General features: G+C 36.8%; 1 protein-coding gene across 1 annotated transcript; it reads left to right on the forward strand.

The window, feature by feature from the left end:
- Nucleotides 1-2,382: 2,382 nt before the first annotated feature.
- Nucleotides 2,383-52,391, forward strand: Selenoi (selenoprotein I). Its single transcript, XM_027933527.2, has 10 exons — nt 2,383-2,524; nt 23,474-23,542; nt 24,072-24,180; nt 26,467-26,541; nt 32,124-32,386; nt 33,458-33,566; nt 39,812-39,860; nt 41,519-41,699; nt 43,110-43,292; nt 45,642-52,391. Exons 1-10 carry the CDS (start codon nt 2,468-2,470, stop codon nt 45,738-45,740), a joined length of 1,194 nt encoding a protein of 397 aa, XP_027789328.2. The 5' UTR covers nt 2,383-2,467; the 3' UTR covers nt 45,741-52,391.
- Nucleotides 52,392-54,472: the final 2,081 nt, after the last annotated feature.

The following is a 54,472-nucleotide window of genomic DNA, read 5'->3' on the forward strand; positions in this document are numbered from 1 at the left end:
CCCGGTCCTTTCAGGATTTTATAGAAGTTTTATTACATAGACATGATTGATTGCATCTATTGGCCACTGATGATCAGTTTAACTTTCAGCTCCTCACATCCTGAAGGTTGTGGGGAGCAGAAAGACTTAACCTCTCCCCCCTTTTTTTGGCACTAGGGATGGAACCCAGGGGCGCTTTTCCAGAGTTTTATTTTTTGAGACACAGTTTCATTAAGTTAGTTGTCCGGTCTGGCCTTGAACTTGGGATCCTACCTCAATCTCCTGAGTCTCCAGGATTGCAGGTGTGAGCCACCATGTCTGGCTGAAAGTCCCAATTCCCTAAATTATGCCTTGTTTTTTCTGGTGACCAGCTCCTACTGTGAAGCTACCTAACTCCTCAGCCACCAATATTTTCATTAGCAAATAAGACACACAATTCACAATATCACAGGCTCTTCATAAATTTTTGCAACAAAGATTTTTTTTTCTTTCAGATTTTTTCCTGAAAGTATATTCTTCCAGAGTGGGATTACTAGGTCAATGAGCATGAATAATTTTATAGCAATTGTGGGTGCCAGCAGTATGTTGCTTTACTCTCTCATAGTTCAACTGACTTCAACAAAAGTTTACTGAGGGCTTATTGAGTAGATTCAGGAGTGTACACATGTGGAATTTTTTTCTTTTTTTTTTCTTTTTAAGAGTTTGTTTTGAGAATCCTAAGACTCTTTTCTTTAATTGTATTTTTTAGTTTTTTAGATGGACATAATATCTTTATTTTACATTTATGTGGTGTGAGGATCGAACCGATTGCCTTGTGCATGCTAGGTGAGCACTCTACCATTAAGCCACAACCCCAGCCCCACATGTGGATTTCACCCTTAAGGTACTTACATTCCAGTAAGCCAGATGAGAAAATAGATAATTTTATAATTTATAAATCTGCTGTGGAAATACAGAATAATGAAATTGACTCTAGTGGGGAGAGGTAGATGTGGGCTGGGAACTAGGACATAGATTTCTTAAGAAATGAAACTGAGCTGGGCATGGTGGTACATGCCTATAATCCCAGCTATTCTGGAGGCAGGCAGATCTCAGATTGAGGTCAGCCATGGCAAGTTAGCCAGACTCAGCTTCAAAAAAAAAAAAAGGTTGGCAGGTTCAGTTCCTATGCCCCCACCCCCCAACAAATTTGGAAGGTTGAGGAGTTCACTGAGCATGAACAAATGAATAGAAGGTTTGCATATTTAGTTAGAGTAGCTTGGGGATTTACAAATAATCCAGTATTCCAGGGAGATCAAGTGTGTGTGTGTGTGTGTAGAGGTCAGAGGGAACAATAAGTACAATGGTAAGTGATTCTGGGCAGCTGCCTTGACTAGGGCACAATATATGTATGGTAGAGGTGCTAGGATTGAATCCAGGGCCTCAGGCATGCTAGTCAACAACTCCAGCATTCAGCAACACCTCACACTCCTGTAATCTGAATTTTAATTTCCTAATTTACAAAATGGAGAAAATACCTCCCACTTCACAGTGTTGTTAAGGGATCAGTGATTATATATGTCAAAACCTCCGCATATAAGGCACTCAATAAAAGTAGCAACAATTACTACTATTTACTATTTTAAAATTTACTTTTATTAGAGACACACTAGCCATTGATCTCGTGTTCTTCCTACAATTAACTGGGCTCCAGTTTTCTAAAAACACTTCTTGCAAACGCATGTCAAATCCCGTTGAGACTGTTAACACTGATTTTATCTGGGTGGAAAACAATAGCAATCTGAATTAACAGATCAAGCGGAAGCAACTCTGATAAAACGGCTTTTCAAGTCCTTTTACAGACCGTAACTCAGCCTTCCCTACATCAAACCGTGTTCATTGAGCTTCTACTGCACGCAGCGCATCATAACAGGAGATGTGATGGAAGCGAGCTTTGGCACCGATCTTTCTGTGCTCTTTTACTTCAACGCAGCGAGCGAACTACACCCTCTTTCCTCCACTGGCTCGCATGCACTTCCCCTTCCCCTAGGACTAAGAGGGTTTCCAGATATCCACCCAGGTGCGCACCCAAAATACGCGAGCCTCCCGAAGTGACAAGAACAAGGTCCGCTGGGAAGTTGACCTTTCACCTCCCCTCCTGATTTACCTCAGCTCACCAATTTTGACGCTAGCAAATGAAACGACGAGGAGAGCTGGAAGGCGGGACTTAGTGTTGCCTGATCGACACTGATTGGGACGAGACGGCGTTATGGGGCGGGCCACGCGAGCGGGCAGCGCCCCTTCTCCGGTGGGCGGGGAGAAGCAAGGGCCGCGCGTGCGTGTTAGGGCGGCGGAAGTGGCCGAGGCGGCTACGCGTGCGCGGTGGGCGGAGCGCGGCTCTTCTACCTTCTTTCCCAGCCCAGTCTTTCCTAGTCCTGCCCAGCCGCTTTGGTGCTGGTGTTTCACCGTCTCGTCGCGGAGAGTTGCTGCGCTGGGTTTTCGGGTCGCCATGGCCGGCTACGAATACGTGAGCCCGGAGCAGCTGGCTGGCTTTGATAAATACAAGGTAGCGTGGGCCGGCGGACGCCCCTCTCCCTCGCTGTGGCCGCGCCCAGGCAGCTGAGGGGCTGGCGAGGTCCGTGTCACCTTGTGCCGCGTGGCTCGGGGCGCGCTGGCGGGCGTTACTGCCGGGTCCTGTGAATCCCGGCGCCGGGGTCGGGGAGCGTGGGAGCATCTTAAGCTCGCTGCCCTGACACGGCGCCCTCCCCGGAGATTTTCTTTTCCTCAGAAGAGCGCTCAACTGTAGTGGAGCGACAGTTATCAATTTTTAATAATAATAATTATGACATTATTATTTTAAGCCCCCAGAAAGTATTCTGTTTCCTTCTGTGTTGGAATTGTTTTCGTTTGAATGAACTTTCTACCTGCCTTTCTTGCATACAACTTCAGAGATGGAGATGATCATCTCTTGGATGAGGCCCCGGGAGGGGGAGTGACTTACCGAGGCCTTACTGTGGGTGCATTCCACTTCTGCTCCCAGGAAAGAGGCTTCCTCAGTGGTGGCTTGTGGCGGTGGGGCTGCCAGATGAAATAGATGTGCACAGGAAGGATTGTATAGTGGAAAGAACGCTGCTTTCGAATACATGTAAACCTGAAGTCAGAGTTTCTTTATTTGGTCCTGGACAAGTCATTTTAACCCCACTCAGCCCTCTCTTTTTTTGCTAGTAAACAGGGAATAATAATTCCTACTCTGCAAAGTGATTATAAGGATTTGAGAAGTGCCTGGCACATAATGAGCGCCCAGTAAATTCTGGCTGTTAAGCTTTTTTCGAAATCTAGTTCCTCTGTATCAATGAATGACTTTGCTAACCTTTTGCCCAAACCTGGAATAAGAGTTTTAACCTTTCATCCTTGTTACATGTTTATCGTCACAGCTTTAAATGTTACTTCCTCAGATAAGCCTTCCTGAAGCGCCCCTTTTCTCCTTGAATGTTCTGTTTTGGAATTACTCTTTAGTGTGTCTCTTCATTAGAATGTAATGCCCGAGTAATGAGACTTATTTTGTGGACCACCATGGCCTGAGCACAGTGCTACTCGAGTACTAGGCACCTAATAAGTAAACATCTGTGGAATGGATGGATTACTGGAAAAATCATAATGGATTTTGTTTAACTGGGATAGAAAAAACTGTAAAGGGCTGTAGAAAGCCATCCAGTTAATGTTTCTTTGCTTTTGAGCAATATTGTGCTACACCATTTTGAACTGAGGTGATGACTTGTCTTAAAATTTTAAGTGGGAAGAGGTTCCAGAGCTGCCTTGGTAACTCAGGGCAGGGTTTTACAACTTTCATTTCAGAAGACTATTTAACCTAGATACCTCTGTTTTGCTTTAAGCTCTACCCCCTTTTTGTTATCTGCTCTGCATTGTAAATATTGACATGTAAAATATTTTTTTCCTTACTGACTTTCAGAATAATAAAGATAGCTGTTTTATTTGGAACACTGTCTAAGAGGGAATTTCCCTTTTCCTTTCTTATAAGCAATCTTCTCTAGATATATTTTTTCAGCTAGACAGATGCCCTAATTTACCAGTGTAAGTTTTTTGTTCCTATCTCTTTCCCTGTTCTCATATTTTACTCAGTTCCTGTGTCTGACAGCAGATTTCCTATGTCCCAGAAAACAAAGGTCAATTTAGCAAGTGTCCAATGTTCACTAAAATACAATTTGTTGATGTTATTTTAGTTACAGCGAGGCTTCCTTGGAAAAAAAAGAGCACAAATTTATAACCTATTCTTCTAGTAAGGGGTTTTGTACTCAGTACTGTATTTATATTAAAAATATGAATCCAAGGGTGTCCAAAGGAAGAATATGTGTGGTCAGTTTTGCTGGAATGTGAATTGCACACAGAGATCTTTTCTTTCTGTCATTGCATTCCATTGTGTGGTCTTCAGATAGTAAGTGCTTTATAAGCTCATTGAATTAAAACATTCTTTTCCCCACCACAAATGGTAAAGAGTCAAAACACTCAAAAGAGATTTTAATTCCCTGGTGTGACCCTTCATAATAAAGCAAAGAGATGTAGAGAAAAATTAATACTATAAAAGCAGCTGTGGAAAAATTACTTTTGAACCAGTTTAATTTCTTTATCTTCCCTAGAGGTACACCTGAGAGCTACAGTTGGAAAGCTGGCAGTTACATTGAATAGCTACTGAAAGGAATGCACACACAGGAGGGTAATTAGGTTTCCCTAGTAAGAAACTGCAAGGTAATTGATTTTTAGTACAGAAGAAAGCATGGCATGAATTCTATGTTACATCCCTCTTAACATTTGTATTCTCCATTGTGGTACTTAATACAATTCTTTTAAACAGGCTGAATCATTAGTTAATTGTCTGCTTTCTCTTTTAGAACATGAGCTCTAGGAGGGCAGGCTGATAGTTGTCTTGTTCAGAATAATCAAGGTCTAAGCCCAGTAATGTGAACAGAAGAGGTACTTAATAAATATTGAAGGAATGAAAATGGAAAAGAATACCATTTTGGAAGTATGTAAAAGGAGCTGTACAGCTGGATATTAAAAGGATACTCTTGCATTTTGACAGTGAAGATGTCAGCCACATCTACCAGTGTTCTTTGTTGCTTAATAACGTAACTTCAGATAATCATGCTCATCATGAGACCTACCATTCCTCCCCTCCCCCATCTTTTCTTTTGGATGGGTCTTTGTAGTTGAGGGATTTTTCCCACTTATTTTAAGGGTGAAATTGCTCTTGTGGTTTGCACATTTGATCTAGGGAAGGCATAATTTTGATAGTGTAGCAGCTAGTTTCAAGTTGTATCATTTTGCTTCAGAGAGGAAGTATTTGGTGAAATAACCTTGTTTGGTTTCAAGAATATAATAATGAATTGGTTTCTGCTATTTCAGTAATTACTTTGGCTGTCAGTAATCATCTAATTACAGGAATTGTGATAATTGTGAATTTATTAGTATTAAGTTAAGAGGTTGTAAAGAGACTCCACATCTTAATGGCAATCCTGAAGAACCAGAATCCAATCTGGCCTTCAGCCTTCCTTGTTTTTTATTTTGTTTATTCAGCAAGCATTTATGGAGGGACCACTGTATGAGACATGGCATTGGGGCTGCAAAGTTAAGCTAAACTGAAATTCCTGACTTTAGAGAACCTAATTTGGTGGCATATAGACATGTAAATAAATAGTTATTATTTTAAATAGTAAGTGCAGTCAGTAAGTGCTGGGTGCTATGGAAGAAGAGAGGATGCCGCTTCCAGGGAGTAGGGATGAGAGTGAGGGTGTGTGCTGAGAGAGATTTCTGAGGGGAAGGAGGTGGCAGAGCTTAGTATAGAAATTTGAAGGCTAAGTATTACCATGGGGAAGGGAGAAAAGACATCACAGGTGATCAATGGACTATAAAGAGATGGCAGGCCTTGAGAGAGTATATTCTGGGAACTACAAGAAATTAGAAAAGGTTTTTAGGCAAAATGGTGGAATGGCAGAAGGTAAGACTGAAGAGGGAAGAGGGGTCCTGGCAGAAGTGGATGAGTTTTTTTTAAAAAAATTGTTCTAATTAGTTGCACATGACAGCAGAATGCATTTCAATTCATAGTACACATATAGAGCACAATTTTTCATGTCTCTGGTTGTATACAAAGTAGAGTCACACCATTCATGTCTTTATACATGTACTTAGGGTAATGATGGCCATCTCATTCCACCATCTTTCTTTTAAAAAAATATTTATTTATTTTTGCATTACAATTCTTAGCCACCATCTTTCTTATCCCCATGCCCCCTCACTTCCCCTCCCTCCCCTTTGCCCTATCTAAAGTTTCTCCCTCCCGTGCTCCCTTTTGCCCCCCCCCCCCATTATGGATCAGCATCCATATATCAGAGAAAACATTCAGCCTTTGATTTTTGGGAATTGGCTTACTTCCCTTAGCATGATATTCTCCAACTCCATCCGTTTACCTGCAAATGCCATGATTTTATTCTCTTTTAATGCTGAATAATATTCCATTGTGTATATATACCACAGTTTCTTTATCTATTCATCTATTGAAGGGCATCTAGGTTGGTTCCATAGTTAGTTCCATAGTTTTTTTTGCTGCTATAAACATTGATGGGGCTGCCTCACTATAGTAAGTCCTTTGGGTATAAACTTAGGAGTGGGATAACTGGGTCAAATGGTGGTTCTGTTTCAGGTTTTCTGAGGAATCTCCATACTGCTTTCCATAATGGTTGCACCAGTTTGCAGTCCCACCAGCAATGTATAAGTGTGCCTTTTCTCCCATATCCTTGTCAGCATTTATTGTTGTTTGTATGCTTTTTAAAAATATTTTTTTAAGTCGTTGATAGACCTTTATTTATTTATATGTGGTGTTGAGAATTGAACCCAGTGCTTCACATATGCCAGGCAAGTGCGCCACTGCTGAGCCCCAGCTCCAGCCCTGTTGTTTGTATTCTTAATAGCTGCCATTCTGACTGGAGTGAGATGAGATCTTAGAGTAGTTTTGATTTGCATTTCTCTAACTGCTAGAGATGTTGAACATTTTTCATATATTTGTTGATTGATTGCATATCATCTTATGAGAAGTATCTGTTCACTTCCTTGGCCCATTTATTGATTGGGTTATTTATTTATTTTTTTTTTGGTGTTAAGTATTTTGAATTCTTTATATATCCTAGAGACGAATGCTGTATCTGATGTGTGTGTGGTAAAGATTTTCTCCCATTCTGTAGGCTCTATCTTTGCCTCACTGATTGTTTCTTTTGCTGAGCAGAAGCTTTTCAGTTTGAATCCATCCTATTTGACGGATTTTATTTCTTTCGCTATAGGAGTTTTATTAAGGAAGTCGGATTCTAATCCGACATGATGAAGATTTGGGCCTACTTTTCTTCTATTAGGAGCAGAGTCTCTGATCTAATTTCTAGATCCTTGATCCACTTTGAGTTGAGTTTTGTGCATGGTGAGAGATAGGAGCTTAAGAGGTAGGAGTGATCTGAAGACCTTTAGGATGCTCCTGTATTGAAACTATATTGAAACTGTTGAAGGCCTGCATCAAGGCAGTGGGGATAGGAAAGAGAAAGTGAGGATTCTAAAGGTAGAAGTAAAATCTGTTAAACTCACATACCGAATTTGTCTACCAGGTTGTTTAATTTGACCCTTACTTTGTTTCAAAAACTAGGATCTTCCCCATAAAAGTCCAGATTTCAGGATGCTCTTTAAATATCAGAATGTTGGACAACACTGTTTCTGAACTTCCTCTATCAGCTGAAGCTGAATAGTGCTTGTTCTTAATTTTTTTTAAATGGAAATTTCCCCCTAGTTTGCCATTTCTCTCCTAGTCCAGGTGTTTCACGCAGGTCTGCTTTGTTCAGTTTACCTGCTTGATCCTCTGCTCCTTGATTTAAGATTGACAGATGTGATGATTAACAAGCTGGAGTTGGTTTTTTTGCGGGGGTATGCCACACAAAAGGTAAGGAGTCTGGAATGACTCAGGATTTGTGTGATGATTGGGTGGATAGAGGTGGCAGTCATTGAGGCAGGGTTTGTGAAGAACTATGCTATAATGATTTTTAGAACATTATTTTTACAAGCCAGGAGTGGTGGTGCAGGCCTGTAATCTTAGTGACTTGGAGGCAGAAGGATTGCAAGTCAAGACCAGCCTTAGCAATTTATTGAGGTCTTGTCTCAAAATAAAAACTAAAAAGGGATGGGGTGGCTCTGTGGTAAAGCCTCCCTGGGTTCAATCCACAGTACCAACCAACCAACAGACAAACAAATAAATAAATGTTTTTGTAGTAATCTTGGCAGAGCACTTCTGTTAGATGGGACCACACGAAGGTGTGGTTTATGGATTTGGAATTCAAATGAAGTAATGTCTTGATCTAAAGAACTGTCATTTGTGGATGAGTTGTCATTTATTATGACGTAAGCTGATACAATACAGTGTTAATTATGACATTACCTGGATGTTAACAGTTAATTCAAGCATAACTTGTCTTTAGTTATACCTTGATTACCTTATTTCTTTTCTGTAAGTACAATAATAAGGCTTGAACAATAATCTAGTGGTCTTAGGTAAAGATTTGCAAATGTCTCATACAAAGAATTGTTTTCTGCAATTGGCAGAGATGGAGGAATCTTCCTGAAGGAGCAAAAGAAGGATAGGCGGGAAAATTCTGCAGAGTGAAAGAGAGATTCAGTGGCAGGGAGAAGATTACTACAGCTTCAGGTGCTTCACAGTGGAAACATCTCAAGTGGATCTTTCTTACCTTCTGGAATATCAGTTCACCAATGATGGCTTGTTTCTTTAACTGCTGTAATGATTAAAATTTACAAACTTTGCTGAATAAGAGTTTTCCCACTGGGGAAAGGTGTTCCAGTCAGAGAGAACTATGGGAACTGAGATACAGAGGCCCAAAGACCATTGCATGTTAGAAGCAAAAAGAAGTGATGGGACAGATATGTGAGGGACAGACTGAGGAAAGAAAATTTGCAGTTACAGAGCAACATCACCCTAAATACCAAAGAATCGTAATGATAGAAGACATTTATATACCATATGCTATATGCCTTGCATTGCTTGAAGTAAGTGCCTTACATATATTTCATTTAATATTCACAATGGAACTATTATTATACCTGTTCACTGAGGCACAGAATTTAAGTAATTTTTTCACGGTCCCACAACTAATAAATAGTGGAGCTGATATTTGACCCCAGGCAGTCAGGATCTGAAGTCATGTTCTTCATGCTGTGCTGCCTTTAAACTAAGAATGAAATGTAAACTCTGCCCTGTTGGTACTGACTGTTTTTGTTGAAGATGTATAACCATGCTTCTGTAGTTTGTTTGTATGATCTTCTAATTTTCACTTTAAACTGCACAGAATAAATGAAAATTTTAAAAAAAGGATATATAAATATGCAAATAAAGACCTTCAGTGACATGCTTAATTGAATGTGTCTAATGTTTACAAATGTACAGTGGGGGGAAAAATTCTGATTTTATTTAGTCTCTCCCCAGTTTTAAAATTAGTAGATACAGGTGGGCTTGTATTTACTAGTCATGAATTAGTTGAATATAGTGGTCCCCCTTATCCATAGGAGATATATTTTAAGACCTTCAGTGAACATCTGAAACCTCAGATAGTATTGAATCTTAAATATAGTATGTTTTTTCCTATACATGTGTACAAACCTATGATAAAGTTTTATTTATAAATTAGGCACAGCAAGAGTTTCACAACAATAATAATAAAATGGAAGAATTATGACAATATACTATAATAAAAGTTATGTGGATGTGGTCTCTTTCTTAAAATATCTCATACCATATTCATTCATCTTGTAATGATGTGAGATGATTCAATGCCTGTCTGATGAGATGAAGTGAGGTGAATGTCATAGCATTGGGCTGTAGTGTTAGGCTACTATGTGTTACTTTAATATAATCAATGTGAGTTGCAATAGTTGATTTGAAAACAAAGACAGCTAGTAAGTGATTAATGGGTAGTATATACAGAATATGCTAGACAAAGGGATGATTAACATCCTGCCTAGGAAGGATAAAATTATTGTTTATTTCTGGAAATTTCCATTTCATATTTACTGACCATAGTTGACCAAAACCGTGGAAGGTGAAACTGTGAATAAGGGGAGACTGCTATATTAACATTTCATTTATGATTAGCTCTAATTGAGATGAAAGGCTTTTTATTAAGCAGTTAGTTTTGGGACTAATATTTAGTTAAAAAGAACCCACATGGTAGCTGTGTAATCTTTAGCAGATGAACTATCTTTCTAACCAGTTTCCTTTTCCGTGAAAAGGGATGGTACCTATTTAAAACTGAAAGAGTTGGATTGGGGATGTGGCTCAAGCGGTAACGCGCTTGCCTGGCATGCGCAGGGCGCTGGGTTCCATCCTCAGCACCACATAAAATAAAATAAAGATGTTGTGTCCACCGAAAACTAAAAAATAAATATTAAAAAAAAAAGTTTTCTCTCTCCAAAAAAAAAAAAAAAAACCTGAAAGAGTTAGTATTTTGCAAAGTGCCTGGTACATAATGCCAAATTAGTGTTAAGTAAATAAAAACAAAATTTGATATTTGTGCTTCCCTGCTTATTGACATTAGGTAGCATATAACATGCACATATACACACACCTCCAGAAGATGATACCAAGAGAAAGTGTGTTTTAGGAAAGGAAGTAAAGGATTGCAACTTAAAGGGCAGATGAAAAGAATAATTTAAGTCTAGCTTGGGTCCCATGACCAATCTTTACTTTCTGATTTCTTCTCCTTTTTCATCATGTAGAGTAGTACAACAGGCAAAATAAATATTTTTTTTTCCTCAAATACTGCATAAAGATATGCAGTGTTTACCATGTGTTTAATATCCAGATTCCTCAACAAATAGTTCCTTCACTAAATTACCTCTCCTTTTCTTACCTTCTCATCTCCTGCTAGAGCTTAAGTCTAGCAAGTGAACCTATTTGTTACCATAACTTTTTTTTATTTTCTCCTTGCTCTAACTTAACTTATCACCCTCTTCTCTCTGACTTATTAGTAGGTATAAATGACAGAATTCACTGAAATGAGTGAATACTCATAATTCACTGAGTCATGTTCTCTGTGGGTGTAGCCTCTAAAGATTTGTATTGATAAAAAATACTGTAAGGAACTTTTTATTTGTTTTGGAATTAATGTACCCCCTCTTTGCACTTTAAGTTTAGATTTGTGGTTTTCGTATCTTAGTAGATTATAGCACAATGCCACCTTGCATTTAGTAGGCATTTAATGAATTCTTGCTGAATTTTATTATACTATACCTCTTGCTTAAAGTGCAGATTTGAAATCACCAAAAGGAGATTTAAAAGTTGATCACTAAACTGTTGCTGGTGGCTTATCCTTCAGGCCAGGAGTTGAGTAAATTTTTTGTTTCTTTTTACTAGAATAGCTATCTTATATCAAAATTGCCAGAAAGGCTTGTTAAAAGATAGATTGCTTGGTCCCATTCCCCCCGTGTCTTATTCTGTAGATATATCAGGATACGCCACAATTTGCATCTGATTAGGCTACTATATTTTGAAAACCATCACATCAAAGAAATAGTCAATTGCATTCTGAAGAGCAGTTAAGAAAAACCAAGAAATCAATGTAAAACAATAAGAAGTTACATTCTATGATGTTTGTTCCTATGTTAGCTCTCAGACATCAGATAGACTTGATTTTGAGCCTCAAGATATCTCAAGACAGTGGAGATGGGGATGTAGCTCAGTAGAGTATGTGCTTCTTATGCATGAAGCCCTGGGTTCTGGCCCCAGCACTTCCCGCCTGTTCCATTAAAAAAAAAAAAAAAAAAAGTTTTGTCTGTATGAATAAAATGGTAGAGGCATAATCATGTTAAACAAAGAAAGGTATCTCTTGTTAGAAAAGATGATGTAGAATGCTGAGTGAAATAAGCCAATCCCCAAAAACCAAAGGCCGAAGGTTTTCTCTGATAAGTGGATGCTGATCCATAGTGTAGTGGGTAGGAAGGGAGGAATGAAGGAACTTTGGATTGTGCAGAGGGGAGTGAGGGGCAGGGAGGGTCTGTGGGGATGGGAAGGACTGTAGAATAAGACAGACATTATTCTGTATACATGTATGATTTTACTACTGGTGTGACTGCAACATGTACAGCCAGAGGAATGAGAAGTTGGGCACCATTTGTGTACAGTGTGTCAAAATGCATTATATTGTCATGTATAACTAATTAGAACAAACTTTAAAAATTAAAAAAAGATGATGTAGTACTTTCAGAAATGTTTATTACTTTTCTTTTAAAAAAATGTCTCTCAACAGCATATAGATTGTTCATTCATTCTTACACTCTTCCTCATTGGTTTTCTGAACACAGCTCGCTTAATTCTACATACTTTGGGCCTATTAGTTTTCTATTGCTGAGTAACAAATTCCCACAGACTTAGTGTTATGAAGTAACACATTTATTGCCTCAGTTTCTGGGTCAAGAGTCTGGGCATTAATTAGCTGACTGTTCTGCTCAGATACCCTCCAGGCTGTATTCAGAGCTCAGGATCCTTTTCTGTATGTTCATGCCATTGATGTTTGCTTGTTGAAGGTCAATGGGAGGCCTTCTCTCCAGACTGCTAAGATAGAGTATTGGGTAGTGGAATATAATCATGGAGGTGATGTTTTGCTTCCTTTGCCATGTGATGTGTCCTAGTTAAGTCAATAACATCCTTCACCTTTTCTATATTCTCTATTGGTTAGAAGCAAGTCACAGGTTTCACCCTCAATGAGGTGAAATGAACCATCCAGAAGATTGATTATACATAGTGTGACTTGTTGAGGTTTGCCTTAGGTTGTGTCTACCACAAATCGCAAGAGAGAAAGATGTGTATTGGAAGAAGATTGGACCTAGGTACATCATGATTATATTCCAGCCAGGATAGGGTAGTCTGGTTTAAAACAAAGGGATCAGTTTTGTAGAAGTCCTCTGAGATGACTTGATCTTTATTGGACACAGAAAGGACTTGCAGTTTAGACCTTTCTGTTTATTAGTTACATTAATCTCTGAATTTTATAATCTCTTTATCTGTAAAACAGGGGATATATATATATATATATATATATATATATTTTTTTTTTTTTTAATTTTTTATTGTTGGTTGTTCAAAACATTACATAGTTCTTGATATATCATATTTCACACTTTGATTCAAGTGGGTTATGAGCTCCCATTTTTACCCCATATACAGATTCACATCAGTTACACATCCATTGATTTACATATTGCCATACTAGTGTCTGTTGTGTTCTGCTGCCTTTCCTATCCTCTACTATCCCCCCTCCCCTCCCCTCCCCTCTTCTCTCTCTGCCCCCTCTACTGACATTCATTTGTCCCCCTTGTATTATTTTTCCCTTTCCCCTCACTTCCTCTTATATGTACTTTTGTATAACTCTGAGGGTCTCCTTCCATTTCCATGCAATTTCCCTTCTCTCTCCCTTTCCCTCCCACCTCTCATCCCTGTTTAATGTTAATCTTCTTCTCATGCTCTTCAACCCTACTCTGTTCTTAGTTACTCTCCTTATATCAAAGAAGACATTTGGCATTTGTTTTTTAGGGATTGGCTAGCTTCACTTAGCATAATCTGCTCTAATGCCATCCATTTCCCTGTAAATTCTATGATTTTGTCATTTTTTAATGCAGAGTAATACTCCATTGTGTATAAATGCCACATTTTTTTTTATCCATTCATCTATTGAAGGGCATCTAGGTTGGTTCCACAGTCTTGCTATTGTGAATTGTGCTGCTATGAACATCGATGTAGCAGTGTCCCTGTAGCATGCTCTTTTTAGGTCTTTAGGGAATAGACCGAGAAGGGGAATAGCTGGGTCAAATGGTGGCTCCATTCCCAGCTTTCCAAGAAATCTCCATACTGCTTTCCAAATTGGCTGCACCAATTTGCAGTCCCACCAGCAATGTACAAGTGTACCCTTTTCCCCACATCCTCGCCAGCACTTGTTGTTGTTTGACTTCATAATGGCTGCCAATCTAACTGGAGTGAGATGGTATCTTAGGGTGGTTTTGATATGCATTTCTCTGACTGCTAGAGATGGTGAGCATTTTTTCATGTACTTGTTGATTGATTGTATGTCCTCCTCTGAGAAGTGTCTGTTCAGGTCCTTGGCCCATTTGTTGATTGGGTTGTTTGTTCTCTTATTGTCTAATTTTTTGAGTTCTTTGTATACTCTGGATATTAAGGCTCTATCTGAAGTGTGAGGAGTAAAGATTTGTTCCCAGGATGTAGGCTCCCTATTTACCTCTCTTATTGTTTCTTTTGCTGAGAAAAAACTTTTTAGTTTGAGTAAGTCCCATTTGTTGATTCTAGTTATTAACTTTTGTGCTATGGGTGTCCTATTGAGGAATTTGGAGCCCGACCCCACAGTATGTAGATCGTAGCCAACTTTTTCTTCTATCAGACGGCGTGTCTCTGATTTGATATCAAGCTCCTTGATCCATTTTGAATTCACTTTTGTGCATGGCGAGAGAAAGGGATTCAGTTTCATTTTGTTGCATATGGATTTCCAGTTTTCCCAGCACCATTTGTTGAAGATGCTATCCTTCCTCCATTGCATGCTTTTAGCCCCTTTATCAAATATAAGATAGTTGTAGTTTTGTGGATTGGTTTCTGTGTCCTCTATTCTGTACCATTGGTCCACCCGCCTGTTTTGGTACCAGTACCATGAAAACAGGGGATATTTACCTTACCTATTTTATAAAAATGAAATGAGGAAGCAGATAAAATTGGTTATTTTGATAGGAAGATAGTAAGGGCTCTATTCTCTTTAATATATCTATTGAGTAGAAGAAATACATATCAGAGGAAATTAGACTATAGACAGTAGAGCATTACTTGGGATGATAGCCTTAGTCTGATTCATAATTTGCCCAAAGCTCTGTACTTAAACATGAACATAGAAGCATGTCAGTTCAGTTTTCTTATTAGTACACAGAAGGGATTTAAATATAGTACTTAGGTAAGGGAAATACTTTTAGGCCTAGGAGGCAGTTTCATCCTTTTCCTTTTTATTAGATTCAATTTCCTTCTTTTTTTTTTTTTTTCTAAATCCTGAGTTTGAATTTTTATTTTTTTTCCATTTTTTGAAATTTGTTTTAATTAGTTATACATGACAGTAGAATGCACTTATATACTTTGATGTATCATACATAGATGGGATATAATTTCTCATTTTTCTGAGTATACATATTGTCAATTTCCTTCTTAATGGTAGACTCATTTCTTATGTCCTTCTCAAAACACACACATCAAATAGATCTTTGTTCATTCATATTCAATAAACATATTGAGCATGTTTAATTTGAAAACCACAAATCTAAACTTAAATTCTTAAATTTCTTAAGAATCCACTGGGCTATGGATTCTTAAGAAATTTAGATACAGTTCCTCTTGAGGGTAAGTGTGAGAAAGCACTAAGGTTTATTGATTATAGATATAATAGATGCTTTATATCTATTACCCTTAAGAATCTTATGCTTTAGGAAGGGAGATAAGGCGCAGGCAGAAATAATATTGTGCTGGGTCCCCAGTAAATATTTAATTTTTGAATGAATGAATGTAAGGAACATAAAAAGATATCTCAAAAAATTGCTCTTTTTCAGGGTCCCAGGGAGATTGAGAGACTCCTATTTAATGTCAGGTTGACCATTTCCAAGCTGTGTAACTGAGTGACTCTGGGCAGATTATGTAAGCTGCCTTACTAGGTAGGACACATCATATGGTAAAGGTGCTGGGATTTAAAAAAAAAAAAAAAGGTGCTGGGATTGAACCCAGAGCTTTGCACATGCCAGGCAGGTGCTGTATCATGAGCCCCTGCCCTTCTCTTTTTTCTCTCTCTTTTTTTTTTTTAATGTACAAATGATATGCAGATCTTCAGTATATAAATTAATGGATTTTTACCAATGTATATACACATGTAACCACCACCCAGATCATGATACAGAATTATTTCTAGCACCTTTAGAAGCCCTGCAATTCAGTCCCTCTCACCAAACTACTATTTTGATTTCTCTTGCTATAATTTTATCAGTTTTTGATGTTCATTCAAATGGAGCCTATAAAGCACAGTATGTTTAGTGTTTTGCTTCTTTCACTCACTATTATGTCTCATACATCTTTACCTGTCTTCTTATCTTCTGGGGCTCAACTTCAACATACCCTCCTAAGAGAAGCTTTTTCTGACCACTCTGACTCAACACACTCCCCTTCCTAGGGATGCCACAAAAATTATCTCAAATGGGAGACTTCAAAGAACTGATTTATTTTCTCACAGTTCTGGAGGCTTGAAATCTGGAAAATCAAGATATTGGTAGAGCCACACTCCCTCCAAAAGCTCTGGGAAAAATATTTTCTTGCCTCTGAGCTTCTGGTGGCTCCTGATACTCCTTGGTGAATGACAGTATGACTCTAATATTGACTTCTCTCCTTTGTGTCTTCTTACACAACACCCTGTTTATTTCCTTTATAGTGTTTTTTCTCAACTTGTGATCACTTAGTTGTTTTTCTTCTTACCATCTATCTCACCCTAGTTTGTATACTGGATTAATTCAGGAAACATTTTGGTTTTCACCAGTGTTGTCCCACATTTAGCATAGTCTTTGGCAAAATCCATAGGCCTCAGTCATAAATATTTGTTGACCCACTGAAAGAATGAGTTCTGCTTTATTTCCTGACTTGGACTAAAGTTAAAGAAAAAAAGTTTTGAGACTTTCTGGTATTGGCAAAATGTTATTTTAAGATAATCCTGGCACTAAGACTATGGAAAATTTCCTTTGTAAGATAGACATAATTGCATTGGATGACATGGAATTCTGTACCTAAATAAAAATTGTTAAATGTAGTAATGACATTCTTGAGAAAAGGCTTAAAAGTTCTGTCTTGATTAGCATTTTTATAGACTTAAGGGAAGGCATTGTTAGCATGATCAGATTTATAGGCTGAAAGTTATGAGGACATAACTCCTTCCTTGGGTAACTGAGTCAGGAGCCGAAAAAATCTGGAGAGGGTAGAAAACTTTATCTCAGAATCACAGCCTTTTCAACAGGAGTCCCCTGTGTTTCTTCTTTGCTGGCAAAGCAATAAATCTTTTTCCTTTTTTTCAAGGTTTTGTCTTCGTTACTGTATTGGCATTGTAGATGAGGACTGAGCTTTTGGTTACACTCTCCAACAAGTTAATCAAACTCAAGGAGTGGGTATGGGAACCTAATGTATAGCTAGTAGGTCAGAAGCACAGGTAAGACAACCTGGGGCTTGTGATTGACTTCTAAAGTGGGGGGCAGGGTAGTCTTGGAGGCTGGATCCTCCAGGTACATATTAGAGTAGAATTGTGTAGATCCCCAGCTGGTGTCCCCTGCAGAACCAGTTGCTTCCTGGGTTTGTGAACATGGTGTCAGAACCCTGTTTTGAGAGTATAACAGGAGAAACTGAGTTCTAGGTTGCCCCCCCCCCCCCAATATTTTCAGAATGCATTTTAGTCAATTTGCAAGAGTTCAACTAACCAAAAAGTTCATTAATCAAAACTTCAGATGGGGTTAGTTGTGCATGCCTGTAATTCAGTGACTAGGAATGCTGAAACAAGAGAATCACAAATTTGAGATCAGCTTTAGCTGTTAAAATGGCCTGTATACAGGACAATAGTCTTAAATTGCAACAGTCAACTTCATATTCCCATAGAGCAGGATGGCTTAGCAGTTCATACTGGAAAGGCCAGGGGGCCACATGACTGCAAAGCTGTGCATACATACATAATATGTCTGCTGAGTAATTTTGTTGCACTGAAAATTAATGAGTATTTTGAGCAGCATGTGGTGTTGAGGAAGAAAAAAGACTCATAGTCATGCTGTTACTCCACTCAGGTACCATTTGAAATATTCCTTTTGCCCTGGATCAATTTTTGTGTTGGATTAACAACAAATTGGATTGTCTGTTACTGGGGTTGTCAAACAAAGCCCCCAAGCCACCTGTTTTTATGAATAAAGTTTTATTAAAATAGGCCATGCTTATTATCTTATATATTTTCTGTTACTGCTTTCTGGTTTCAATGACAGTGTTGTATATTTGTTACAGAGATTATTGGCTTCCATATCCTAAAATATTTACTATTTGGCTTATACAGAAAAAACTCTCCAATCCTTGGTTGTCCAATCCCTAGACATAGCTGATGAGAGAGGCTGGAACCATGGCAAAAGAGGAGAAGCCAAAGGGATATAGAAATGGATGAAGGGAAGTTTAGGTATGATAGGGAGAGCTATCTCCAAATATTTGAAGGACTGTTTTTATAAGAAAAATTAGACCCTTGTCTGCTTACATTTGTGGAGCAAAATGAAAACACAGGATAGAAAATATAGGGTGGAGAGGATTTGTTAGTTTACAGAGAATTTTTAATACTGGATTGGGTTGCTTCTAGAAGGTACAAATTTTGATTTGTTTTGGTAACTAGAAGTCCAGATGTCTGTTTTACCTGTTCTCCTAGAAGAGGGTAAGACACACAATGGAGTATTAGGTTAGACGTCCTCTGAGCATGCTTATGATTAGAGATTTTTTTTTGCTTTGAAATGATTCTCTCCAACTCAGGCTATGATCCTTGATCATTTTTCCAGGGCCTAATGCATTGTAGAGCCAAGGAAGTCACGCTAGGTGTTAACTGGTTTAGATAGTAGGTTTAGGTTTCTGGTATATGCACAATAGAAGTATATTCAACAAACATTAATAAGTACTTTTAATTTATTAATGAATACCTTAGCACCTTTAAAATTGTATTTTTTTTTCCTGATACATATGGAAGGTTTAAGTTATTCTTCCTCCTGTTGATTCACTAGACCGTGTAGAGTTTCTTTGTTTATATCAAGTGATATAGGACCTTAAGAAATAGTCAGATGTGTAAGGCTAGAGTACTTAGTGTTGTTTAGGTTTATTGTTTGGTGCCTTTTATAATCTCATTAATCTTTCTTGCTGTACTTGAGCTCTCATCAGCTATTATTGAATGTCAAATAATTGAAATCCAAGTAGGCAAACAGGCCTTCTTGTATTTAACTCTGTATTCTTTACTTTTACTGGTCCTCTGAAATAGAAATTTAGAAATAAAGTTTCAGAATTTAAAAAGAGTTTTTCATGTCAACATACTGTCAGTTCAGGACCTCCCCTGCCCCATATTAGGGATTGGACCCAAGGGAGCTCTGCCACTGAACTACATCTCCAGCCCTTTTTTATTTTGAGACAGGGTCTTGCCAAGTTGCCCAAGTTGGCCTTGAACTTACTATCCTCCTATGTTATGCCTCATTTGTGGGATTATAGATGTGTACTACCACACCTGGCTCATAAAGGACTTTCTTCTAGGTCTAAATTAAAATTATGGAAAACTACTGAATGAGACTCATTCAATAAACATTTGAATTAAGAACATTGTACTTTGTGTACTGTATTAAGTATTCATGTGATACATTAATCTTTTTTTTTTTGTGATTTGAATTTCTTATAACTTTGTACTTTGCAATCGATGGAGAACTTGAAAGGGATGATTTTCCAGTTTATCTGGCCTAGTGGCTATATCACGTGGTTCTAGGTACAGATTTGTGAAGTGAGAGTAGCCAGGGCCCTCCCACTTTTTCATAGGCAGTATCAGGGGTTCATATTGGTTCATTTAAGTTCAGATGATCCTATCAGTTTAGGATTCCTTCGTTCTGTAGAGGTTCTGATGTGATGATGATATATATTATGTAGTAAAGGCCTGTAAATAGTAGAATACTATGCCAGTGAAGGTTGAAAGCTTAGTAAGAGTTAAAAGTTCAGTGAAAATTTAGTAAGAATATAAGACTAAGCCAGGCTTAGTGGCCCAGAGACTCTGGAGGCTGAGTGAGGCAAGAGGATTGCAAATTTGAGGCCAGCCGCAGCAATTTAATGAGACCTTTTCTCAAAATAAAAAATAAAAAAGGCTGGGGATGTAGCTCAGTGGTAAAGTGTTCCTGGGTTCAATCCCCAGTACCAAAAAACAAAACAAAACAAAAAGAATTTAAGGCTTAATTTAAATAGGTTCCTCCTGTGAGTCTGGCTTTCATGCCATAGCCTATAATTCTGGACAGTAGAAGCAAACAATATTCTCTATCATTTTTTTCCTACTACCTGTCAGACCTTTTGTCCTAGTTATTCTATTTTCGTCAGAATGGGTTAGAGAAATGGAGGAACTTTAGATATGGAATCTGTCTAATAAACGTTTGAATTATGGGTTGCTTTTTTTTGCTAACAGTATTTTTTTTTCTTTTTTTTATTGGTTGTTCAAAACATTACAAAGCTCTTGACATATCATATTTCATACATTTGATTCAAGTGGGTTATGAACTCCCATTTTTACCCCATATACAGATTGCAGAATCACATCGGTTACACATCCACGTTTTTACATATTGCCATACTAGTGACTGTTGTATTCTGCTACCTTTCCTATCCTCTACTATCCCCCCTCCCCTCCCCTCCCCTCCCATCGTCTCTCTCTACCCCATCTAATGTAATTCATTTCTCTCCCTTGTTTTTTTTTTTTTCCCTTTCCCCTCACATCCTCTTATGTAATTTTGTATAACAATGAGGGTCTCCTTCCATTTCCATGCAATTTCCCTTCTCTCTCCCTTTCCCTCCCACCTCTCGTCCCTGTTTAATGTTAATCTTTTTCTCATGCTCTTCCTCCCTGCTCTGTTCTTAGTTGCTCTCCTTATATCAAAGAAGACATTTGGCATTTGTTTTTTAGGGATTGGCTAGCTTCACTTAGCATAATCTGCTCTAATGCCATCCATTTCCCTGCAAATGCCACGATTTTGTCATTTTTTAGTGCTGAGTAATACTCCATTGTGTATAAATGCCACATTTTTTTTTATCCATTCATCTATTGAAGGGCATCTAGGTTGGTTCCACAGTCTAGCTATTGTGAATTGTGCTGCTATGAACATCGATGTAGCAGTATCCCTGTAGTACGCTCTTTTAAGGTCTTCAGGGAATAGTCTGAGAAGGGCAATAGCTGAGTCAAATGGTGGTTCCATTCCCAGCTTTCCCAGGAATCTCCATACTGCTTTCCAAATTGGCCGCACCAATTTGCAGTCCCACCAGCAATGTACAAGTGTACCCTTTTCCCCACATCCTCGCCAACATTTTACTAACAGTATTTTAATCATATTCTATTTCCTTCCTTCCTTCCTTTTGTTTCATCACACTTTTACTGAATGTATTTCCCACATATTCATAAACATTCAAGAAGAAATTTTGATCTTTAATTATGATTTTAAAAATATTTGATCCTCAAATGCTTATAAACATAAAATGTAACCTTTTCAAAGTAATAGCTAGTCTAATATCATTTAAATGTCAGATGAATGAATTAGGTAATATAACCTTGGATAATACTGTGAATTGCTTAAGGATGGGAATTATCTCTTACCAAGTTTTGTTTGTCTTCTTCCTTTTATCTAGTGGAATGCTACTTTAAAAAAATTGTATTGGGGGGGTTGGGATTGTGGCTCAGCGGTAGAGTGCTTGCCTAGCACGGGCAAGACCCGGGTTCGATCCTCAGCACCATATAAAAAAAAATAAAGGCATTGTGTTGTATCCATCTACATCTAAAAAATAAATATTAAAAAAATTGTATTGGTGCATTATAGTTTTACATAATGGTGGGGCTCTTTGTTACATATTTGTACGTGCACACAAATATAACACTGTAATCTGGCTAGTATAATTCCTCAGTATTCTTCCCCCAACCCTGTACTGATGATCCCCCTTTGATTTCATGAGATCCTTCTCCCACACCCAGCTTTCTTTTCCTTTTTCCTCTCTAGCTTCCACATATGAGAGAAAAAGTTTGGTTTTTTTGCTTAGTTGTGTTCTAAAGTTCCATCCATTTTCCTGCAAATGATAGTTTTCATTCTTCTTTATGACTGAATAAAACTCCATTGTGTATATATCACATTTGCTATTCATTGACTTATAAACACTTAGGCTGTTTCATAGTTGGCTATTGTGAATTGTGCTGCTGTAGACAGGGATATACATGCATTGCTCCCTATAGTATGATGACTTTAATTCTTCAGAATAAATACCAAGGAGTGGTATAGCAGGGTCCTGTGTTGGTTGCATTCTTAAGCTTTTGAGGAATCAATGGAGTGCTTCTTTTTTTTTAAATTTTTTTGTATTTGTAGATGGACAGCATGCCTTTATTTTATTGGTTTATTTTTTATGCGGTGCTAAGGATCGAACCCAGTGCTGCACACATGCGAGGCAAGTGCTCTGCCACTGAGCTACAGCCCCAGCCCATGTGGAGTGCTTCTTACATGCCAAGTTCTCGTGTGTGTGTGTGTGTGTGTGTGTGTGTAGAGAGAGTATCAACATGACTTTTTAAAAATATTTTTTTGTTGTAGTTGGACAAAATACCTATTTTTTATTAATTTGTTTTTATGTAGTGCTGAAGATCAAACCCAGGGCCTTACACCTGCTAGGCGAGCACTCTTCCACTGAGCCACAACCTAAGCCCCTCAACATGACTCTTAAAGTTTTACAAATTTATATACACATCTGTTAAAGTTCCCTTTGAATTCTTACTGAGTAGCCCAGTAATTAGAGAATAAGTTCCATCACCTTACAGCTAGACCCTATTTTTGTCTTCTTTGCTTATTTATGCAATCTTCTTTCCTCTTGTAAAGGGGTCTGTCATTTCTTTGGTGCTCAGAATACACTTAATAATAATAATAGCTAATACTTAATATTGTAATTACTGTGGGCCAGGTACTGTTCTGAGTATTTCACATATATTATTAACTTATCCTTATGACAAACCTTTGAGGTAAGGGCTGTCATAATTCATTTTACAGGTGAATAAATTAAGACACAGAGGTTAAGTAACTTGTCCAGGGTTGTATAGGTTCTAAGTGTATTTAGTAATGGTATCAAAGGTGGCGGGGTAGCAGGGGAACAACTAGATTCCTGTAAGTTGAGAGGGATAAAGGAGTTTGAGAAAGTCTGTAATCAACAGTGTTTGAATGCATACAGTGTTCATTTTACTGATCCTGTGTAATAACCATGAACAAGTATGCAATATAAAATTGGTTTAGAGGGAAGGATGAGTGAGTTTTTATCCTGACAATTTGGGCTCTGAATAGGTATGTGTGAATTAAACAACCACTGTGTGATTAACTCCATGATTTGGGATTGATCATTAGACTTTCTCTGTGACCCTTCCCCCTCACCGTAAAAGTAATACCTGACTATACTTACAGTCTTTGCCCTATTTATATTGATATTCCAGTTATTTGTTCAGTTGAGGATATCATATAAATAGTTGTATTCTCCAGGTTATTTTTGTGTTGTGGTTTTAATTTGAGAAATATTTTCCTCCTTGTTAGTGAGCAAGGAGTAACTGAATATTTCATTTCTTAACAGTACAGTGCTGTGGATACCAACCCACTCTCTTTGTACATCATGCATCCATTCTGGAACACTTTAGTGAAGGTAAGATAATTAATAGGCACGGGCTTTTTATTTTAGTAAATTTCAAGTATTTTAGCCTGTTTTATGGATGCAGCTCTTAGTTTAAGATGATATTTAGAGAGGTTGAGGTTGTAGCTTGTCTACCATGTGTGAGGCACATAAAAAATAAAAAAAGTTATTAAAAAATAAGAAGAAAATATGTAGAGAAACCACCCTTTTCCCTTCCCATAGTCACATACCTTTTGATTTACTTATCTCATCATTGTTGAAATCTGTTTATACACCATCATTTATCGTTTTTGTGAAATGCCTTTTCAGTTTTTCTAAAAAGAATTTAATGTTATAAAAGTTTGAAGATTATAGAATTATTTAAAATGCAGAGAACAGAATGAAATGTTTATTTCTATCAACTAGAGATTATAGTTTACATTTTAATATATATGATTCTTGCATATGCTTTCAAATTTGTAGCTTATATTATGACTTAAATTTGTATGTTTATTGAATGAACAGAGATTTAATTGTTTTGTAATTAATTTTGAAAAAATAGGCATTTCCTACTTGGTTGGCTCCCAATCTGATAACCTTCTCTGGCTTTCTGCTGGTTGTATTTAACTTTCTACTTATGGCATACTTTGATCCTGACTTTTATGCTTCAGGTAAGAATATTACTTTAATCTAAAATTTTAAACATCTAGGTTGGGAAAAATTAGGTGTGGTTGGTTATTTTCTGGTTCTATTAAGATGCTTGTTTTTTTGAAAAGTTTTGGATATTATGTAAGATGTCAGAACTGTTTTTAAAAATCAAGTGAATATATGTTATGTATATTTCCATTTAATTCTGGAAATATAATATCAATTTGCCACTGAATTTAGACATGCTCTGTAAAAAGCAATGAAGTTTTGGCAAGTAGAGAATAGAGTTGCATGAAGACAGAAATTTAGGATTGCTAAACTGTCTAAAAATGAATACAGGTAGAGCCTAGTATACCTATCAATCCAGAGATGTCACTTTCCCTTTTTTAGTTATGGGAGAAAAATCCCCTTTCATCTAAAGGGGATGTGATCTGTCCTTCCCTCTACTCATTTTTTTACTGGCATTTAATGACCCAGATACCGCTGAAAATGATTCTTAAGACCTTAAATATTTTTGACATTTGTCTGACCCTTAGAGAGCAGAAGCAGTTTTGGAGCCAGTGTTCAGCCTGCTCCTCCTCTGTGCTCCAGCATTGTTTTGCACACACATTTCTGCCTTTGCTTTCTCCCACACCCATCCTTCACCCCAGGCTATATCTGGAGAGAACCTAGAGTTTTGGGATGGTGGGTGGATAGTGGGAGACAAGGTTTATTTACTTATTTATTTTTGTTCAGCCAGTTGATTGAATGGAAAGGAATAGAAAGGTGAAGGTGAATGAATAATTTTTGCATTTAACTTAGAATGTATTTCTAAGAATACTTATAAATGATACAGTCAGGAGTCATAGTAATATAAGTCAGTTGTGTGGTGGTTTGAGTAGACTGTGTGGACTGACCTGGAAAAATCAACAACCACTCACAGTATTGTTTTTGTAGGATAATTTGGAGTTTCAGACATTTGGGACTTTGATGTTATAGAAATTCTGAATATTGAAATTATACATATGCTGAACTCTTATCAATGATACTTAACCATAGCTTCTGTATATATAATAAAATGGTAATTGAAGTCTTGAATGCCAACTGTAAAGCATGAGAGGCCCCAAAAGTACTATACTACATGAATAATCAGATTAAATTTCATTAACCATGTTTTTTATATTCTGAGGGTTTTTTGTTTGTTTTGTATTTTCAGGACACCATTAAAATGTATTTTTGTAACTAGAAATATTATTTTCTATGACTATTCTAAATAAGAATATTTACTCAGCCAGCACAGTGGTACATGCTTATAATCCCAGCAACCTGAGAAGCTGAGGCAAGAGGATCGCAAGTTTGAGGCCAGCCTGGACAGCTCAGAGAGGTCCTCTATATCTTCATGAGACTCGTCTCAATATAAAAAGTAACATAAAAAGGACTAAGAGTGTAGCTCAGTGAGTGGTAAAGCACCCTGGGTTCAATCACTGGGAAAGATTATTACATAGTTATTAAAAGAACTAAAAATCTATAAATGTTAGGTATATTTCCCCAAGTCATAGAACTTGAAGGACTAAATAAACCATCTAGTCCCAATATATTTGAGAAATGCAAGATAGGAGAGGTTAAATGATATCTTTAAGGCAGTATGCTGGTTGATTACAGAGCTAGGCCTAGAACCCAGACCACCAGATTCTCAGTTTTATCATAACGGGGAAAAGTGAAGTCCAGACATTTCAGATGGTTCTTTTGCCCAAATCATCTGGTTGAGGTAATCTGCCTTTACCCAAATCAAAAGATCTTTTGTTTGCTAATTAATAATATGTGAGAAAGTATAAGATGAAGACTCAATAATATTTATAGCTAATTGTAACAGGAATTAGATTAGGGGCAGGGGTTGTGGTTCAATGGTAAAGTGCTTGCCAAGCACTTGTGAGGCACTGGGTTCAACCCACAGCACACTTAAATAAATAAATAAATGCATAAAATAAAGTTATAAAAAAGGAATTAGATCAAGTGCAGGCACTTTTTAAATTCTAAAAATGCATTATTTTTTATTCTAGGCTTATAAGTAATTTTCATGTAAAGATAACCACTCAGCCTTGAGTTATAATAAAAGGTCAATATAATTACTTACTGTTAATGAGAGGTCAGGGAGTTACTTTGGTTTTGGCAGAGTTTATTGATAACATTTAATATTTAATTATGCATTCAGAATATATTGTAAAGTACTTTAATCTGTAATAAATAGAAACACTTCTCATTGGCAGTAAATGCTATGGTAAGAATTAATTGTAGTTAGACTGTATTAAAATAGTAACTTTCTTTTGCAGCACCAGGTCACAAGCATGTACCTGATTGGGTTTGGATTGTTGTGGGCATCCTCAACTTTATGGCTTACACTCTTGGTAAGAAATTGGTAAATACTTATTTTTAGTCAGTGGCTGGTAAATTAGCATTAACACTTTCTCCTATGTTTAATTCATTTTAATTAGGGTTTATTAATATCCAGTTCAAATTGGTAAATGTTTTTGAATTTTCACTGAGACCTATTGTCATTCACTTCTGGGGACTCACAGTATAAGATAGGAGTTGACAGACTACTCCTAGAAAGCCAAATCTGTCCCATTGTCTGTTTTCATAAGTAAAGTTTTACTGGACACAGGTACACTCATTCCCTTACTTGTTGCCTGTGGCTGTGTTCTGGCATTAAGGAGACATTTGAGTATTTGCAGCTGAGACTCACAAAGGGTATGGCCCACAGAACCTAAAATATTTATTATCTGGTGCTCAACACAAAAGATTTGCCTTCAGTTTGGGAAGCAATACTGACATAGCAAATGATTGCAGAATGGTGAGAGAGATGCTGTAACAGCACAGTGGGAGAACAAATAATGAAGTGACACAATTCATTTTCAGTAGAGGTAGTCTAGTGGTCAGGGAGGTCTGCTGTGTGAGGCCCATACTGTCTATTCTGCCCGCAGTGCTTTCCAGTGGGATTATCTGCATGGCTTGTCTTGCATTCTTCAGTCCTCCTTTCCTGCTTTGTTTTTCTTCATAGCTCTTAAATCCATATAACACATTTTCTGTTTACTTGCTTATTTATCATCTCTCTGTTCTAACTAAAATGTTAGGTTCTTTGAGGATGAGTACTGTTCTGTTCATTGCTGTATCCTGGATTCCTAAAGCAGTGTCTAACACATGGTGGGTATTCTGTATATAGTTTTTAAATATATATAAAATAGTAGACCCTGACTTCAAGTTGCTTAGGTCTTTTTAAATAAAAATGACTTGTTCTCATAAAACCAGTATAACCTGGTATATTAATGCTGATATAGTGGATGACCAGAGCTGTAAGAGTTTAGAGAAGGAAGAGATCAGTGAAGCCTAGAAGAATTAGGGGAAACCTTAGTTAAAAGTTATATATTTAGGTAGAAGATTTGGAATAATAATAATAATAAAAATATGTTATTATTATATAATTTTTTGAATTTATTATTAAAAATGAACAAGTTTTTAATTGCTGCTAATGATTTGGTTGCTCAGGACTGCTGCAAGGAATAGGGGAAAATGAGGGTGGCCTCTGGGCTCTTACTTTCATAATAGCATTTCACAAAAATCATCTTAATGTCCTGTACCGTCTTACCTGTTGCCTCATGTCCACAGTTTTCTGGCAAAAGCCCCGGCCTAACAAGAAGTATTCGTTGTAAGACCTATCTTGAACTAATGTTAGGCCGTTTATAGTCTTTATTCTGCTACATGTGCTATGCATCCATTTTGCTGCAGAAAGGGGGATATCTTTCATAATATGTGGGATAGTTCCTAAGTTTCCCTTCTAAGAAAAAAATAAATCTGAAACATACCTGAATTTGTGGAACTGGAGTGGGTGAGAAAATGTAAACAGATTTAATAGCTATTTCAGGAATTCACTATGGTCTAGCTGCGCAGAAGTTGCACTGAAAATAGGAAATTGTTAAGCCTGTGAGTAATATGGAGAGACTTTTAGGAAACATTTTAGCTACATAAGGGCAGAAAATTTTGCAACCCTATATGATAGAGATCTGCAGGGTTCAGGCAGGAATTTGGAATTCATCCTTGCATGTATTCCTTCAACAATATTTATAAATGCCCTCTTTACCATAGACTGATCTAGGCACCGGCGATAATACCATGGTGAACAAGATAAACATAGTAATAATAGGAATCCGTCCCTTTCTTCCTTTCTTTCTTTTCAGTAATAGGGATCAAACCCAGGGCAGTCATGCATCCTAGGCAAGTGCTCTGTCACCAAACTGCATTCTCAACCATTTTATTTATTTGTTTATTTATTTTGGTGGGGTTCTTTTTGGGGGGTTTGTTTTGGAACTGGGGGGTCAAACCCAGGGCTTTGCACATGCAAGGCAGATAGACGCTTTGCCACTGAGCTACATCCCAGCCCTCCTCAGCCATTTTTAAATCTTTATTTTGAGACAGGGTCTTGCTCAATTGCCTAGGTTGCCCTTGAACTTAGAACTCTCCTGCGTGAGAAACAAAATTTAAGTAATTTGTTCAAAGTCTACAGCTAATAAATATGGAGCTGAAATTTAACCCTAGGCAGTCTGGATCTGGATCTGTATTCTTCATGCTGTTCTGAATAATTAGGATTATAGAGGAAGGACACTATGCCTGGCTGGAATTTTTTCTTTTTTTTTTCCCTTTTTCTGTGCTGGTGATTGAACCCAGGGTTTCCTGCACACAGGCAGTGCTCCACCACTGAACTATCTTCCCAGCCCCTTTTCATTTTAACTTGGTTTGCTGTATTCCTTCTCTCTGTAGTAGTCTCCTCTGTTTTCTGCCCTAAATGAAGGTGTTCCACTGTGCTTTAACACTAGCTTTTTTTTTTTTCTTCTCATTCCCATGGTAATCCTGATTCTTTTTTTTTTTATATAACTTTTATTTATTCATTTTTATGTGGTGCTGAGGATCGAACCCAGGACCTTGCATGTGTGAGGCGAGTGCTCTACCGCTGAGCTATACCCCCAGCCCCCTGATTCTTTTTTTTAAAGGAATAATGGGACTAACTTTTTTTTGAAGTTTTTTTCAGTTGTTGATGGATCTTTATTTTATTCATTTATTTGTATGTGGTGCTGGGAATTGAACCCAGTGTCTCACACATTCTAGGCAAGTGCTTTACCACTGAGACACAACCCTAGTCCCTGATTCTTACTGAACATTCTTAATTCAGATGATTCCCATGTTTATATCTTGTCCTCATCCATCTTCTGAGTTGCTAGTTTCAAGTCCCTTGGGCTGAGCTGCTTGACATTACCATGTGAGTATCCTGCCAGCTCTTTAAAAACAGTATCTAAAATTGTCCTCTGCATCTTTTCTATCACTCTTAACTGCTGTTGCTTCTTTCTTCTTTCTCTTTACTACCACTTTCTTAGTTACCTACACTAGAACTTTGAAGATTGTCTTATCCTTAGATCTTCTGTCTTGTCTTCTATGGCATTCTCTTATTTTTACTTTTTTTTATAATATGTTTAGTTGTAGATGGACATGATGTCTTTATTTATTTTTTTATGTGGTTCTGAGGATCAAACCCAGTGCCTCACACATGCTAGGCCAGCGCTCTACCCCTGAGCCACAACCCCAGCCCTTGTTTTTTACTTTTTTAATGTCTCATCTGCCCCCAGCTTTTCATTCCCATTAGACTCATCTCGATATAGGCTTACTAATGATTGTCCTCTCTTTCTAGTCATTCCCATGATGACAGTGAGTCTTCCTAAAGCCTTGCTTTCACTCTTGTCATTTTCCTATTCATATATCTTCTAGTAGCTCACTTTACTCCCTTGAACTTTTAAATTGTCTCTATATCCCTTTCTAGCCTTTTTATACTGCCTTCTTCACATACTAGCTTTTAGTCAAACTAAACTATGTGCATTGTTTGAAACTTCATTGTGCTTTTTCATCTCTGTATTTCTGAACCTGCATTGTGGTTTTCCCTCATTGTTTGTTGCTTCATCCCCCTTCTTGAAATGGCACACTTCTTATCTCTTATTTACTGAAATCTAACTCATCTTTATGTCCCCACTCAGATTTCATCCTGTCCTAAAAGCCATTCTAGATTATCTTAGCCTGAAGGGAACCCTTTCCTTTTCTGGACTCTTTTGTTTTTTTGTGACAATACTGTACCTTTAATTATCATATTTTGTTCCTTTCTCAAATGTAAACACTCTTAGGGCACAAACTTAATTTATTCTAAGAATTTGTTTTGGCAGGGGGTGAATGGTACTTGGGATTGAACCCAGGGACACTTTACCATTGGCCATGATTCTGGTCCTTTTTATTTTTATTTAAAAATTTTTTGGGGGGATACCAGGGATTGAACTCAGGGACATTCAACTACTGAGCCATATTCCCAGCCCTATTTTTTTTTTTTTTTTTAAGAAGAGAGAGAGAGAGAATTTTAATATTTATTTATTTATTTTAGTTTTTGACGGACACAACATCTTTGTTTGTATGTGGTGCTGAGGATCGAACCCGGGCCCCAGGCAAGCGCACTACCGCTTGAGCCACATCCCCAGCCCCTCCCAGCCCTGTTTTGTATTTTTATTTAGAGACAATGTCTCACTGAGTTGCTTAGTGCCTTGCTTTTGCTGAGGGTAGCTTTGAACTCGCTTTCTCCTGCCTCAGCCTCCCGAACCACTGGGATTACAAGTATGTGCACCTACACTTTTTATTTTTTATTTGGAGATAGAGTCTCACTAAGTCGCTGAGCATGGATGGCCTTGAACTTGTGATCCTCCTACCTCAGCCTTCTGAGTTTCTGGGATTACAGGCATGTACCACTATGCCCATCTAATCTAAGATTCTTAGCACGGGTGGGATCCGGGTTCGATCCTCAGCACCACATAAAAATAAATGCATTGTGTTGTGTCCATCTACACCAAAAAATAAATATTTAAAAAAATAAATAAATAAAAAATAAAAAGAATAGTACAGGTTCAACAAACTTATTTCTTATATTTGCAGAACATTGTTTGAAAGCCCTTAAAATCATGGAAGCAGTACATCTGTAAAGAAATGACTCTTAATTTCACACATGATGAAATAGGTGTTATGACTGAAGCACTTTTGGATCCTAAAGCAAGGAGTGCTTAGATAAATTGTAATGAACAGCTATTGACTGTTTTGTGGAAGCTTCAGAAATTGTGACTAACAGAACAATTTAGTTGGTAAGCAGATTTGGAATAATTCAGAGGCCAGGTAGAATGCTTCTTTTTTTAAATCTAAAGTTAAACACCATTCAGTGTAATAGAACATTTTGATTTTTAGATTAAATTTTGAGAAATTATATTTTATTTCTGAAATCTTTAGTTGTAGTAATCAAAGATTAGATTCTTATAAGTACTGACTGGCAGCCACACTTAAGGTTTCTATAATGTACTGATCTCCCCCCCACCCACAGTTTCTTAAAAATGACTTTGAAAAGGGAAGGAATGGAAGGGAGGGGGGATGGGAATAGGGAAGACAGAATGAATCGGACATAACTTTCCTATGTTCATATATGAATACACGACCAATGAAACTCCACACCATGTTCGACCGCAAGAATGGGATCCTAATTAGAATAAGTTATATTCCATGTAAGTATAATATGTCAAAATACACTCTACTGTCATGTATATCCAAAAAGAACAAATAAATTTTAAAAATAAATAACGATGAGTTTTTCCAGCTAAGTGTGGTGGTGCATTCCTGTAATCCCAGCAATTTAGGAGGCTGAGGCAGGAGGATCACAAGTTCAAAATCAGCCTCAGCAACTTAGGGAGGCCCTAAGCAACATAACAAGACCCTGTCTCAAAAAGAAAAAAAAAGTCTTGGCATATGGCTCAGTAGGGCCACTGGATTCAATCCCTGGTACTGGGGTGTGTATGTGTGTGGGGGATTACTTTTTCCCACTGGTACAGATGTTGACCTTTTTCTTGTGATGTGTGTTTTGTTGCAGATGGTGTGGATGGAAAGCAAGCCCGCAGAACCAATTCCAGCACCCCCTTAGGGGAGCTTTTTGACCATGGCCTGGATAGTTGGTCATGTGTTTACTTTGTTGTAACTGTGTATTCCATCTTTGGACGAGGACCAACTGGTGTCAGTGTTTTTGTTCTTTATTTCCTATTATGGGTAGTTTTGTTTTCTTTCATCCTGTCTCACTGGGAAAAATATAACACAGGAATTCTTTTTCTGCCATGGGGCTATGACGTTAGCCAGGTGGTAAGTATGTGTTCTGCTTTAAGTTTTTAACATTACCACTATATTTTTGGAAAATTTTTTGTCATTCCTTCCTTATTGCTGTTTTGGTTAGAACAGATGTGTGCAAACATTAAAAAGATTTTTTAAATTTTACTTATTTATGGAAAATTTCAAACATACAAAAGTAGAGAGAATTTTATAATGAACTCTTATTGCACCTGTTAACTTAGCTTCAGGAGCTAGCAGGATATGGGCAGTATAGTTTCATATATACTCTCTCTTAGCTCCCTTCCCAGTTCTTTTTTTTCCCCCCCAAATATATATATATTTTTAGTTGTAGCTGGACACAGTATATTTATTTTATATTTTTATTTTTATGTGGTACTGAATATTAAACCCAGCGCCTTGCACGTGCTAGGCGAGTGCTCTACCACTGAGCCACAACCCCAGGCCCCCTTCCTAGTTCTTTTTAAAAAAATGTGGTAAATATTTTGCTATATATCTTTTAATTGATAGACTCCTTAGAAAACGTAATCATAATACCACTATTATGCCCCAAATTTAATGCTTTCTTTCATTCACTTGAACTGTTGATTTTGTAAAGCAAGATATACATGTGTAATTGTTGACTTTTTGTCTTTATTGCCAACTTTTCAGTGAGTAGAGAGATTTCTCCTCCTTTAATAGGCTTGTTGTTAACTCTCTTGCTTCTGAATACCAGCTTTGTGTGTTGCCATTTTGCCCATTTGCACCTAAACCTCCAGTAAAGAAATCAAAAGTTGGAGTGTTGAAGAAGGCAGTTGGGGGTCAAACTGGATCATCTTATGACTTACACAGTTTATGAGTTGCCTTTAAAGTGCTTCAGATGATGACCATTTGCTTGCATTGTCTAGAAGTCACTTATTTTATGGTGTTTTTTGGGGAAGATTCTTTTTTGAAGGCAAGAAAACTTGCCGCATACCAAATTTAAGCACACTTCTTGCTTTTAATGAAACTGTTTGACTAGACTTAATGCTGCATAAAACAATATTGGCTTCTGAGCTTTTCAACTGTTAATGCCTCTGTATGCTTTTGTCTGTATTTTCTTTCCAGACTATTTCTTTTGTCTACATAGTGACGGCAATTGTGGGAGTTGAGGCCTGGTATGAACCTTTCCTGTTTAATTTCTTATATAGAGACCTATTCACAACAATGATTATTGGTAAGAAGCTCCATGTCGAAGCCTGTTTTAACCATCACTTTGTTTTCAAAAGCCAGTGATTGACTATAAGTAGAAGTTACGCCTCTCTCCCTGTCCTCTAATAAGCAGAACAGTCCTACAAACCTGTAGGATTTCAATTTAGACATCAAGGAAAATAATATTTCTTTTATGTTTTTGCTCAGTAAGAAGCTTTTTCTAATAAATATGAAATGCCAAAATAGATCACACAAGCCTTTTAAAGGAAATATTCAAATTAATATAGACTATATTAGAGGATTCACATGTAGATAGATGTTTAATCTGTCTACTTGAGAAAGTAAGCCTCTTTTCCTCTTAGATGTCCTCTTTATTCCAATGAATGATTAGAGTTTTTGATAGTGGTAATATTTCCCTTTTGATTTTAGCCAAAGGGGATATCTGTAGGATAATTGACTGAGTACAAGAGAGTATTAATGGTATGGTTAGAGGAAGAGGAATCTAAGTTGTTTTGGGACACCAGGAATAGCACTAAGGACCTTTGTAGAAGTAGAAAACATATATGTAGGCTATTGCTCTGTTCCCTTATCGAAAAAACAACCCTGCCTTGTTCTGTTGATTAACTTTGATAATGGAATGGAAATTAGGTCAGGCTTGGAAACTGTGAAAAATCGTATTCGTCACTGACTTTCAGAAAAGGAATGGTTTTGGGCATTTTTCCTGTGGTTCTGGATGGTACATGTTTTTTAAATTACCCTATGATCTATTAAATGTTCATTTCCCCCAACCCCTGTACTGAGGATTGAACCCAGGGGCACTTAACCACTGAGCCACATCCCCCAGCTCTTCTTATTTTTTATTTTGAAACAGGGTCTCCCTAAGTTACTTAGGAACTTGCTAAGTTGCTGAGGCTGGTCTTGAACTTGTTAGCCTTGTGCCTCAGCCTCCTGAGTCACTGGGATTACAAGCCAAATGTTCATTTTCTGGTGTCATTATGAACTGTAATAGCTTCACCGTGAAAATGTTGCTTTTTTTCTTTTATAATTTAATGACTCTTGTGATTTAAGCAGCTTCTCTTATGGCAGTTTTGCTGCATTTTACATTTAAATATTCAATTTAAAGATAAGGCATAAAAATATGTCTGATCTGAGACATTTAAAAATATTATTTACTTTAATAGGTACATAATTTTCTTTAAAGCTTTACATTCTTCTTAATTCTTCCCTCTGAAATAAAAATAAAACCCCACTTGTTTCTACACAAATAAGTGAAACAGCTTTCCCAGCAGATAGATTGTTTAGAAGAACCATAGGGTTTATACTAGTTAGTTTCTGCTGATAAAATTGGTGGTGCTAAAGTGGTTGGGGTAGCCTGGAGCCGTAGTGTGAGAGGAGTGCTAATGAAAGGTTGGTAGTAGGTAGAGTGGCTTTCTGTGCCATTGTGGAAGGTCGCCTTCTTTGGGTACAGCAGACAGACTACCAAAGTAGAGGATTCAGCCTCCCCACTGCCATTTATTACGAAAAAGAATTGAACATCTATTACTGATGGTAGTTCCTTCTACTTTTATATACTAGTTCCTATGTTATCATCACTTTTCTTCAACTGCTTTCAGTACCAGTTGCAACACTGTTTCAACTATACCACTGCTCCTATCTAACCCATAGGCTGTTTTATAAAATACAGTCTTTTGTACTCACCCATGGGTTTGCCATTTCTGCTGTACTTCATTCCTTTCTGTATATCTGACTTAGGTTCTGGTGTTCTTTCTCAGAAATCTGAAGAATTCTTTCAGGATTTCTTGTAGTGCAGGTCTGGTAGCAGTATATTCTTTGTTTTTGTTTATGTGAAAATGTTTCCTTAATTTTTTTCTTTTAGCATTTTGAATGTATTATTCTAATGCCCTCCAGCATCCATTGTTTCTGAATCAGCTCACATGTTATTGTCACCTGGTGTGTAAAGTGTTATTTTTCTTTTGTTGATTCAAGAGTCACTTTTTATTTTTGTCTTTCACAATTTGACTACTATGTACCCAGGTACAGTTTTCTTCACATTGTCCTATTTGTTGAGTTTTTTTGGTGTGTTGAATATAAGTTAATATTTCTGACTAAATGTGTGATATTTTCAGCCACAGTTTCTTTCTTCAGATATTTTTTTTCTGCTTAATTCTTTATCTTCTTGCAAAACTGCACTTACACATATGTTACACAGATTTCTTTGATTTTGTCATACAGGTGATTTTCTGAGGCTTTATTAAGTTATCTTTAACATTTTTTTTATCCATTTTTTGTAGTGGTTGATTTCTGTCCATCTTTAAGTTCGGTTTTTCCCTCCTGCCATCTCCAAACTGCTGTTGATCCTGTCTAGTGAATCTTGAAATTAAGTTATTGAACTTTTTTTTTTAGAGAGAGAGAGAGAATTTCAATATTTATTTTTTAGTTTTCGGCAGACACAACATCTTTGTTTGTATGTGGTGCTGAGGATTGAACCCCGGGCTGCCCGCATGCCAGGCGAGTGCGCTACTGTTTGAGCCACATCCCCAGCCCCTAAGTTATTGAACTTTTCAGCACTAGAATTTCAATTTGGTTCTTTTTATACTTTCTATGTCTGTGTTGAGATTCTCCTATCTGACCTTTTCTCCTACCTCACTTTGGACATATTTAAAATAGCTCCTTTATTATCTGTCTGTCAAGTCTAACATCTGGGCCTACTTAAAATCAGCTTCTGTTGGTTCCCTTTTTTTTCTATTTCTTTGCATATCTAGCAGGGTTTTTTTGTTTGTTTTTTGTTTTTGTTGTTGGAAACTAGACATTGTATGCTGGGGACATAGCTCAGTGATATAGTGCTTGCATAGCATGTTTGAGTCCTTGTGTTTGATCCCCAGCATCACTGAAAGAAAGAAAGATAGTCTGTTAGTCAGACATTGTAGATAATTTTTATAGAGATTTTAGAATCTGTTTTAATTTTTTTTTTTTCTAGTAGACATTGAACTCAGCCTGAGAAATCTGTGTCCTCAGGGTATATAATAGCTGACATTTTCAGCTTTCAGCTGCTCCTTATGTCGGTATAGTTTAGTAGTCAGCCATAGATTTGGGTATAGTTGTTACTGAGATTTTGGTGCTGATCTCTCTGTGATTTTCTTGCTTCTGGGGTTCACCATCTTGAATCTTCAGCTTTTTTGCAGTTTCATTTGTTCTTTCATTTCTTCCACTATAAGTGTCCAATCAGGTTACTTATTTTAGAATTCCCACTCTAGTTTTGATACCAGTTGTGGACATGGACATTTATGTGTATTTGTTTGTTTTGTCTTTTTTTTCCCTTTGGTACTGAGAATTGAACCCAGGGATGCTTTTACTGAGTTTCATCCCCAGTCCTTTTAAATATATATTTTTTTAAGGTAAGGTCTTGTGAGTTGCTGAGGGTCTCACTAAGATGCTGAGGCTGGTCTCAAACTTGTGATCCTTCTGCCTTAGCCTTCTGAATTGCTGAAATTACAGGTGTGCCACTGCACCTGGCTTGTTTGTTTCACTTTTGACTTCAAGAATTACTTTTTTCTTTTGAAATTTATTTTTCCTTTATAATTCTGTGAACTATTCATGAGTACAAAGACAAATTTATAAGTGTATTAAAAAAAAGTATAGTGTCTATCACTACCCTATTTCTACCTTCATAGTTAACCATTCTTAATGTTTAATTTTTATGGCTTATTTTTTCATGTTTTTATTGTGTGTGTATATGTGTATGTTTCATTTTATTACCCCTTTCCATGGCATTCTATATGTACTTTGTTTTTTTTTCGTTTCTTCCCCCCACTTAATAGTATATCCGAGAGATCATACTATACGTAAGGATCTTCCTCATTCCTTCTTACAGCTGGCCAGTGCTTCATTGCATGGATGTACCCAGTAGTTTGTTTAATCAGCTTCCTATTGATAGACATTTGGATTGCTTCCAGTCTTTCACTCTTATACAAATTGCTGAAGTGAATAGTTTTGTATCTGTCTTTTCATGTTTTTGCTAGGGTATTGTGGAAGAAAGCCCTACTAGTAGAATTGTTAGTAAAGGATAAACGCGTGCAGATAGATATGTCTGTAAAATTTCCATTTCTTACATTGTGAATGAACTTTTCTAGTGTTTAAGAGCCATTTATATTTCCTTTTCTGTATATTTTAAGTATCTAGCCCTTGTGTGTGTGTGCACGTGCGCACCATGGGTTGAATCCAGGGGCACTTACTAAGTTGCTCAGGGCCTCACCCAGTTGCTGAGGCTGGCTTTGAACCTGCGATCCTCCTGCTTGAGCCTTGCAAGCCCCTGGAATTACAGGCGTGCGCCACTGTGCCCAGCTAAACATTTAAATACTCTTTATAGATTGTATGTTAAGTACTGTTGAGAGAAGGAATAGAAGATGCTGTCCTTTTCTTTGGCAACCTTAGGCTTTCCACATGTTTGCTATACTTAAAACTATTTCAAGACTTTTAAAACTAGAATTACTCTTTGTGGCAAATCTTGTGCTAGTTTATCTCAACCCATTTTCTTTTTTTAGTACCTTTATTTAATTTATTTTTTTATGTGGTGCTGAAGATTGAACCCAGGTCCTTGCACATGCTAGGCAAGTGCTCTACTGCTGAGCCACAACCCCAGCCCATCAACTATTTTCAACACCTGTTTTCCAGTTACTTGGAACTACAAGAAATCCTGGGTTAATTCACTTAACCTTGGTTCCCCTCAGTACTTCCCAGCTTGACATAGAATAAGCTACTAAACATTTTTGAGGGCATGAAGGTCATCAGTTTGTTTTTTCTTTTCCCTTTAGTATAATCTGATTTGGCAAACTTTATTCCAGTTAAGTTTGGAAGTAGCAGAGTAATTCACCTTTGGGGAGATTTCTGCTGGTTCTAGTTTTTTCATCTGTTTTTAGCCAAGTACCTTAGGAATAAGAATGTTTTCTACTGTTGATCCTAAAAGTGATAGCTGTGTTGACCCTCAAACCACCAATATAGTCCCTGGAAATCTGGAGTAGACAAACTAGGACCAATAATGAAACATTGAAGTGAAATGTTCAGAAAGTTTTGAGATGTGTGTATTAATTTGAAGTTTGAAAGAGGGAAGGATCAGGGATTTACAACTGTATAGACCATAGATTCAGATTTTTTAAAGACGTAAGGGACACTAGAAAATCATTTAACCCATCCTTATACTGCTGGACTCTGAAACTTGGATTGATTGATTTGCCCAAAAGTACATAACTGCTCAGTGGCTGGAAGCATGTAGTTAAGCTTTAAAAGAAAATACTCTGAGGGCGAGTGGAACACCCCTTTAGGAATACGTTAGGAATATGCAGGAAGTTGAGTTTCCAAGAAATGACAAAATGAAATGGTTAGGTGGTTAATAGGAACACTGGGAGAACAGAATCACAAAGGCAGAATGAGGAAAGAATTGCAGTTAGTATATAGTCAATGAAACCATAAGTCAAGAATGAAAAAACATACTAAATTTGATCATTAGGAAAACTTTTTCAAGAATGTATTTCTGCACAGTAGAGGGCAGACTGAATAAAAGAATGCTAAGAAATTGAAAACAACAGAAAAGTGTGGCAATTGGAAAGAAATGACAGAATAAGAGTAAACAAGGCAGTAGAAATCATTGATAGAATGTCTTGGGAAGGCCATCATTATTTTTAGGTTTGAGGGGGAAGAACTGTGGTGTGGGTGGGATAGGGAGGGAAGAAATGGGAAATTCTGGGGAGGTTAAAAGCATATGTAAATAAAAAATAGCAAGATCCATTTATTATCCTCCCCTTCTAGTAACTCACATTTACTTTGCCATTTACTGTATACCAGGCACTGTTCCAGGTATCTTTAATAATTTATTATATTCTCAAAACCCTATGGGGTTGGCACTACTTTGCTCTCTATTTTGTAAATGAGGAAACTGAGGCACTAAAAGTCTGACTGCCTGAAGTCACATAAGTGATTGATGATACCACTGGTACTAGCTCCTAGAGTCTGTGCTCTGACTCACCCAAGTGTACTGGCATAAGTGATTGATGATACCAGACTAGCTCCTAGAGTCTGTGCTCTGACTCACCCAAGTGTACTGGCACTCTCCCAGTTGTAAATGCTGTTAGGAATGTATTTAGTTTTTATTACAGAAATAAACTTGAGCCTGAAAATTGTTGGATCTACAAACATTGTGTATCTTGCAAGAATTCAGATATTATAATATACTAACTCTTTAATAATTCATGATAATTTAAGTATTCTTTCCTTTAGGTTGTGCAATATTTGTGACTCTTCCAATGAGTTTATTAAACTTTTTCAGGTAAGTATTTAATTTAATTAATTTATTTGTTGTGGTGCTGGGGATTGAACTCAGGTCTTTGTGCATGTGAGGCAAGCACTCTACCAACTGAGCTTTATCCCCAGCCCAGTATTTTATTTTTTTTAATTATTTTTTAAATATTTATTTTTTAGTTGTAGTTGGACACAATACCTTTATTTTATTTATTTTTATGTGGTGCTGAGGATCAAACCCAGGGCCTCGAACTTGCTAGTTGAGCACTTTACCACTGAGCCACAACCCCAGCCCCAGTATTTTATTTTTTAATTGGGCAAAAAAATGTGAAAAATTTCAGCAATTGTTAGGATCTATTTTTCTTTTCTGAGTCTGGACATTTTGAAATGGTTATGAAATATGAATTTTGAATCTAGAATGAGATTAGGGTATCTTTGGCTAATGTAGTCAATTCAACCATATCACAGAATTACTAGTTCTTTTTTTATGGTTTTGTGCTCACCAGTCTTTTAGTTTGACAGTGAGAGAGTATCTTCCTCTTAAATATTGATGTGTTTACATTCAATTTTGTAAGTTGATTATCTGTAAGTATAGTTAACAAAAGTATAAAATAATAATTTTTGAATGTGTGTAGGTTAAAATTGGACTTAGGCTGGCTTTTCTCAAATAGCAGTTGCATACAAATTCCTGCCTTTAGGGGAAAGAGTTGGGAGGTAGGATCTTTCCCTTCTCAGTAATTTTTTTTCCTGCTGTTTCCTCTGTTACTGTTTCCTCTAGTTGAAACTTTCTCCTTCATCTTTTAGTTCTGTGTCTCACAGAATTACATCCATGTCAAGCTAAGCTCTTGAATCTTCCCTATTTATTGTGACTGGTAATCATTTATAGAAGCCATAAAATTTGGAGTTCTAAGTCTGTAGAGATTATTTGAGTCATTTCCCCCTCAGAATATAATGATTACATTCTAATTGGACAACACAATGCCCAGGGTCATGTGACCCATAGCAAAAACCAGGACTGGAATTTGGGGGTGTGTCTAGATGAGCAAACATATTGGATTACTTGCTGTGTGTTTACAGATACCAGGATGTGGTATTGGCAGTCTTATTTCGGGGTCTTTGTGTGCATTACATCTTACTTTTAATGTATTAAAGTAATACTGCTATTTCATATTCACTTTGTTTCACCTACTAGAATATTTCACAGAACAAAGACCAAATTGTATTCATCTTTACATTCTTGACACAGCAATTGATAATTTGGTTTAAAGAGATTAAAAAGGGGACCAGGCAAGACTGGGGTTTTAGCTCAGTGGTAGATCACTTGCCTTGCATGTGTGAGGCACTGGGTTCGAAACTCAGCACCACATAAAAATAAATAAATAAAGATATTGTGTCCATCTACAATTAAAAAAGTATTTTAAAAAAAGGAGGCGGGGGGTGGGGGGACAGGGACCAGGTGCCAAAATACTGGCCATGCCTCTTGAATCAGGTTATATAAGTTTAGTTCTCTTATTTTCACCCTGGCTGTGAAGTTATGGCCATAATAATGTGGCTCTATCTATGCCATAGGATAATTATGATTGTAAAATAAGAGAAGAAATGTGAAAGTACTTTGGAAATGGCAAAGTACTATATAAGTTTTATATGTAATAATGTTCTTTGTATTACTTGATTTTTTTTTTCCAGAAGCTATAAAAATAACACCTTGAAACACAATTCAGTCTATGAAGCTATGGTTCCCTTCTTTTCTCCATGTTTGCTCTTCATTTTGTCTACAGCCTGGATCCTCTGGTCACCTTCAGATATTTTAGAGCTACATCCTAGAGTATTCTACTTTATGGTTGGAACAGCTTTTGCCAACATCACAGTAAGATATTTTATTTCTTTTAAAAATCATCATATAGCCAGGCACAGTGCTGCATGCCTGTAATCCCAGCAGCTTGGGAGGCTGAGGCAGGAGAATTCTAAGTTTGAGGCCATCCTCAGCAACTTGTGAGGCTTAAAAGCAACTTTAATGAGGCCCTGTCTCAAAATAAAAATTAGAAGGGCTGGGGATATGGATTAGTGGTAAAGCTCCCCTGGGTTCAATCCCTAGTACCAAAAAGAAAAAAAACCAACAAATGAAATTTTTTTTTTTTTAAAGAGAGAGAGAGAGAGAAGAGAATTTCAGTATTTATTTTTCAGTTTTCGGCGGACACAACATCTTTGTATGTGGTGCTGAGGATCGAACCCAGGCCGCACGCATGCCAGGCGAGCGCGCTACCGCTTGAGCCATATCCCCAGCCCCCCCAAAAAAATTTTTTTTGAAAATCATAATCTATAACCCATGCAGTGAGGTGTACCCATAATCCCAGAGGTTGAGGCAGGAAAGATGGCAAGTTAAGGCTAGCTTCGGCAATTTAGCAAGACTCTGTTTCAAAATAAAACTACAAAGGACTAGGGATATGGCTTAGTGGTAAAGTGCCCCTGGGTTCAATCTCCAGTACAAAACACACAGACAGTATGGAGGTAGGGATGATAGTAGAATGAAACGGACATTGTTACCTTATGTGCATAGTGATCACATGTACAACCAGAATGGAGTATTACTCCATCTATGTATGATGTGTCAAAATACATTCTTCTATCATGTATAACCAGTTAGAACAAATAAACACACACACACACAATTTTTATTTTAGAAATATTGACAAGTGGATAATTTGAGAACTCACATAGTATTATAATAAGCAGATTTTTAAATATTTTAAATCAGAAACTTAGTAATAACTTCAGGACAGAACATGTTGATAATTATTTTATTGTGCTCTTTGAAACCAATAGGATTTAGTGACTTCAGTAGTATTTGCAGGTTTTTTTGGTGTGAGTTGGAGTGTGTGTGTGTACATGTCTGGTACTGAGGATTGAACCCAGGGGTGTTTCACCCTGAGCTACATCTCCAGCCCTTTTTTTTATTTTTTATTTTGAGACAGGATCTTGCTAAGTTGCCTTACCTGGCCTTGGAATTTGCAGTCCTCTTGCCTCAACCTCCCTAGTAGCCTCCTGATTGCAGGCATGTGCCATCGCATCAGGCTTTTTCCAGTCTCTTCTGACATATTCTGAGGCTGTGTGTGTGGGGGGTTGGGTCTGGAGTCCAGCTGGGCCCCTGAATAGTTGAGAACTACTAAGATAATGTAAATGTGTTGGCTTAAGTTCTTGAATAGTTTTTAAATGTTGCACTGACTAGTTTTGGAAGTGCTTTGCTAATTAAACTTTCTTTTTTCAAACCAACTTCAAGTGTCAGCTGATTGTTTGTCAAATGAGCAGCACACGGTGCCCAACTTTGAATTGGTTGCTGGTTCCTCTCTTCTTGGTTGTCATAGCAGTGAACCTGGGAGTAGCCTCTTACCTGGAGAGTCTTCTCCTGTATTTATTAACAACTGGCTTTACTCTGGCCCACATCCATTATGGAGTACGAGTGGTGAGTAATCAAGTAAAGCTGGTTTTATTTGTTTCTTATAAATAGTGAAAAAGATGCAATGGAAAATTTTAAAAGAAATTACTGTAGTAGCTGAAAGAATTTTGGGATATTCCCTAAATTTGAGATAATGTCCAGATAATGCAATATCAGGTATTGTTTTTCTAATGATTAAGTTATAATAACTATAAATGCTTTTAAAGCTGGATAATTATTATGTATTAGTTCTTATTTTAAATGAGTATATATCTAGCCATAATCTTGTTGAGTAGAATTATAAACTATTTTGTGCTTTTAATTATGTGGGACCAGATAATCCCATTGTTATCTGTTTCTTCACTTGCGTTAGGGGCTTTTTTATTGTTCATTAACATAATTTGGTTTTGTAGCACTTCTTTTCTCCCCTGCTCAATTTGAACAATGTACTAGGGGAATTAAAATTTCGGAGTAGAGGAAAGCTTTTACATCATATGAGGCTTCACTTTATCAGCAGAATAATAAATAAGGGGGAAAATCAAAGGAAATGGATTTAAGAAGTGTTTACAAACCTTAATACATATTTTAGCACAGTTTCATGGTTGAATTTTAATTGCTGCACAATATTTCGTCAGGGAAGATTACTTAATCATTACATAATTTATTAATCATAACCCAGTTATTTTAATAATTTAGGTTATTTTCAAATTATCATCATTATTAATAATGCTGGTGTGAACAATCTGGAATAATATTTTTTTCTTCCATTTGTTTTATATTCAGAGAATAATTTCATAGGAATGGCGTTATATAAAGGATATTCACATTTTATGGCTCTTAAAGTGCTTCTGTTTGATGTTCTTATTTCTAAGAGAACTCTCCTGTGAATTGGTTTGAGAAACAAAATGTCTTTACTTCTATATTCTCATACACGTTTTTAAAATAGGGGGACAGTGTCATGCTTGTGAAAAACTTTATACCTTGCACATATTTTTAAACTTGGGCTTTCTTCCCTTAGTGCTTGTCCCCAAATTAACCCTCATTGGTTAGAACAAAATAGATTAAATTGTTATGGAAAAAGAGAATGTGATAAATCTGATGAGGCATAATCATTTATGTTTATATTTGTGTAAGTTTAACATGTTTTCATGTTTTCTTTCTTCTGTTTTTTGAAGGGGGTACCAGGAATTGAGCCCAGGGGCACTTAGCCACTGAGCCACATTTTCAGCCCTTTTAAATATTTTATTTGGAAATGGTCTCGCTCAGTTGCTTAGGGCCTCGTTAAGTTGCTGAGACTGGCTTTGAACTTGCAATCCTGCCTCAGCCTCCTGGGCCACTGGGATTACAGGTGTCCACCACCACATCTGGCTTAACATGTTTTCTGTCAACACTCTGGGACCCTTATTTTGATATTTTATCAATGTGATAAAATAATTGCTAATGTCTTTTGAAATTGTTTTAATTTGTTCAGCCCTTCAGAAGCATATTTTTAGAAAACCATATATATATAACAAATTAAAACACATTTTTTTCTTTAAAGGTAGTACACATGGTTAAAAATCTGGGAAATAGGGACTGGGGTTTTGGCCTGATAGAGTGCTCGCCTAGCATGCATGAGGCACTGGGTTTGATCCTCAGCACCACATAAATGTAAAATAAAGACATTGTGCCCACCTAAAACTTAAGAATAAATATTTTTTAAAAATCTGGGGAATAATCAAGCTACTGAGAGAAATTCTGGGAGCATCTTTCTTGTCTTGTCTTGTCTTTTTTGCTTGTTTATCATGTCTATAACTTCTGGCCAGAAGGTAAAACTTGCTAGGCCACATAAAACGTTTGAGCTGCTGAAACATACATACTATGATAAATATCAAATAAATGACATCTGTTAGCTGGCATATAACAATGTTTTTACCTACCTACTAGGAATATTCTAACCAATATGGACTTTCTAAATTAACAGATCCAGTTTTATACTAGTTCATCAGGAATTAGGAATGATTACCTAGAAATGTTCAAACTGAATATTGTATCTAATTATAGATATAATTATTTGATTTACTAGATATTATAATTCAGGTAATCTTGCAGTTTTCAGTAGATTTGGATATGAATTTGTCTGGCTTAGAGGGCTCTGGAAAGACAAGATTTTGGAGCGAGGCAGACCCAGGTTCAAGTTCTAACTATCCCAGGGTAGTTCTAGTACTCCCATTTAGCTACCTAACTAGTTCTTGAGCTATTCTAATCTAGCAGAACCTCTTTGTTATTTCTGATGACTTACTGTGTCAGTAATTCTTTCCAGAGGTGAATTTCATTTGTTTTTAAAAAATAGTACAGTATGTAGTTGTCACTGTTTTGTGTTCTGATTTTTCATAGGTTAAGCAGCTGAGCAGCCATTTTCAAATTTATCCCTTCTCATTGAAGAAACCCAACTCAGATTGACTAGGAATGGAAGAAAAGAACATTGGCCTGTAATCTTCAGAAAGAAATACTGTAAATAGATGCTTGTAAATATTTCATCCATCACCAGTGAACTAAACTGATCTGCTTGACAGACATGGAATCTCAGTATGTGTGGTACTTGGACAGCAGGAATGAAACATGATCTGAACTTGTGGAATTTTGGAACTTCTAACTCCCAACTTACGTTATTTTTTATAAAACCATGTGATATTTTGGTTAAGCATAATGTTCATTAGACCAGCAAAACTCTTCTAGTGATTTTAGCTTCATGAGTCCATAATATTTTGGCTCATACAGAGTTAAAGATGTTTTATTTTTATTTTTAAAACCCCAAATTAGTTAGGAACACTGATAATATTCAGAAAACCACAGCATGTTTTCACACGTGGTATTTCACAGTAGGCATTAGCTGTGGAAATTATCAATAGCTCAAGTATAATATGCAGGGAAGGTGGCGGGGGGTGGGGGGCAAGTTTCCTTTAGCCAGAGATGCCAACTATTACAGAACAGTATGCGGTTGCCAAATCTTGGTTTCTCTTTCCCATGGAAATGATTTTTGTCCTCAGAGGCAAAGAGATTCTCTAGTATTCTGGCTGTCTTTATTACAGAATAGATTTTGATAAATGGTTTAAATTTCTTTTAAAGAAATATTCTGTTTATACTTAGTAGAGAATGGGTTGTAATTATAGCTCATCCATTGGCATGGTTCATGGTTTAAGTGTGGCATTTTCTCTCTCAGCTGAAGGTTGCTAGGATTTGGTGCCTGTGAGCTATGATTGTAAGAATATGTGTGACAGTCCCCAGTCTTTGATAATTACTTGTGAGAAACGCAGATAAAGCACCTTCTAAGAGGAGATTTAAATTAGAGTTAGGAATCTCATGAACCTCGCTATGAACAAAATTAGTTTTCTGACTCAGTTTGTCTGTCTGTCCTTCCTTGCTTTCTCTCACTCTCCTTTTGGGGGTGAAATGCTGTGTTTTTTATTTCATATGGGATAAAACAGAGAGAAATACTCTCTTCCCAAACCTGCCCGCTTCTCCACTTGAAGAAAACTTTTGATATATATGCCTTACCCAGTACCTATTTCCTTAATATGACTTGGAGTAATTTTTAAGGTTTATTGATAACAAAACTTTACCTTTATTGTGGTCATTTTATAAATCATATCTTTTCATAAATGTGGATATTTTATTCTCTGTTTCTTTGACTTTGTCTTCATTTAGTTTGGTGGTGGTGAAATTTACTTGCTGATTTTCTTTTTATTTTCCATTAAATGAAGTTTGTGCTTGAATGAAGAGTGTATCTTAAACCCTTATTTCTTTTTGGACAGGTTGCACTTGGATAAAATAGGCACCACTGTGTTGATATGTAATTATATTCTTAACCATTATTTATGAATGTGACTGTAGTTAAAATTATAGCATATTTCTTTGTTGAGTTTCAGTCTGCTGCTTTGTGAAAAAAAAATAACTGTAATTGATATTTTGTTTTTAAAATTTTAAATTCTAATCATTGTCATCCAGGTTATTATAAGTGAGTCAAGTAGCTTCCTGCTCATTTAAGAAAATAATTTGTAAAGGTTTAGTTTTGGTGACTTTCTTTGAGAAAAAAGTGAATACTGAAAATAGATGAGAATTGATGTAATTTATAAATATGTATAGTGAATCCATGTTTGTTAATAAATCGCCATCATGCAGGTCAAAGAAATGAACCAGTTAAGTGAAGGTAACCGTTTTGTGTTCACCTTGTTGTATCACCTGTAAAATTTAATTGGATTAAGTATTCATTTGAAGTGGGGGAAAAAACTTTGTTTTAAGATTTCTTACCTAATCATTTTTACTGTTTTGTTGACCTTGTACTCAAGGATGAGATTAATTTGTTTAAAATAACTGATAAATGTTTATAAAGTGACAAATTTGGACCACAGATTTTTTTTTCTCCACCTTGTATAGTGTATTTAAAACAAACAAACAAAAAAACCTCTTTAATTCTGTCATTAGGGTCCTTTGGGTTATGGCTTGTAATTTTGAGACTCTTTTACTTCTGAATATGTTTCTGCCCACATTTTGTTGCATTAAGACTATTTGTAAGGTGTTTTGTGCCTATATTTTATGACATATTTTCCTGGGGTGGTAAGGAATTATGCCGTGGGTGAAAGAAAGGAGGCTGTCAATAAGGGAAACTGAACAATTGACTGTTCCAGAATACTGTGGACTTGTGTTAATCCTTCCTATACTGCTGCCCTTCTATTGTTTTAGTCTGCCATCTTGATGGTGCATCTTGAAAGCCCCCATGTTGTGTATAGTGATATAGCAGCTGATATAGGACTTAATTACCAGTAGCTCTGTGCATTTCTATCATACTGATTACTCAAACCTTTCCAAAGTATAAAAGATGTTTCAAGCTTTTGCATGAAATTTTGGGTGAGTTCACACCCCAGCCTTTCTCCCCAGCACACACTGGCTGCATTGTGGGGAGCACTGCCACCATGGTCAGGAGCATACATGCGTGTTTTCAGTACTTGGCAGAATAGAGTGCCTTAGCCAGGCCAGAGGTTTGCATTGTGTTTCTGCTGACCAAAGTCACATATACTTGTACGAGGTTTCTTTTCAGCTTATGGCATGAAAAATGCCCCTTCAGTCTTGTAAGAAAATAATTCCCCTATATTTGAGATGGTATATGGGATAGAAAAGTTTAAAAATACCTGGAAGAATATGCTACTGCTACTTTTTTTGGTCCTTTAATATTCATGATCTCACTGCATTGTACAAATTACAAAGTGTCTTTTCACAAATAGTAATAGAGGTAGCTTATGGGTTTCAGTTTCAGGCAGTAGAGTGTGTAACTTTCAAAATAACAAGGTAAATGTTGTTCTTTGGCATTTTCATATTATGACTAAAATACTTTTAATTCTAATTTTGGGAAGGTTAAATGTTAATTGTGGTCTAGAATGTTGTACTACCATGAACATGTCATTTATTCTCATTTAGAAGTATTGGGAAGAGGAGTGTGTGTGTATGGAGTTACCTAAATTCTAAGTTGATACCAAAAGAGTGTTAATGATCACCCAGAGCCTGGGTATTCAGGGAATATACAGGAAAAGAGTGTAGTGTCTTTTTCTTTTCTTTTTTTTTTTTTTTAAATGATGCTGAGGATTGAATTTAGAGCCTTGTGTGTGCTGAGACAAGCACTGTACCACTGAGCTACATCCCCAACCCACAGTATATGTTTTCTTTAAAAAAGAATTTTGTTTTTTAGTTGTAGATGAACACAATATCTTTATTTTTATTTATTTATTTTTATGTGGTGCTGAGGATTGAACCCAGGGCCTCACGCATGCGCGACAAGTGCTCTACCACTGAGTTACAACCCCAGCCCTGAAGTATATGTTTTAAAGGGAAAAAGGGACCACCTTAATGCTTCATGAATTTGGAAGTTTCCTGTATTTGGTATTCAAAGGACTGGTTTATTTTGTAGTGAGTCAAAAGTCAATTGGAATATATCTTTGACTCTGTGACCCATAGAGAATAAAAAGATAATCTGTAGGTGTTTAAATCAAAGACTACTTTCCCTTTTATATTTTAACTGGAATTAATTCATCTTTTTCATTCTTCACCTGGGTTTCCTCCCAACTAGCCACCACTTACGACGACAGAGACAGCCCACTCAGGCCTTGCTTTGTTGCTTCTAGATCTTGCTACATTCAGATTTTCTTGATTGCCTTAGATCTCGTAATTAGTCAAAGACTGAGAACGTGTCAGAGGGAAAAAGTAAGTCTGATGGACTGGGACTTTTGACTTTGGGTCCCAAAATAAGCCAAAAACGATTCAGAAATCTTTGGTTGTATTGATGCCTGTGTTCAGAGTGGCCTTATCTTGACCTCAGTTCTGGACTTGATCGATTGCTCTATAGAAAATTCGTGAAGTCAGACCAGAATTTTCTTTATCCCATGAGGTCTCTTTGTAAGGCAGCTGCCCTTTCATGAACACCCTGTGGGTGAATAACCTTACTAAGTTAGCTGCCAGTACTATAACCTTCCAGGAGGAATTTTAACTAGTATGCTGCATTTGAAGCACTTTGACATGTATATTTAAAGTGACAGTCTTAACTGTAAAGTGGTGTTAAGTTAATCACTGTGAAACTTGAAAGTGTGGTGCTCTGGGCAGTTTAGGAAGCTTACATAAATTTCTAACTTTCCTTTATTATGTAACCCATGTGATTTGTATATTTTGGTCTTTATCTTTGACAATGGTACAAATGACTGATATGGCAGGCAATTACTTTAGGATATATGGTAAATCATGGTTGTTTAACTGTTTTTCAGAGAAATTGGTGATATGTTTGTTTCTTCCTTGCATGGAACCATAGAAATTGGATATGTTGGCTGATTCATTTCTACAGTACAAAATAAAGATAACCTTATTTTTTAACCTGCATTGCTAGTAATATGCTTTGCTCTTTAATAAACAAATATGTAAGAGATAGTAATCTAACTGGTTTTTGTTTGTTTTTAAGCAGAGATCTGCTCTTTATACAGACAGATCTTAAATGAGTTCATATTTAGGGTAGCAAAAAAAGGTTTGCCATTCAGAGCACCCTCATGGGTAGCCTGATCAAAGGGGTTATGTTGCATTTGGTCAGGAAAACCAGGTTCCCAGAACTAAAAGTGCCGCATGGATTGATTTGTGAATACTTTAGCAAGGGCTTGTCTTTCTAGGAAAATCCATTTGGATACAATGTAAGGGTGGTTCTCTTCTTCCATAGACCATTTACATTGTCTTCCTCTTCAGAGAATCATTCTTAGAAAGCTGAGCTGAGTAGTGCTCTTTTTAAAGCATGCAGATTGGATCATGGCCATTGGGAACCCAAATGCGACATTGTAGTAGTGACGGAACACTCACTTTGGCAACACATACACTAAAAATTGAAATCAGAGACAGTATTGAAGACACAGGGAGTGGCTGAGTGTCATGGGTATCTTCGGTCTCTTTGGTTATGTAAGGTCTTCCCTTAATCAGTTTCTGTGAGTAAGAGTTAAAATGATAGCTGATTTCGAGTTTTTATTAAACCATATACAATTGGCCATGAATTCTAGATTGTGATGTTCTTCCTGATGAGCAGTTTCTAATACCTGAAGAGTAAGTTCTTGACCTGGAATATGTTTCGTTAGTACTTGATATTACTAATCAGGTTATAAAAGAAGCCTGATTTGATTTGGCAAGATCTGTGACTCCTGTATCATCAATTGAATTACTGTTATCATTCAGTATCAGACTTTATCTAAGTTTAATAACTACTAATTGAGACTGCTTACAATACTAAATTTTTTTGGTAGGTTATTTTGTTAGATAACTTTACCTCATCAGAGCAGCCGTTTAGGAGATAAAGACCCAGCTACCTATAATGATTTGCTCACTTCAGGATATCTCAAGAGAGCTGAATTGGACTCCAGATTCCAATGTTTTAATATCAGATAACCTGTAGGTCAAGGGGAAGGAAATGATTAATTGCCAAGGTATAAACTCCCTGCTGCCTGCCTTTGCCTTTTCCCCTACAATTTGTGACAAGTTGTAGAAAAAGAAATTGATACTTTGCTGAGTAGAGTTTCATGCCCTGTGACTAGGAATAGGTGGTAAGAATCATGGCCAAGTCAATTATTGAGTTGTGTAGCTCAATCCTGTTACAGTTGGCCTTTTGAAGTATTCTGAAAAAAAGGATAATTCATTCCTTCTCAGGTACCTAGAAATAGCACTGCTGGAGCAGGTGGAATATGTTTGCTACAAATAGAGAATATATTAGAAAGATGAAGAGGAGCATAAAATCTTTTCCCTTTAATGTAGTTTAATTGAACACATTAGTAACTGGTCTTTCTAGGACTTGCTGTGTTCATAGTAAATATTGTAACATTTATTTTATCTGGTTATGTGTGCTCTCTGTATATAGACATATTTAATATGTACACATATTTTCTGCATATGTATGTATGATATCATGTATACATGGGGTGTACTCTTGATTATCAGCCAGATGATAAGCCCTCATTAGATAATTTCTTCATGTGGACTTGGTTTATGTGTGGCCTGTAACTCTGAAGCCTCTTCTGGTTTGGAGCCATAGCCTTTCTTCCTTTCAGTTCATCTCAGTCTTTGAGAAAGCCCTTTAAAATATGTTACTTTCTATGCCCCTTTAACCAGGGATTGTGTGAGCTATAAAGACACTTGGCTGCTCCCACCACCAGGGTTGAGGCTTTTGGATCTGCACCATAGTGAGCCTATTTCTGGCTAGAAGGCGGCTGTGGGAGAGTTGTTTTCCTGGGCTCCCTGGGGAAAGCTCTTGCAGAAGTGGAGCTTTGCAATTTGCTTAAATTACTTCACCAGAATGTTGTGAAGTCTCAGATAACTTGATGTACAATTTCAGTGCATTTCAATGTTATTTTTGCATTATATGTATTACTCTTCCCTGCTGCTAACCCAGATAATTAAGATCTGACTGTTTCTTGTCACTGGATTCTAGAAGCCTTGACCTTTCAACTGGATTTATGTTTTATTTCTGCTGCTGTGAACTCCAAAGTAATGCAGTAGGTTTTAGTTTAAATCGTTTAATTCTTTTATTGATAAATATTTATTGTAATAAAAGAGTAAATAATTTTAAAATCCTTTTAATTGTTTTTGGGTTGTCTTTTTTATTGTTCCATGGAGGGTTTAAAAGGTGAGGGAGCCATGATGGAAAAATAATGTCCAGCCGCTGTCTTAGAATCACTGATTGTTTTAAAGCAAAACATTAAAAACAAAACAAAACTTCCTTTTTTCCCTCTTTTTGGTATTGTGACCAAAGAAGACAAGAGACAGTAGTAGTTATTCATAGTATACTGCTCTGGACTCTCCCAGAAGTGGGTATGGAAGTTTAACTAATTCCTACTTCTGTTCTTTTTTACCTTACAACTTTTTTCTAGGCCATATAATATGACTAAAACTCCTGAGTCCCTGCTTTCTCTGTTCAATTCTTGTACCTTTGAAGATAATGGTGGCATAGTTCTATAAATAACCAAAATTGAATAAAACATTGCTTTTGAAGTATAGTAAAAATGACAAACTGGGACATAACAATAAACCAAGAAGTTACCCAAATATTTTCCAATATCCTCAAAGTCCAGTTAAGGTGGTTTAGTATAAACATGGATGTAGAACTGTGTGACTTGACTTGTAAAATGATCAACGTCATTTTTCCCCTTTTTATATAGTAAAGACTATTTAAGCTAAAGGTAGATGGCCAAGTCAGCCCAGCAAAGGAAGCACAAATAGCCAGATGGTTTTTCAATTATTGCTTAAAACCTACCTACCTAGGAATGAGGGTGTCATTCTAAGGACTTGTCCCATCTATAAGTCATTTCTCAAAGCAGATCTACTTTTGGATTGCAGCCTATCATTTGAGGAACAGATTGGGTACTGGTCATTCATCAAGGTGAATGTCCCTTCCTTAAATCATTCAGCTATGACAACCATACTCTTGCCTGCCTTAGTCTCTTCATGATCTCCTGTCACTTCTCATTTGAAAAAAATGAATAAGCTGGGCATGGTGGCACATGCCTGTAATCCCAGTGGCTCTGGAGGCTGAGGCAGGAGGATCACAAGTTCAAAGTCAGCCTCAGCAATTTAGGCTCTGAATAACTTAAGTGAGAGCCTGTCTCAAAAAAGGGCTGAGAAAGTGGCTCAGATTAAGCGTTCCTGGATTCAAACCCTAGTACCTACCCCCCAACCCCCCCCCCCAAAAAAAGTGGAAAATAAAAGCAAACTATTAAATAATTTTTAAGTGATATGTTTATGGTAAAAACATAAACAACAACATAAAAAGACGTTTTGTAGAATAAAAATTGCAAAAGTTACCCATAAACACAGGCCCCAGGAATATCAGCTGTCTTATGGACTTCCCCCTATTTTTCTTTTTTACATTCTCTTTGTATTTCAGCTAAAATTGGGGTCACAATTTATATGTTCTGCATCTTTCTCATTTAATATATGTTTTGGGTCATTTTTATTCTTAAATTGTGTTTCATCCCATGAATCAATAGTTACCAATTGATTCCTTGAATCACATTCAGTTTTTTTAATACTGTAAATAGAATAACTATAGATTGGGGAAGGGGGTACCAGGGATTGAATCCAGGGGCACTTAACCGCTGAGGCACATCCATAACCCCTTTTAAAGGAAAAAAAAAAAGTTTTTATTTTGAGACAGGTTTTTGGTAAGTTGCTGAGGCTGGCTTGAACTTGAATCCTGCCTCAGCTTCCTGAGTTTCTAGGATTACAGGCATGTGCCACCATGCCCAGCTATCTATATGCATTTTACCCCCAACTTTTAAAAACAGCTTTAATAGGTGCATTCCAGGAAACAAGAAACACAAGCAAAGAATAAAGTCATCCAATTACAAACATTACTTGGACATGTTCCTTAGGTCATGTGTGTACACATGCAACATCATGTTTTGTGTGATTGAGGTCATAGTGTGTATCATGCTTTTCCACACATCATGAATATTCACCAATTCAAAATCCCAAAGGTACATAAGTATTTATAATAACTAATAGTATATTATACCACCTCAATCTTAGAAAACAATTGTAATCCTGTTTTTCTTATTTCTCTGAAGACAGAAATGGCAACAGAACTCCAGACGACATGTTGGCAGAGTTACAACTAAGATAATGTGTTCCCTTGATGCTCAATTTAAAATGAGTACACCAAG

This window comes from Marmota flaviventris, chromosome 14, assembly GCF_047511675.1.
Source record: "Marmota flaviventris isolate mMarFla1 chromosome 14, mMarFla1.hap1, whole genome shotgun sequence".
NCBI lineage: Eukaryota > Metazoa > Chordata > Mammalia > Rodentia > Sciuridae > Marmota > Marmota flaviventris.